We start from the raw sequence: 72,089 nt of genomic DNA, 5'->3' as shown, positions 1-72,089 counted from the left end.
AATCTAGAGATAGCAATAGATAAAGTACAATTAAATTTTCCAATTAATTATTTAGGAGTTCTATTATCCTCAACCATGGTCCGTCCACCAAAAATTCAAATACGAGTAGATCAACTCAAATCACTTAATGACTTTCAAAAGTTATTAGGAGACATAAATTGGATAAGGCCTTATTTAGGTATACCAACAGGAGAGTTGGGACCTTTATTTGATATCCTAAAAGGTCCATCAGATCCAAATTCACCCCGAATGTTAACGCCTGAAGCAAGAAAGGCATTAAAAATCATTGAAACATATATGGAAAATATGCATTTGGATAGAATTGATATAAGTTTGCCTTTATTATTTATTGTACTACCAACAAAAAATATTCCTACAGGAGTATTTTGGCAAGAAGGTCCATTATTATGGATACATTTATCTTATTCTCCTAACACTATTCTTACTAGGTATCCTGAGGCTGTAGGACAATTAATACTCAAAGGAATAAAAGCAGCAAAGGGAGTGTTTGGAATTTCTCCCAATAAAATTATTACTCCATATACTATGAATCAAATTGATGAGTTAGCTAATGAGTTAAATACTTGGGCAATAATCATGTGCAAATCTAATGTTTCATTTGATAACCACTTACCATCTAATCCTTTATTGTCTTTTTGGTCATTGCATCCTGTAATTTTTCCAAAAATGACAAGAAAAACACCTATCATGAATGCTCCAAATATATTCACTGATGGGTCAAATAATGGTACAGCAGCAGTAGTTACCCCTGATCAAACTTTTACATTTTTAGTACCCAAACAATCAGCTCAAAAGGTAGAGCTTAATGCAGTTTTACAAGCTTTTGTGATGTTTAAAGATTCTGTATTTAATTTATTTTCTGATAGTCAGTATGTAGTTAATGCTATAGTATCTCTTGAAGATGCTGGTAGGATTTCCCCTTCTTCTACTGTTTTCTCTTTGCTTTCCACTATACAAAGTCTAATCTGGGACAGAAAAGATCCATTCTTTTTAGGACATATCAGGGCACATACAGGATTGCCTGGAGCCCTTAGTTTGGGCAATGATTTAGCAGATAAAACTACACATGACATACATATTTTCTCTACACTAGAAGAAGCTATAAATTTTCATAAAAAGTTCCATGTCAATGCTAATACTTTACAAAAGCGTTTTAAAATAACTAAGGAACAAGCTAGACAAATAATAAAACAATGTCAAAATTCTGTGACCTTTTTACCACAAGTTAATCTTGGAGTCAATCCTAGAGGATTGATACCTAACCATATTTGGCAGATGGACGTCACACACTTGCCAGAATTTGGAAAATTAAAATATTTGCATGTTACAGTTGATACTTCTTCTGGATTTTTGATGGGCTCCCTTCATGCCGGAGAAAAAACTAAAGATGTTATAGCTCATTGCTTACAAAATTTTGCCACTGTGGGTGTTCCAAAACAGTTAAAAACAGATAATGCCCCTGGTTATACTTCTACCTCTTTTAAACAATTTTGCTCAACATTTGGCATTACTCATATAACAGGAATCCCATACAATCCACAGGGACAAGGCATAGTTGAAAGAGCTCATCAAACTATTAAAATGTACTTATTAAAGCAAAAAGAAGGAATTGGGAAGGGGTATATATTCCCCAAAGATAAACTTAAAATAACCCTTTTTACTCTAAACTTTTTAAATTTGGATTCATCAGGACTTAGTGCTGCGGAAAGGCATATGTGTCCAAAAAATGTACATAAGCCCAAGGTACTTTGGAAGGATATTCTAACAGGACAATGGAAAGGTCCTGACCCAGTAATTGTCTGGAGTCGAGGGTCTGTTTGTGTGTTTCCACAGGGAGAACAGCAGCCGATTTGGATTCCAGAGAGATTAACCAAGGTCCTGACCCAGTGATTGTCTGGAGTCGGGGGTCTGTTTATGTGTTTCCACAGGGAGAACAGCAGCCGATTTGGATTCCAGAAAGATTAACTAAAGCGATTTCTACAGACCAAAAAGAAGATGATTTGGCTCAAATCCATAACAACTGATATCCAAAACTCCAGTTTGGCTATTCTTACATCTGCAACAGAACCAGGATGCTTTTTTCAATATCTATTTTATTATTGCCCTTTGCCATATCATGAAGTTCTATTTTGTTTTTTGAGCTCATACAGACCTAGGTTAATGTTTTGCTGATCAGTTCTATTTTTTGACTATAGAGTTTTTAAACATTGCAATGGAGATTTCACCTGTAAAAAGTTATAAGGCCTTTACTATAATGTTATGTGTTGTATGTATTATATTATGTGTGCACACTTGTGTTTTGTGTTATATGTTTGAATGTACGTATGTCCATATATCATATATGATGAGCGCTCATGATAAAATGGATCCAAATATTTTTTTTTCACGTGATTTATATGGTTTAATTTAAATTGGGTAAACAACTGTTGAGGATTGTTTTAATATGTAAACAAAAAAGAAGGTTAACAGATCTGTTTGTTTACTTTTACCTTTCCTTTTCATTATATTTAATAATTCTCTTAAAGATAATGTAAATTGTTAAGAAAATTGTTTTCTTTTAGTGCCTTCTGTAGTGTTACATAATTTTTTCTTTAGCCATTATTGCCAGAATTCCTATCTTCATCCCAGTGCCGGTGAAGACAATGTAAATTGTTAAGAAAATTGTTTTCTTTTAGTGCCTTCTGGAATGTTACATAATTTTTTCTTTAGCCATTATTGCCAGAATTCCTATCTTCATCCCAGTGCTGGTGAAGTGAAAGATACAACCAATCTACAGCTTCTACAATAGCCATCACTGAACTGCTTGCAGAACTTGCCTGGACACATTGTGAGCTCACCTGTATGCATTGTGAACTATCTGTTGGTACAGCGAATTGTGGTAGTGTTGGGGTATTTTTGCTGATGATGTCACCGGTGGTACAATTTTTCAAAGGAGCCCTCAATTGGCTTAATGTCATGGCATTTTGCATCCTCCTCTACTAGTGATGGTCTAAAATTTGGGGGCCAACAGAGGTGAGGCAAAGAACCTCACCCCCCCACAGGTGCAAAGGCCTATCCACAAGTATGGCTGTATGCTGGACCGGTAGTCAGTGACGGGTATGATCCAATTGCAGTGGTACCAACCTAAGACAGGAGGCTGACGCCTAGAGGTCAGTTCATCCGATGACGGGTAAGGACCATATGTTGAATTGGACTGCCTAACAGGCACGGTCCCTAAGCCACATGCTTGTTGTTTAAACAGAGAGGGGGAGATGTTGAGAGCCACAGCCAAAGGGGCCCCAGCAAACTTCCAGCTGCCAGCAAACTTCCAGCTGCTGGCTGATGATTGGCTCACAGCGGCCCCAGCAACATCTAGCTGATTGGCTCCTCTGCGGTGATGCTCATTGGACTGTTTCCCTGCCCTTTCAGACCACGGAGCTGCTCATTGGGGGACTTTTTTGGCTCCGCCCACGTGACCCAGCCAATCGGCCTCAAGAGCAGGAGGATTGTGGGAGGTGGAGAGAAGCTTGTGTGGGAGAGAGAGGCTTGGGGAAAGCCGGTGGTGGCAGTTGAGGCTCTGAGGGTTTTTCCTGAGAGACTATTTTGTTTTTCGTGTGTGGTTCTAAAAATAAAGTTAGTTTCTTTTGACAAGTGGCTCCTGATTGTGCCCAGTGCAAAGCTTCTGGTTGTTTTTTCACTGTGGAGTCATGGACAACATTACCTGGGAAACATTACTGGGAAAGTGTATCAAGTATTTTCCATAAAATGAGAACATATCCAGGGAGCTCCCCAGTAGCAGGTTGGACAAAATGAGTCTTAGTGGTGGCGGGTTGTGCAGTGAGGTGAGGGCATTTCTTTCTTTAATTTCAGCCTGGAGTGTATTCAAGCTCTTTCCATATTCATTACAAAGGGGAGACTAATGGGCTGCTTACAAATACTGCCTTGCCACCATCCTTCAGGGGACACACATCTCAAGGCATCCTGTCTCGTGCTGGGTGGTCACTTGAGTGAAATAATTTTTATTTGATGGGTCAAAGAGAAAATTAAAGGGCTTTATTTTGAAGTTCTTTCCTTACTGCACAGGGTAAGTACATTTTTTAGATTGTTAGCCTTTTTCTTTCGATTTGCAATTGCAAATACTTTGCTTTTGTGGGAATTTGGCATCTTTATATTCTGCATTCAAAGAAAGAATTGGAAGTTATTTTCGCTAAGATTGCTGCTTGCCATTGAGCTCTCTATATATGTCTTGAAATTTAGAGTGGGAACATTGAGTTTATGAATTTCATGTAGCAAGATCTAAGAGTTGGTCATGTTGCTGACCCACCTGACCACTGCTTTTTATATTTAATCTTCCTCTGCATGATCTATAATAATCAAGTTCCTTTTTTACCATTTTCTTCTATTTTCTTATCTGTTTTTCCTTATTATTCCCTTATTCCTTGGGGTGGTTCTATTTTTATGAGTAGCAACACCCTTTCCCCTCTTGTGGAACATATTCTGTTATATTCAAGTGAAAATCGACTGTGTCTTTCTCAGAAGCCCATGTTTCATACACAGGAGATTCATTACCTCTACAGAGATGGCCTCTCTGCACAGTTGGAATATGCACCTGGCCTCATGGGTTTACAGGTGGGAATAGGTGGGAAGATGCAGGTAGCACTCCTTTCCCACGTGTGTGGTGGGAACTCATGAAGGGAGTGTTGCTGCTGGTCAAACCATGGTGGTAACTCACTTCATCACTACTACTGCTATGTCCAGTGTCCTAAGCACATTTGGATCCACTTATGTTTTTACAGGGTGAAATTAGAAGTTGGAATACCACTTCTTTCACTGCTCCTAAAAAAAAAAAGTATTTTTTTTATTATTTTATTTGCAGGTATTTGTCAATCTTGAACTAGAGACTCATGATGATGGTTATTTTAGTTATTATTTAAATTTATTTATTCTAATTAGTTATACATGACAGCAGAATGCATTTCAATCCATAGTACACATATAGAGCACAATTTTTCATGTCTCTGGATGTACACATTCATGTCTTCATATATGTATTTAGGGTAATGATGTCCATCTTATTCCACCATCTTTCCTACCCTCATGCCCCTCCCTTCCTTACCCTATACTTTTCCCTATCTAGAGTTTCTCCATTCCTCCCATGCTCACTGCCCCATCACTATTATGAGTCAGCATCCACATATCAGATAAAACATTTAGCATTTGGTTTTTTTGGGGATTAGCTAGGTTCGCTTAGCATTATATTCTCCAACTCCATCCATTTACCTGCAAATGCCATGACTTTATTCTCTTTTAATGAAGAGTAATATTCCATTGTGTGTGTATGTATGTATGTATGTGTATATATATCAGAGTTCTTTATTCATTCATCTACTGAGGGGCATCTAGTTTGGCTCCACATTTAGCTATTGTGAATTGTGCTGCTGTAAACATTGATGTGGCTGTGTCCTTGTAGTATGCTGTTATTAAGTCCTTTGGGTATAGACCAAGGAGTGAGACAGCTGGATCAAATGGTGTTTCCATTCAAAGTTTTCCTTATTGGCTGCTCGAATTTGCAGTCCCACCAGCAATGTATGAGTGTGCCTTTTTCCCCCAAATCCTCACCAACACTTATTGTTGTACGTATGATTAATAGCTGCCATTCTGACTGGAGTGAGATGAAATCTTTAAGTAGTTTTGATTTGCATTTCTCTAATTGCTAAAGATATTGAACATTTTTCATATATTTGTATATTTGTTGATTGATTGTATATCATCTTCTGAGAAATGTCGGGTCAGTTCCTTGGCCCATTTATTAATTGGGTTATTTGTTTTTTTGGTGTTAAGATTTTTGAGTTCTTTATATATCCTAGAGATTAGTGCTCTGATATGTGTGTGGTAAAAATTTTCTCCATTCTATAGGCTCTCTATCCACCTTATTGATTGTTTCTTTTGATGAGAAGAACTTTTTAGTTTGAATCCATCCCATTTATTGATTCTTGAATTTAATTCTTGTGCTATTGCAGTCTTATTAAGGAAGTCAGGCCCTAGCCCTAATCCAACATCATGAAGATTTGGACCTACTTTTTCTTCTATTAGGCACAGAGTCTCTGGTTTAATTCCTAGATCCTTGCTCCACTTTGAATTTTGTGCATGGTGAGAGATAGGGCCTTAATTTCATTTTGCTGCATATTGATTTCCAGTTTTCCCAGCACCATTTGTTGAAGAGGCTCTCTTTTCTCCAACATATGTTTTGGTACCTTTGTCTAATATGAGATGACTGTATTTATGTGGGGTTGTCTCTGTGTCCTCTATTCTGTACAAGTCTACAAGTCTATTGGCCAACAAGTTTATTTTGGTGTCAATACCATGCCATTTTTGTTACTATTGCTCTATAGTATAGTTTCAAGTCTGGTATAGTGATGCCACCTGCTTCACTCTTCCTGCTAAGGATTGCTTTAGCTATTCTGGGTCACTTATTTTTCCAAATGAATTTCATGACTGCTTTTTCTGTTTCTATGAGGAATGCCAATGGTATTTTGATTGGAATTGCATGAAATCTGTATAGGGCTTTTGGAAAAATGGTCACTTTGACAATATTATTTCTGCCTAACCAAGAGATAGGTAGATCTTTCCATCTTCTAAGGTCTTCTTTAATTCCTTTCTTTAGCATTATGTAGTTTTTATTGTAGAGGTCTTTCACCTCTTTCATTTAGTTGATTACCAAGTTTTTTTTTTTTTGAGGCTATTGTAAATAGGGTCATTTTTCTCATTTCTCTTTCAGAAAATTTGTCACTGATGTACAGAAATGCCTTTGTTTTGTGGGTGTTGATTTTATATCCTGCTACTTTTTTTAAAGAGTTCATTCCTTAAAAGAAAAAGTCAACAAATAAGTGATCTAACATTACATCTCAAAGTTCTAGAAAAAGAACAAATCAACACCAAAAGCAGTAGAAGACAGGAAATAACTAAAATCAGAGCTGAAATCAATGAAATTGAAACAAAACAAAAAATTGACAAAACAAAAAGTTGTTTCTTTGAAAAAATAAATAAAATTGATAAACCATGATAATGAAGAGAAGGAGAGAGAAAAGTCAAACTACTAACATCCACGATGAAAAAGGAAATATCATGCTTGACACTACAGAAATACAGAAGATAATTAGAAATTATTTTGAAAATTTGTATTCCAATAAAATAGAAAATATTGAAGGCATCAACAAATTTCTAGAGTCATGGGATTTGCCCAAACTCAGTCAGGATGATATACACAAGTTAGACAGATCACTTTTAAGCAATGAACTAGAAGATGCCATGAGAAGCCTACCAACCAAGAAAAGCCCAGGATCAGATGGATACACAACTGAGGTCTACATTAGTTCTTTTGATGGAAGTTTTATTTTAGTTTTGTTTTATTTCAATGTACTTCTTCCTCTCCAACCTGTTCTTTGAGGACATGTGCTTCACTCCACCACCGTCCCAAAGATGCTGGTGAACATCCAGACAAAAAGCAAGGCCATAAGATATGAAGACTGCTTCATACAGATTTACCTTTTTATATTATTGGTAGGGTTGGGCAAATTCCTCCTGGGCATGATGGCCTATGACGGATATGTGGCCATCTGCCACCCTCTGCACTGCATTGTCATCATGAACCACAGGATCTGTGGAGTGCTGGTGCTGGCATGCTGGGTCATAAATGTGCTGAATTCCTTAGTAGAAACTTTAGTGACATTGTGGCTGTCCTTCTGCACAGACCTGGAAATCCCACACTTTGTGAACTGAATCAACTGGTCCTACTTGCCTGCTCTAACACTTTTCTTAATGACACAGTGATGTATTTTGCACCTTTGCTACTGGATGGAGGCCCCCTCATGGTTACCATTACTATTACTCCAGAATAGTGTCTTCCATGAGTGCAATCTTACCAGCGCAGGTAAAATACAAAGTATTCTACACAGGTGCGTCTCACCTCTTCTCACTGCTTACTTTATAGTACCCTCCTGGGGGTGGACTTTAGTTCTGCTGTGACCCAAAATTAATGCTCTACTGCCACAGCCTCGGTGATGTACACAGTGGTCACCCCCATGCTGAACCCCTTCAGCTACAGTCTGAGGAATATAGACATCAAGAAAGCTCCGAAAAAAAAGTTCAAGATAAAACTATAAAAGGGCCCATGTTACTGGGTCTGAAAGATTTTTTTTAGATCACAGAGCTCAAAGCCTCAGGGGAAAATATTACAATTTTTTCATCTGATTTTAGAAGTACAACTTGTTCCTTCTGTTCATTTTCTGGAGTTTCTCTTCCTTTGATCTCAACTTCTCTACAAAAGTTATAAAGCACACCCTGATATGCTTTCTGTTCCCTCTGAGATATGAACAGTGTTCCTCTTAACCACTTGCATACTTCCTCAAACTTATTTTTTTTATTTATTTTTAAGAGAGAGAGAGAGAGAGAGAGAGAGAGAATTTTGTAATATTTATTTTTTAGTTTTCAGCAGACACAGCATCTTTATTTGTATGTGGTGCTGAGGATCGAACCCAGGGCCGCACGAATGCCAGTTGAGTGCACTACCACTTGAGCCACATCCCCAGCCCTTCAAACTTATTTTCAATCCTGGATTAGAGATATTGGAACTTCACTTTCATCTCATGGGATGACATGCATTTCTGAAAACCATTTCCTCTCCCATGATGGATCATATGGAGTAATTTTTCTTTTATTGATACTAAAACACACAGTCGTGCATGGTACTCCTGTGGGGGAAATGCATTTGACAGTTAAGACGGCCTGTGTAATAATCCTATACTGGAGGGAATCCCACAAAATGGCTTTGCCCTTGTGGTTCCCTCATGACTCCGCGTGTCCCCACCTCAGCTTGCTTCCTGATGAGGCAGATTCTAACAGACCAGTGAGCTTCATGGCTGAGCACTGGCTTTTCTTCTCACCATTGGGATTCTTTCTCTTGCCCAGCTTGGTGTCCACAGTCTCTACCATAATCACTGACAAAGTTTATTGTCAAATACTTGTCTCCACTTGAAGTCTAGATGGAAAGAAAAACTTAAAATGAAAGTTTGGTTAATTTGGTCTCAGAAACAGAGAGGACATTAAATATGATGAGACAAACCTCTATATTACACATTGTATTGCTATGTAAAATATGTCATTTCATCTGGCAAATAAAATCACCAAGGTGTGGAAGGTTGGTGTTCGTGTGTCAGAGGTTTGATCGTTGAGGTTGGTCGGTGTTTTCTAGGTTGCACTGTTGAGTCAGTGATGTGTTTCTGCTTGAAAATGTTCAGCGCTCCCTGGAAATATTAATCCTTCCATTGTTTTAAGTGAAATCTTCCTCCCCTTTCTGAATTTTGCAACACCAAGAGAAGGGTAGTAAATGAGCAATACCCATATCCTCCATTATGTGTGTCTTCAGGCTCAGAAAGACTTCAGTCCTCAAGATCAAAGGATGGGCTCACAAGGGAGCTTGATTCCTGCCCTTCATGTGATTTCTGGCCACAGGCTCTCCTATGAACATGAATGTTCTTTTCCTGAGTCAGACTCAGAAAACCCCAATAGGTAGTCCCATTAGGTAATAAAAAAAAACCTTATTAGACTATTTGCATTGAGGACTGCTTTTCCTGCAGCAATAGCTAGGCCTTGCAATAACTAAAGAGAACAGAGCTGAGGGTAATTGTAATAAAGTGCCAGTTTGTTTCTTTGGTATTTGTTCTGATTTTAAAGACAATATTCACAGTTGGATATAAAAGGTGGGTAAAGTAGTCACAGGTTGCAAAGATGAGAGCTTGGATACCTGTGGGGGACGGTCCTTCTGTCCATCACATCCCCCACTTACCCAGCAGCTCTGACCTAGAGAAGCTCATGCCAACACACACACACACGTGCACACACACACACACACACTCACTCACTAACATGGTTCTCACCTTGCCAACTTGCTTGAATGGGGGGCCCAGCAAATTTCTGAGAAGATGCAGATAGTCAATGTCTTCGGCTTCACAGGACACATGGTCTCTCACAGTGACTCAGCTCTTCCATGAGGGTGGCAGTCACCATATATATGAAAGGAAGAGGTGTGGCTGTCTCCCAACAAAACTTTACTTATGGAGACCAAAATTTGAACTTGATGCAAAACCACAGTGAGATGCACTTCACACCCCAGAATGAACATAGAGAGGCAAAGACTGCAGAATACCCTTGAGGTAGGACCCAGAACTGCTGGTGTCTGGGGAGTAGAGAAGAGACTAGTGGTTACCAGGGCTGGACAGGGAAGAGGAAGGGTAGTAGAGATCGTCAACAGGCACAAAGTCACAGTCAGGAGGAATGCGTTCTGGTGTTCTGTTGCATTCTAGAGTCACTAAAGCTAATCAGAATGTAATTTTTTAAAATCTAGAATATTTTGGATAATCTCAGCACAAAGAAATGATATATGTTTAAAGTGATGAATGTGTCAATTACTCTAAAATGATCACTACATATTATTGACAATAGGTGTATTTAAGTAATACAAAAAGTATCATTTTTTAAAAGAAAATAAAAATATTGCTGAGGATAGGAATGGAAAATGGTCCAGCCAGTGTGGAAAACAGTTTAGCAGTTCCTCAGAAAGTTAAACATAGAATTATCATATTACACAGCAACTCCACCCCATCTGTGTGCACCCCAAAGAATAGAAAACTGGGTCTCAAATAGATGCTTGTGCACCAATGTTCATAGCACATATTTAGTGCTGAGTTGCTGAGGCTAGCTTTATACTTGCAATCCTCCTGCCTCAGCCTCCTGAGCCACTGAGACAAAGAGAAATTTATATGTTCTTAACTGAAAAAGAAAAATGAATGACAAATAAATACACCGCAATCAAGGAAACTGGAATTAATTTTTTTAAAAGAGCTAAAATTTCAAGCATTAGTTTAGGAAAAATCTACCAAATTGATTATATTCAACAGTTGTTAGACCAGGGGTGAAATGGATATTCCTATATGGTAGGCACTAGAGTAAACTTACATAGACATTTTATTCAGCAATTTGGTACCAGTTATGAAAATTTAATCTGGATATACCTAAGGCCCAGCAATCACACCTCTTTTATCTATGTCACATTAAACAATCCCATGTTCTCAGAAAGCTATTTATAAGGTTTACTGCAGTATATTTGCAAGAGTGAAAAATTTCACTACATACAAGCAGCCATCAATAAAGAATAGCAAAATGAATAGGATATATTGGTATAAATTTTAAAAACAGGATACACCTGTGCATGATATAGCTCTTATACAGATATTGAAAAGATCTCCATTATTTCCCCCCACCATAGGGCATCAATGCATTCTACTGTCGTGTATAACTAATTAAAACAAATAAAAATTAATTTAAAAACCCTCCAATACACGAAGTTGAATGGGAAAGGCAAGTTGAAATATAATCCATATGGTATTATCAAGTTAATACTTACAGTATAATATTGTATCTTTCTATAAGTGCAAGGTGAAGAGCCTGAGTTTAGGATCAATGATTTTAAACATAACAGCCCCCATTGGTAACATGAGATTTTTTTCAATAGTACATACAATTATTAATATTATTTCATTGTTACAAGAGTTGGCTTAGGGATTATAAGGGAGAAAATACAGATGAGACTTTTGCCTAGAAAACTAAGATTGGCCAGGAAGCAATACAGAATTTGGTGTAACCTGGGGATGGGGACATTCAAACTTTCAGTGTAGGGATTTGTCATTATATTCCCCATGGCATAGTAATACACTTAACAATAAAGACTGCAAAGAATAAGATGTCTACAGGTATTTGAAAGAATAGTTTAATTTTTCAAGGCAATGAACCATTTTTCTTTCAATGTGATTATGCATCATAAATACAGAAAACACAATACTAAAATTTGTAACAAACAATAGTAGTATGGGGACCAGGTGGCTCTGCGAGAACTGCCTTCTCAGACTTTCCAGGTGTGAGTGTTGGGAATGCCAAATCTTGTCTCTGGTTTGGGGACATGGTGTTTTTGGTGGAAAGGAAATAGTAAGACACAAACTTACACAGACTCACCTTCTCCCTGCCCCGGAGGAGAGTCACATGTTGGGCTGTTTGACTTCTCCTGTGCCATCTACTGAAGCCCTGAGTTCTATATTTAATCATGAGCCTTGTTTTCATGTAAGTTATACAAGTAAGTCTAGTGATAGGCAATAAATAGATAAGTCTATTCATTCTAAACCAAGGTCCTAATGGGGCAAAAAGACCAGGAGAATGATCCTTCATGCCTGAGCTTCTAATACACAGTGTCCCACCTTCCTGTCTTGAAAGATGGAAGTCATGTCCAAGGAGATCTTCAGCATGATTATTATCCATACTAAGCAAATATTTGGAAACAAACCTCTGAGTTCTGAGAAATTCACCAGGGAACTGATAGGAAGAAGAAAGCAACCAGACTGTGATTTCTTCTCTGTGGTCAACTTCGTCACGAGTCATATTTAAACAGGAAGCACTCTGAACTCTAACCAGAACCAAACGGCCACCGTCACTAGGCTGGCTGGTCTCAGCACCATGAGGAGCAGATGTCTAAGACTGGTCCACGGTAAGTGGAATCGTGACCATGTGACAGGCAAGAAAGGGAGCTAGGAGCCACCAGCAAGTCCTTTGCTTCATTTTTGACTGGTTTTCTCACTGTCCCTGTAAAGGAGAGCAGGGAGGGTATTTTTAAAAGATATCAGCTCTTTTTTAAAAAATTAAGTTCTCAAAGGAGAAATTTATTCCTAGAAAGTTACTCTTAGGGAAAACTTTGGGACTTAGCAGGGATTTGTCATTATATTCCCCACTTGCAGCAGGATTCTCCAGATGAATAAGACCAATAGGGCACTATACAGAAAGAGGGAAGGATGATTTTTTTAAGGATATGCTCATGCAGTTGTAGAGGCTGAGAAGTGCAGACTATACTGGGTATGTGGCAGGAGGAGACCAGGGAAGAGGTTGAAGAATGGAAACTAGGAAAGAGGCACAGAATCCAGACTAGGAAGAGTTGGCAAAATGGAGACCAAGAAAAGGGGTCGAATGATGGAGACCCAGGGAAGAGGTGGCAAAATGTAAACCCAGAAAAGAGGTGGAAGGATGGAGACCCAAAATGAGATGACAGGATGGACCAGGAAAGAGGTGGCAAGATGGAGACCTAGAAAAGAGGTGGTAGGATGGAGACCAGGGAAGAGGTGGCAGTATACAGACCAGAGAAAAGGTGGCAGGATGGAAAGAAGAAGAGAGATGGCAGGATGAAGATCTAAGGAACAGGGGTCAGGATGGAGACACGGGGAAGAGGTGGCAAATTGGAGACCCAGAGAAGAGGTGGCAGGATGGAGACCAGGGAAGAGGTAGCAAAATAGAGGCCCAGAGAAGAGACAGACATGAGGAAGAGGCAGCAGAATGCAGACCCAGGGCAAATGTGAAAGAATCCAGGGAAGAGGTGGAAGAATGGAGACCCAAGAAAGAGGTGGTAGGATCCAGACCAACGACGAGGTGACAAGATGGAGACAGGGAAGAAGCGGCAGAATGAAGTCCCAGAGAAGAGGAACAGGTGGAAAACAGGGAAGAGGTGTAGGATGGAGAAAGAGACCCAGGGAAGATATGGCAAGATGAAGACTCAAGGAAGAAGCGTCAAGATGGAGACCAGGAAAGAGCTGTTAGACCAGGGAGGAGGTGGCAGGATGGAGACCAGGGAGGAGGTGGCAGGATGGAGACCAGGGAGGAGGTGGCAGGATGGGGACCAGGGAGGAGGTGGCAGGATGGAGACCAGGGAGGAGCTGATGTTCCATCTCAGGTCCAGAAGCAGTCTGGGCCAGAACTCCATCCTCCTCAGGGGGCCAGTCTTGGTCTCTTAGGGCCTCCATGGGTTAGATGAGCCCACACAGGAGAGGGGATCCTGCTTTCCTTGCAGTCTTCACATTCAGTGGTGTCTCCTCTGATGAAGGCCTCACGGCAATGTTTAGAGCCTGACCAGCTGTCCAGGCAGCGCATTAGATAAACTGACCAAGAAGGAACCACCAATACCCCTAGACTTTATTTTAGGGATTGAGAACCAGACTCTCCTTGACTCCTGGCCTGTCTCTCTGTCGAACAGCAACAGGCTCATGTACCTAAGGCCCCATTGATTGAGGAGAGTCCCCAGGATGTGCCCTGGAGGGGGCAGCTGCTCAGAGGCAGGAACAGCAGGAGGAGGCCCCCAGCCTGAGCCCAGCACCTGCCCACAGCACCTTCCTGTTGGGGGGGTAATAGGGCACCACGGGTCCCAGGACAGGCCATGAGGCTGACAGTGGTGGTGGCAGGTGTGGCTCTCAGGTGCTCCAACCACAGCTGCAGGCCAGGAGGCTAGTGTGGTGTGTGTCCCAGGAAGGGGACAGGGCCAGAGCACCTGGACAGGGCCAGGTAGGGGACCTGAGAGAACAGCTGGCCCAGACCCTCCCTTCCTACACCTAAAGGTCAGCGATGGTGGTAAACACCCTGAAACACTGGGGTTTGTTCCCACATGACCCTAGAACGTGGGTGTCATCTTGTACCCACTCCACAGAAAGGGAAACTGAGGCAGGGCAGTGAGACAGTCTGCCTGTGCTCCAGGGTCTGAACCAGGGCCACCAGACTCCAGTCCCCCACCCACAGGCCAGGAGAGCCACGGCTGGAGCCCAGAGCTTGCCAGGCTCAGCCCCCTTCCCATCCCCCATACCCTCCAGGAGGCGCCACCTGGGTCCCTTTGAGGAGTAAACCAGGTCCAAGCCCAGGAGGGTCCACAGCCCCTGCCCTCCAGTGCATCACCTCCAGCCTCCTCTGCCTGCTGGGCCCCATGACCCGCCCTCTCTGTGTCACAGGGCTGCTGTGTGTCCTGCTGAGTCTCTCCAGAGCCGGAGCCTGGGACTTTCAGCGTGAGTGTGGGGGAGCAGCATGTCCACAGCCAGAGCCTGGGAGGGGCCCTGCACCCGCAGCCCAGGGAGGAGAGGCCTGAGCAGGGAGTCTCAGGGCATCTCCCCACCTCCTGGGACCTCCTCTGGGACCACATTGCCCCCTCCCAGACTCTGACCAGTCTGTGCCCACACAGCCTGTAACCCCCGGTGCCCTCTCAACTCAGAATGTGTCAACGCCACTGCCTGTCGCTGCAAGCCGGGGTTTGCCTCTTCATCTACAGAGATCTTCACTGACCCCCTGGAGATCTGTGAAGGTAAAGAGGATGGGGGAGGGGCCGAGCCACATCAGAATTTGCAGGTGCCCAGTGCCAGTGGGGTCATGGGTAATGGTCAAGGGCTGAGCCTTTGACCTCAAGGCCATCATCAAAGACAGAAAAGAGAAAGGAAAGAGTAAGATGGCAGAGAGACCAGGGAATTGCACAGAGAGGACCTGGGCCCCAGGAGTTGGTCTCAGCCTGCCCTTAGGTCTGGGAGGGTGACACTGAGCTTGTAGCCCACACACTACCTTGGCATTGTCCCCTGGAGACAATGTCCAATTGTCCAATTGTCCCCTGGGAGTGTTAGTCAGAGGACTGTGTTGAGCAGATCAGACTGTGTGGACTTCAGCAATGGCTTGGCCCAGCATAGCCTCAGCAGTGCGTCCCAGGATTCTGTGCAAAAGATACTAACTCAACATCAGACCCCAAGCTGGGGGGTCAGGTAGGGGACAGGAGTCTCTTCCCTAAGAGACCACACACCTTTGGGAGGTGACCCTTGGTCCTATTATGTTGCAGACATCAACGAATGTTTGTTGCCCCATAAAGTGTCCTGTGGATATTTTGCTGACTGCCACAATGTGCAGGGGAGCTACTACTGCACGTGCTTCCCAGGATTTGAGCTTCTTTCTGGGGCAAAAACATTCAGTAATGCGAGTGAGAACACATATCAAGGTAAGGCCCACCCTGCCCCATGCAGTTCAGGGCACCTGAGCTGATCTGGGGACAACGCCCAGTTATACTCTCAGCACCTGGACTCTGAGATGGGGCAGCTGTGCGTGCACCTGTCACCAGTGTGAGAGGCGCCGGTGGGTCAGGACACTCTGGGACCAGCTGCTTGGCCCCATTCTGATAGCTCTGCTTGTGATGATGGCCAGGGTGCTTATCAGGAAACCCTGTGGACATGTGAGATGACACAACATCATTGTTGTTTTCTGTTTAAAAAAAAATGGGAGGCACCAGTGGCCTGTGCCTGTGACCTCAGTTAGTTGGGAGGCTGGGGCAGGAGGATCACTAGAGCCCAGGAGTCCAACTCAGCCTGGGAAACAGAGAGACCCCATCCCTAGCAGGGAAAAGTGGGAGAGAGAGAGAGAAAAGAAAAAGAAAACCACAGGAAGGAGCCCCTATCTTGTAAAGCTACAAACAAAGGTAGAGGCTGGGGTGTGCTTGCCTGGCATGAGCAGGGCTCTGGGCTCCCTCCCCAGCACTGCAGAAAAACAAATCCAAAACCAGAGGTAGCTTTGCTCTTGGTTCACTGTGTGACTTCAGTCAAGTCACCTCACCTCTCTGTGCTGCAGTGTGTCCATCTGCAGAAGGGGAGTCCTGGGACTGGGCCGAAGCTCAGTGGTAGAGCACTTGTCTAGCAGGTGTGAGTCCCTGGGTCAGTCCCCAGCACCAGGGGAAGAAAGGGGGAGAGGGGAGAGTCATAAGGAAGGAAATGAGATTCAAAGGCACTGAGCAGGTCCTGGCTCCCAGAAAGTGCTGTTAGCAATGGCTTCTGAGCTGAACAGGGCCTGGGCCCCATGAGTTGTGCTCACCTGCCCTTAGGTCTGGGGTGGAGGGGAGCTTCCAGCCCACGTGCACCTCAGCATTGTTCCCTGGGTCCAGATCCAGGGGTGTCAGCCAGAGAACTGGGACAGAGGTATCCTGTGGCATCCAGGGGCCAAGGCCCTGGTTGACACAGGTGGTGCCCACTCCAGGCCACTGTCCCAGCAGCACAGAGAGGGAGGGTGGTGTGACGGCCAAGGTCAGAGGCAGGGATCAGCTCCCTGGGTCCGAAGCCTGGAATGGCCACCCGTGAGCATCATGAGATCAGCAAAACCACTTCCTCTCTTGGAGCCCTCCTTGCATCTGCCCCTAGGAGCCTGGAGCCCCAGAGATCCCATGAGGTGGTGGCTCTCAGTGGCTCATTACTGGGGAACCCAGGGAGCTGGCGGGGGGAGGCTGAGCCCAGGATGTGGGGAAATGTGGGAGTTGGTGGAAGGTCCCCTGGGGGTGCTGCACCTCATTCCCAACTGTCCCCACAAGACCACACCCCACCTCCTCCCCTCCACCTATGCCACACCTCTGCAGCCATTGCTACCAGCTAGGAACAGGGGAGGGGACTGGGATCGCCCCGTGGGAGCTTGACAAGAGCTCTAAGGGTGCATCAGCCCCTGTCCTGACCCGTCCTGCTGTTGATCCACACAGCCCGGATGAGGGGTCCCAGCAGGGCATCCTCAGGTGCAAAAATGGGTCCAGGAGACCAGAAGCCCTCCCTGCCACATCCTGACCCCAGGAATCCTCTGGGCTCCGGGAATCTTTGGCCCCTTTCTGGGACACCCAGGGCCATCTGCCATGAGCTGTCACTCACTCCTGTCTTGGGTTCTCTGAGGCTGCTGTGTTGGCCATTCACCTCAGGCCTCTGTCCTGTGGGTCCCTGTGGCACTCAAAGGGGACCTGCTTCCTGAGCATGTTCCCCTCACGTTGAGAGACCAGGAGAGATAAGATGCCAGGAAACACCCCCAGGCCTCAGCTGGGAGCTGCTTCCAGAAGCTTCCTCATTTCCTGTCTGTGGCCATCTCTGATAAGGGGGAACCTCCTCCAGGGGTGGTGACAGCAAGGCTCCCCGGAGACAAGCTGGGCACCTTGGAAAGGCTGTCAGTGTCCACCCACAGTTCTGAGTGCCACACTAGGAGCTGGGGGATTCCTGGGGACGATCAAGGGTGCATTTGTGTCACTGTGAGGAAAGGCAGGTGGGACCTGCTGGGGCCTGGGCACCTGGGGCTTTTTGTTTTCTAGTTGTTTGTTTGTTTTGGTCCTGGGGACCTAACCCTGGGGCCTTACCACTAACCACATCCCTGGCCTCCTGAGTCACTGGGATTACAGCATGTGCCACCTCACCTGCTTGAGCACCTCACTTTAGTTCTTCTTGCTGCTGCTCAGTGGCAGGGTTTTAGAAATTTTAATAAAACCTATATACCATAAAACTTATCATTTTAACCACACTCCAGTATACTAGTTCTGTGGCACTGATCCTGTTACACAGGCATCTCAGTCATCCGTCTCCAGGAATATATTCCTGGTTTTTTTTGTATTTATTTAATTGACAAATAAAAATATTGTACATATTGATCAGGTACAGAAGGATGTTTTGAAACATGCATGCCCACTGGGAAGGCTAAAGGGAGCTGATTAACATATGCAATGCCTCAGGTGCTGATTTTTGTGGTAAGAACACTTCAAATCTAATCCCTTAGTGATTTTCAAGAATATAGAACATTGGCCAGACCCAGTGGTGCACACCTGGGATCCAGCAGCTCAGGAGGCTGAGACAGGAGGATCTTAAGTTCAAAGTCAGCCTTGGCACTTAGCAAGCAAGGCCCTTAGCAATTTGGTGAAACCCTGCCTCAAAGTAAAAATTAAGAGGGCTGGGGATGTGGCTCAGTAGTAGAGTGTTCAATCCCTGGTACCAAAAATAAATAAATATGAACAATAGATCTCTTGAACTTAGCTCCTCCTACCTGAAGTTTGTGCCTTGGATGCATATCTCTCCAACCCCCTCCTGTTGCCCAGACCCCTGGGAAACACCATGCTACCCTCTCCTTCCAGGAGTTTGACTGTTCAGGTCCCACGTGGAGGTGACACCGTGTGGTATTTGTCCTTCTGTTCCTGGCTTATTTCACTTAACATATGTCCTCCAGGTTCACCTGTGTTGTTGTGATTGAGAGTTTCCTCCCTTTTTAAGGCTGAAAAGCATCCCCTTGTGGGTGGGTTTTCTGCTTATTCACTCTCCTGTGGATGGATGGACTCCTCGGTTGACTCCAGAGCTTGGCTATTGGGAATAGTGCTGCAACATGAAGCATACTCGTCTCTCTACTGATAGATAGAGGTCAGATCAATATTCTGATCTGGTTTCCTTTGCGTGCAAACCGAGAAGAAGGATTTCTGGATCCCATGCAGTTCTACTTTTAATATCTGAGGACTGTCCCCACTGCCTTCCATCACAGCGGGGCTCACTTAAGTTCCCAGCCATGGTGTGCATATTGTCCTTTGCTCTGACTTCTGGCTACCCGTGTGCACATCCGGCTTCCCCAACAGCTACCCAGCTGGTGTGAGTTGATGTTTCACTACAGTTCATTTCTAGTCCCCTGAGGATTGGCGATGGCACGGGATTTCTCCTGGGCCTCTGGGCCCTTCTCCTGTTGTCCTTTGAGAAGTGTCTGTTCAGGTCATTTGCCCATTTGCGGATGGGGTGAGCGGGTTTCTTACTGTTGAGTTGCTTGATCAAGCTCCTCATGATACTTTGCATATTGACACCTAATAAGATGCGTGGCTTGTGAGTGTGCCTCCCGTTCCCTGAGTTGTCCCTCACTCTGTCCACTGTTTCCTTTGCTTTTCAAAAGCTGTTAGTTGGCTACGATCCCCTTGGTCCGTTTGTATTTTGCTGCCTGTGCCTTGGGTCCCGTCCAAACCATCACTGACAGGCCACCGTCACGCAGCTCTCCCCTGTGCTCTCCGCTAAGCAGCTGGGCAGCTCCAATCTGACCTTCACTATTTAATCTGAGGTGATTTTTATGTGGTGTGAGGGGAGGGTCTGATGTCCTCCTGGTTGGCATGTCCAGGGTCCCAGACCTTTTACTTAAGGGTCCTTCCCATTGTGGGCTCTTGGCACCTTTATCAACAATCAGCTGGAAATACGTAGGTTTTTCTGGGCTGTCTGTTCTGCTCTGTGGCTGTGTGTGTCTGTCCCCATACAGAACCACACTGTGTTGTCACTACAGCTTTCCAGTAGATTCTGAAGTCAAGTCATGGGATGTGCCCAGTTTTGCTCTGTTTCTGAGCACCTGGCTTTATCCTCAGGTGTTAATGATGAGTGTCACTCTGGGAAGCCCTTGGCCATGATCTCCTACCCCTCACTGCTTAGGCATAAAGAGTGGCCATCACTGCCACCTTCTCCCTGAGCGTAGACCACCTGTAGGACCCCAGTGGTGCAAAGATTCCCACAGGGGAGGGTCCAGGGAATGGCTGGGCCTCCCTCTGCCACTCCAGGATGGAGACGAGATGTAGATCCCTTGCCAGGCCCCACCGTGGCACAGAATCTGAACCCACATGTCCTTGGGCTCTGCTCCAGAGAGCAGAGTGGTCCTGGGACTTCCAGAGCAGCCCGGCCTCAGGAGGTCCACCTGGGGTCTTAGGTCTGTGTGTGTCTCACAGCAGGGTCAGGCTGAGAACCAGGGTCTCTTCCCTGAGAGAAAGCACAACTTTGGGAGGTGAGCCTTTGACCCGTTATGTTGCAGACATCACCAAATGAGGGCCATGAGAGTGCCCTGTGGAAAATCTGCAGTCGGCCAGATCATACAGGGCATAATTGCTGCATGCACAGCCCAGGCTGTGTGCTCATTTCTGGAGCCAAGAATCCTTTATTAATAAGAGGAGAACAGCTGCAAGGTAGGTCCTTCCCCCACCTCCCCATCATCAGGGTTGAGGTTGCCAGACCCTTTCCTGTGACATCTAGATGGCAGAACCCTGGTTACAGGAGTGTTGCCCTGGTGTGAGGCAGATGTGCATGTTCCTATTGCCCAGCACAGTAGCAGGGTAGCATGCATGCCAGGGACCAGCTCTGCATCTGGCTGCCTGGGTCTAAAAACTGCCTGTGCCACCTGTTAGCTGCATGTTATTAGTCAAATCACTACCTCTCTTTGAACTTGGTCTACCCATCTGTATCATGAAGGTGATCATTACAGTGCCTACCTCCTGTGTCTTCCAGGAGGATTATGAAAATTACAAGTGCCTGTAAGAGAGCCTGGAACATGGTGGGTGCTGGACTCTTCTTATGTGTTTAAAAGATGAGCACATCTGCACCCATTTAAGGAGTTGCCCAGAGGGTTTGGGTCTTCCTGGAGGCCATGTCCCTGCCACTCAGAAGAAAGCTAGTTCCACACAACTTGCTCTGGTCCTTGCCATGGTCTGGCCTGACAACGTGATTCCCAGGAGGAGTAACTTCCACGCATGAGCAGGATTCGCCTCCTTCCAGGGCAAGGTGGTTAGGCAAAGAAATCTGCTTCCAGCATCCATGGGGCCAGGTGGAATCCAGCAGTGGGTGGGCAGGAGCCAGGACCCATCCATGGAGAAGATGGTAGTGCCAGGTACACAGAGGGAAAAGGGAAGGTGCATGAATGTAAGAGGTACACAGGGCTAAACTGGGGATCAAGGGGATTATGAGGACACATGGTCCCTATGGGTGCACACTGTGCCATGTGTACATACCTTGGCCAAAGTATCCAGGGGGCTGTATGGAAAGACCAGGGTCCTGGGAAAGGAACAGGGGTTCTGAAGAGGCTGTGGAGGGACCTGGGAAGCAGCAAAAACTAACTGGGGTGACATGTTTCTGCAGCCTCACAACCTGCATCAGTACAGAGAAGGCATGGGGTGCATCAGGCCTCACACACTCCTCATCACACATGCAAGTGTGTAGGTCGCTAGGTGGCAGCACCACAGCCCAGGCAGGGCACTAATGGGGGAAAAGGGGGTGGAGCTCGGATGGTGGAGAACACTGGTCCTGGCTTCAGCGGGAACCTACCCCTCGGTCTATGTCCCCAGATGTGGACGAGTGCAGCTCCGGAGAGCATAAGTGCCACCACTCCACCACCTGCACCAATACCTGTGGGTGGTACTGGTGCTACTGCCTCCCAGGCTGGGAGCCGATTCCTGGGAGCATCAATGGCATGTACAACAACATCTGCAAAGGTACCCAGCCTGCCCTGACCCCAGAACCTCCTCCACCCCACACACACCAGCGCATGCACACACATGCCCACACACATGCTCCTCCTAATGAATCACTGTCCTGTCCCTGCAGTCAAGCCCTTCTTCACTTGGCCTCTGCCTCCTGGAGTCCACAGCCAGGTGAGCCACCCCAACCAGGACACGGAGATGGGAATCCCTGGTACAGCACCCTGTCCACCAAATGAGGGCCATGAGAGAAAGGAGCTGCCTATTCCACTATTTGGCCCTGAGAATCCCACCCACCTGTGACCCACTCATCTCACCTCCCAGAGTCTCTCCTGCTTCATTGACAAAGTCAACAATCTGCAAAAGCATTTAAAGTCAGCCATGGCCAAGGACACCATCCAGGTAAGGGCAGGATCCAGGGGAAGCTGGTGGAGACCTCCCATAGAGGAAGGGGGGCAGATTTGTTCTGGGTGGGGGGAAATAGGCCCAAGCACAGTGGGGTCCTGCTCTGAGCTGGCCAGTCTCTCAGGGCAGGTGGAAGAGGACACTGGGAGCCACAAAAACTGTTGGACGCCCAGGTGCACTGTCTATACTCTTGCTCTCATCCTGGTCTTTGGGTTTTGTCATCCTTGATGGTCACGAACCAGGGCTGACCTCTGAGGAGCAAGGACCACCCAGGGAGTCCCAAACCATGCTCTCTCTATCCCCAACTGGACAATGTCTGGGTCTGTTCTCTCGGCTGAGTGGTCAAGCTTTTCGTGTGGTCCTTCTGGCCCAAGTCCAACTGCTCTGTGCCCTTATCACTCCAGGGGATCATGCAGGAGGTGGATGAGCTGCTGGAGACCCCTGGGGACCTGGAGACCCTGCCCTCCTCACAGAAGCACTGTGTGGCCACTCACCTGCTGGCAGACCTGGCAAGTGCCCTGAGACACCTGAGCAGGGGTCTGCCTGAGGGGACAGCAACCTTCAATTATTCTGCAGGCACACGTAAGTCCCTGGGTCTGCGCCAGCCCCTGTTCCTTGCCTCATCCTCTTCTGATCCCACTAGAGCTGAGTGGCCACACTGTACCTCAGCATGACTCACATAAATAAACACAACAGTGAAAAAGGCAGAAAACCACAAATCGTACACATTTAAGTAGCAAAATAGAAACAGATTCAAAAAACTAATGTGGAAGAATACAAATGAATCTTTTTTTAAGTATGCTATGTTTAATTGTGGTAAAATTAACATCACATAAAATTCACTATTTAATACCAACACTTATCATTCACCAAAAAATAAATATGTGAATAAAATCCACCAGTTCTACATTTCAGTGGAATCAAGAACCTTCACAAACTGATGAAGCCATTACCATCATTTCTAAGACATTTTTCTCTAAAATTAAACACAGTGCCTCCTCAGCTTTCATTCCTCATTCCTCCCCTCCCCCAAACCTGGCATCCACTCACCTGCTTGCTGTCTTAAAGGAGCTGCCTATTCTACAACTTGGTGTAAAGCAAAGTGTGACCTGTCCCTCTAGCCTCTTTCACCTAGAATAATGCAGTTGAGCATGGCATAGCATCACTCCATCCCTCTTCACAGTTGAGTATTATTCCATCCTATAGGTGTTGAGTTGACCCACTCAGCCACTGATGAACATTTGGGTTGGTGCTACGTTTTGGCTGTTGTAAATAGTGCTGCAAAGATACTGTTATATAAGTGTTGTTTGAATAACTATTTGCAGTTCTTGGAGTACCTACCAAGAACTTGCTAGGTACCATGGTAATTCTGGGTTCAATTTTGGGGGGAACCACGAGACTGTTTGCAAAGTTGCTATATTACTGTATTTTACACCAGAGGGTGCAAAACCATGGAAAAAAGTGTTATTTCTGATTAATTTGGTTTTATCACAGCCATTCTAGTGAATGTGAGGAGATGTCTCATAGCCGGTTTGAGTTGCATCTCCCTGATGACTGGTGATGGTTAGCATCTTTTCATGTGCCTCTGGCCATTTGTGTATTTTTTTGGAGAAATGAATGTTCAGTTCCTTTGTGCATTTGTGATTGGGTTGGTCCTTTGAGTTGTATGAGCTTTTCATCTACTTTGACAGGAGACCATTATGATATATGCAACTTGGAAATGGTTTCTCCATCCTATGGATTATATTTTCATCTCTGTGATAATCGTTTCACTTTAAAGTCAGATGTTTTGAATTGTGAGGACATCTACTTTATCTACTTTCTCCTTCATTGCTGTACATTCAGTGTCATATATAAAAATCCATTGCCAAATCCAATGTCCTCTTATGGGCTTCAGTTCTTAGATTGAGGCCTTTGTTCTATTTTGAGTTAATCTGTGTGTGTGTGTGAGGTAGGGTCCCTCTTCCTTCTTTTTTCTTGGATATCCAGTAATCCCTCATCAATCATTGAAGAGACTGTTCTTATGCCCATTCAATAGTCTTGGTCCCCAGGCTGAAAAACCAATTGACTTCAGAGGTGTAGGTTTATTTCTGGGCTCACCTTTCCCTCTGTCTTCATGCCAGTACCACTCTGTTTTGAGCTCCTCTCATTGGCCTTCAGTTCTGAAATCAGGAAGTGTGAGTCCTCCCCCTTTGTTGCTCTTTTCAGCCACACTTTAACTACTTGGATCTCTTGCAATTCCGTGTTAGTTTTCAAGTGAGTTTTACATTTAAGCAAATTATAATGTTAATGGGCTGTTGGGACATTGATAGGATGACATTGACCCTGTAGATCTCTTTGGAGAATGTCTCCATCATACCAATATAATGTTTCCCAATCCATGAACATGAGGTGTTCATGTTAGGGTCTCCTTTCAAAACCCTCTCCAGTTCTCTAAGGGCAAGTCCTGAGTTTCTTAGTTAAATTGATTCATAATATTTTGTTACAGATTGTGTTCATAAGCAATAAAGTCTCTTATTTTCTTTTCTTGTGATGTATTTATCTGGTTTGGGCATCAGAGTAATATTGGCCTCCAGGAATTACCAGGTGGTGTCCCTCTTCTGTTATTTGAAAGAGTTTAAAAAGTTGTCATTCTTCCCTATATTGTTGGTGAATTTCACAATCAAAACCATTTGATTTCAGATGTTCATTTAGGAGGTTTTTCATTATTGCTTCAATCCCTTTACCCATGATAGGTCTCTTCAGATTTTCTACTTCTTCTAGAGTCACTTTTAATAGTTTCTGCATCCCTAAGAATTTGTCCATTTCATCTACGTTTTCTAATTTATTGGTGCAAAATTGCTCCTACTGTTACAATTCTTCATAACTTCATATTTCATATACAAATGTGTATGCACTCATGTACACACACAATATATATATATATACATATATATGAAATCTGAGGTTACAAAATATTATATACATATATATGTGTCTTTATATACACTTGAATATATGTGTGATTATAGTAAAGGAGAAGTTCAACAAATACATGTATATCATGAGACGTACATATACATATACAATATTCACATATACACATATATATTCCTAACATAATTCTTCTTATTCCTACACCTCATAGAACTGTCTGTAAAAGTGCAGAATCGAGGAGATGGCAATGTCACCTTGAGTCTGAATCAGGCAAAGATGCAGCTGAACTGGAATCTGGCACAGAAATCTGCTCACAGAGGTAACATCTGAGATGGGAAAAGGTGGGATGTCCATCTTTACACAAGTACCATACTGTTTGGAAGAGGCCGCAGGGTGGGAAAGATGCCCAAGGATGTGAAAAAATACAGAATTAAACACTAAAGGGTGATGTGGATGGGAAAAGGTCACTAGAAGAGCGTCCAAAGGGGCGGTTCTGGGGAGTGATGAGGCCACATTCTGTTGAGTGCACGTGTGAATGTGGAGCAGCAAGTCCCACTATTATGTATCATTATAATACAACAATTCAAAAGGAGGAGGGGCCATCTAAGGAGGAGGCCCTGGAGGAGACCCTGAGACTCACCCATGGCCTCGTCCTGCAGGCCCTTCTGTGGTGGGTTTGGTCTCCACCCCAGGGATGGACAAGCTACTGGCTGAGGCTCCCCTGGTCCTGGAGCCTGAGAAGCAGGTGGCTCCGCATTGGACATATGAGGACTTGCTGCCGAGAGTCTCACCTGTCCTGCTCTCAGATGTCATCTCAGTCTCTTTGAGCAACAAGGACACCCAGAACCTCAACTGGCCAGTTACGTTCACCTTCTCCCATCCTGTGAGTGTGCAGGTGTGGGGGGGACCATGGTGTGGGAAGAGCCCCAGATCCAGGCACACTCTTGTTGTCTGTCTTAAAATTGAGGTTCGGTGGGACTCCCTACAGGTGCCCCCCATCCAGGAAATTCAGCCCTTCCCAAGCCAGCCCTAAGGGGTCAGTATCTCCAGGCACAAAAAGACCAGCTCACACCTCTGTTCTGTTCCTACAGCTGGTGACCTCTGAGCCAAAGCAGGAATCTCTCTGTGTCCTTTGGGACCATGGCCAGAATGGATGTGGTCATTGGGCCACTGCAGGCTGCAAGACATTGGGCACCAGAGATGGCAGCACCACCTGCCGCTGTACCCACCTCAGCAGCCATGCAATCCTTAGGGCCAGCTACAACGTGCAGGTGAGAGGCTGCCTTCATCATTGACTGCTGCAAAACAGATTTATTCAAATGTCGCTGTTCAAATAAAACAAATTTGTTATCTCACAATTCTGTGGATCAGCAACCCAGCACACAGGGGATAGGTTCCTTGCACATGATCTCTCAAGGCTGAAATGATCACATTGGTCAGGACTGCAGTCTTACCTGGGACTCACGGCCCTTCTCCCATCTCCCTGGTTGCAGGAAGAATACAGTTCCCTTCCCTTAGCAGCTTTCAGCAGGGGACCACACTCCCTTTCTACGAGTCACCCACATTTCTTCTCATATGACCTCTTGTAGGCCTTCTTCACCAAGCCTCTGCCCCCTGAAGTCAACAGCAAGGTGAGCCACCCCAGCCAGGACAGGGAGGTGGGAATCATGGCATGGCCCAGCATCCACCCCTTGGCCCTGAGTTTCCCATCCACCCATGACCCCTCATGTCACCTCCCCAGAGTCTCTCCCACTTCTTTGACAAAGTCAACAATCTGCACAGAGATTTCAAGCCAGCTGTGGCCAAGGACATCATCCAGGTAAGGGCAGGATCCAGGGGAAACAGGGGGAGACCTCCCATAGAGGGAGGTGGGGAAGCTTTGGTCTTGGGGGAAGGGAGACAGGCCCCAGCACAGTGGGGTCCAACTCTGAGCTGGCCACCCTCCCAGGGCAATTAGAAGAGGACACAGGTAGCCACACACACTGTTGGACTCCCCCATGCACTATCTGTACTCTTGCTCTCATTCTGGTCTTTGGGTTTTGTCATCCTTGACAGTCACGAACCAGGGCTGACCTCTGATGAGCAAGGGCCACCCAAGGAGTCCCAAACCATGCTCTCTCTATCCCCAACTGGACAGTGTCTGGGTCTGCTCTCTAGGGCTGAGTGGTCAAGCTTTTCGTGTGGTCCTTCTGGCCCAAGTCCACCTGCTCTGTGCCCCCATCCCTCCAGGGGATCATGCAGGAGATGGACAAGCTGCTGGAGACCCCTGGGGACCTGGAGACCCTGCCCCCCTCACAGAAGCACTGTGTGGCCACTTACCTACTGACAGGCCTGGGGAGTGCCCTGAGAAACCTGAGCAGGGGTCTGCCTGAGGGGACATCAACCTTCAATTATTCTGCAGGCACACGTAAGTCCCTGGGTCTGCGCCAGCCCCTGTTCCTAGCCTCATCCTCTTCTGATCCCACTAGAGCTGAGTGGCCACACTGTACCTCAGCATGACTCCCATAAATAATCACAACAGTGCAAAAGGCAGAAAACCACAAATAGCTCACATTTAGGTAGCAAATAAAAACAGATTCAAAAAACTAATGTGGAAGAATACAAATGAATCTTTTTTAAGTATGCTTTGTTTCATTGTGGTAAAATTCACATAACATAAAATTCACCATTTAAGTTCATCACTTATCATTCACCAAAAAATAAAATACGTAAATAAAATTTACTTGTTCTACATTTCAGTGGAATCAAGGACATTCACAAATTGATGCAGCCATCACCTCCATTTCTAAGACATTTTTCTCCAATATTAAATATAGTGCGTCCTCAGCTTTCATCCCTAATTCCTCCCCTCCCCCAAACCTGGCATCCACTCACCTGCTTGCTGTCTTAAAGTAGCTGCCTATTCTACAACTTAGTGTAAAGCAAAGTGTGACCTGTTCCTCTAGCTTCTTTCACCTAGAATAATGCAGTTGAGCATGGCATAGCATCACTCCATCCCTCTTCACAATTGAGTATTATTCCATCCTATAGGTGTTGAGTTGACCCACTCAGCCACTGATGAACATTTGGGTTGGTTCCACCTTTTGGCTGTTGTAAATACTGCTGCAAAGATATTGATGTATAAGTGTTTGTTTGAATAATTATTTGCAGTTCTTGGAGTATCTACCAAAGAGTAGACTTGCTAGGTACCATGGTAATTCTGGGTTCAATTTTGGGGGGAACCACGAGACTGTTTGCAAAGTGGCTGTATTACTGTATATTATACCAGAGGGGTGCAAAGCCTTGGAAAAGAGTGTTACTTCTGATTAATTTGTTTTTATCACGTCTGTTCTAGTGCATGTGAGGCGATGTCTCATTGCCAGTCTGAGTTGCATCTCCCTGTTGACTGGTGATGGTTAGCATCTTTTCATGTGCCTCTGGCCATTTGTGTATCTTTTTGGAGAAATGTCTGTTCAGATCCTTTGTGCATTTGTGATTGGGTTGGTCCTTTGGTTCTTGAGTCATAAGAACTTTTCATCTATTTTGACAGTAGACCATTATAAGACGTGCAACTTGGAAATGCTTTCTCCATCCTATAGATTATATTTACACATCTGTGATAATCTTTTCACTTTAATGTCATATGTTTTCAATTTTGAGGAAGTCTACTTTATATACTTTCTCCTCCTTCATTGTTGTACAGTCAGTGTCATATCTAACAATCCATTGCCAAATCCAAGGTCCTCTTATGGGCTTCAGTACTTAGATTGAGGCCTTTCTTCTATTTTGAGTCAATCTGTGTGTGTGGTGTGAGGTAGGGGTCCCTATTCCTTCTTTTTCCTTGGATATCCAGTAATCCCTCATCAATCATTGAAGAGACTGTTCTTATGCCCATTCAATAGTCTTGGTCCCCTGGCTAAAAACCAATTGACTTCAGAGGTGTTGGTTTATGTCTGGGCTCACCTTTCCCTCTGTGTTCATGCCAGTACCACTCTGCTTTGGGCTCCTCTCATTGGCCATCAGTTCTGAAATCAGGAGTGTGAGTCCTCCCCCTTTGTTGCTCTTTTCAACCACACTTTAACTACTTGGAACTCTTACAATTCCGTGTTAGTTTTCAAGTGAGTTTTCCATTTAAGCAAATTATAATAATGGACTGTTGGGACATTGATAGGATGACATTGACCATGTAGATCTCTTTGGAGAATGTCTCAATCTTACCAATATAATGTTTCCCAATCCATGAACATGAGGTGTTCATGTTAGGGTCTCCTTTCAAAACCCTCTCCAGTTCTCTAAGGACAAGTCCTGAGTTTCTTAGTTAAATTGATTCCTAATATTTTGTTATAGATTGTGTTCATAAGCAATAAAGTCTCTTATTTTCTTTTCTTGTGATGTATTTATCTGGTTTGGGCATCAGAGTAATATTGGCCTCCAGGAATTACCAGGTGGTGTCCTCTCTTCTGTTATTTGAAAGAGTTTAAAAAGTTGTCATTCTTCCCTATATTGTTGGTTAATATCACAATCAAAACCATTTGATTTCAGATGTTCATTTAGGAGGTTTTTCATTATTGCTTCAATCCCTTTACCCGTGATAGTTCTCTTCAGATTTTCTACTTCTTCTTGAGTCAGTTTTAGTAGTTTCTGCATCCCTAAGAATTTGTCCATTTCATCTAAGTTTTCTAATTTGTTGGTGCAAAATTGCTCCTACTGTTATAATTCTTCATAACTTCATATTTCATATACATGTGTGTATGTACTTACATGTATACACAACACATATATATATATGAAATCTGAGGTTACAAAATATTATATACATATATATGTGTCTTTATATACACTTGAATATATGTGTGATTATAGTACATGGGAAGTTAAACAAATACGTGTATATCATGTGACATATGTGTACATATATTATATTCACTTACACATATATATTCCTAACATAACTCTTCTTATTCCTATAACTCATAGAACTGTCCGTAAAAGTGCAGGAGCAAGGAGATGGTAATGTCACCTTGAGTCTGAATCAGGCAAAGATGCAGCTGAACTGGAATCTGGCACAGGAATCTGGTCACAGAGGTAATATCTGGGATAGGGAGAAGGTGGATGTCCACCTTACACCAGTACCATACTGTTTGGAAGAGGCATCAGGGTGGGAAAAGATACCCAAAGATGTGAAAAAATACAGAATTAAAGACTAAAGGGTAATGTGGGTGGGAAGAGGTCACTAGAAGAGTGTCCAAAGGGGAGGTTCTGGGGAGTGATGAGGCCACATTCTGTTGTGTGCACGTGTGAATGTGGAGCAGCAAGTCCCACTATTATGTATCATTATAATACAACAATTCAAAAGGAGGAGAGGCCATCTAAGGAGGAGGCCCTGGCGGAGACCCTGAGACTCACCCATGGCCTTGTCCTGCAGGCCCTTCTGTGGTGGGCTTGGTCTCCACCCCAGGGATGGACAAGCTACTGGCTGAGGCTCCCCTGGTCCTGGAGCCTGAGAAGCAGGTGGCTCCCCATGGGACATATGAGGACTTGCTGCCGAGAGTCTCACCTGTCCTGCTCTCAGATGTCATCTCAGTCTTTTTGAGCAGCAACAACACCCAGAACCTCAGCTCGCCAGTTACCTTCACCTTCTCCCATGCTGTGAGTGTGGGGTGGGGGGGACCATGGTGTGGGAAGGTCCCCAGGCCCAGGCACATCCTTGTTGTCTGTCTTAAACTTGAGGTTCAGAGGGACTCCCCCAGGTGCCCCCCATCCAGGAAATTCAGCCCTTCCAAAGCAGCACTAAGGGGTCAGTATCTCCAAGTACAAAAAGACCAGCTCACATCTCTGTTCTGTTCCTATAGCTGGTGACCTCTGAGCCAAAGCGTGAAGTTCTCTGTGTCTTTTGGGACCATGGCCAGAATGGATGTGGTCATTGGGCCACTGCAGGCTGCAAAACATTGGGCACCAGAGATGGCAGTACCACCTGCCATTGTACCCACCTCAGCAGCCATGCAATCCTCATGGCCAGCTATGATGTGCAGGTGAGAGGCTGCCTTCTGCATGGATTGCTACAAAACAGATTTATGCAAATGTCACTGCTCAAGTAAAACAAATTTGTTATCTCACATTTCTGTGGGTCAGCATCCCAGTGCAGGGGGGGGATAGGTTCCTTGCACATGATCTCTCAAGGCTGAAATGATCGCATTGACCAGGGCTGCAGATTCACCTGGGACTCATGGCCCTCCTCCCAGCTCCCTGGTTGCAGGAAGAATACAGTTCCCTTCCCTTAGCAGCTTTCAGCAGGGGACCACACTCCCTTCCTAAAAGCCACCCACATTTCTTCTCATATGACCTCTTGTAGGCCTTCTTCACCAGGCCTCTGCCCCCTGAAGTCAAAAGCAAGGTGAGCACCCCAGCCAGGACAAGGAGGTGGGAATCCCTGGGGCAGCACCCTGTCAACCCCTTTACATTGAGCTTCCCACCCACCCATGACCTCTCCCCTTCTCACCTCCCCAGAGTCTCTCCCATTTCTTTGACAAAGTTAACAATCTGCACAGGGATTTCAAGCCAGTTGTGGCCAACGACACCATCCAGGTAAGGGCAGGATGCAGGGAAGCAGGTGGAAACCTCCCACAGAAGGAGGGGGGCATCGTTGGTCTGGGAGAAGGGGAACAGGCCCAAGCACAGTGAAATCCTGTTCTGAGCTGGCCACTCTCCCAGGGCAGGTGGAAAAGGACACTGGGATCCACACACACTGTTGGATGCCCATGGGCACTGTCAGTCCTCTTGCTCTCATCCTGGTCTTTGTCATTCTTGACAGTCACGAACCAGGGCTGACCTCTGATGAGTAAGGTCCACCTAGGGAGTCTCAAACCATGCTCACTATCCCCAACTGGACAGTATCTGGTCTGCTCTCTGGAGCTGAGTTGTCAAGCTCTTTGTGTGGTGCTTCTGGTCCTTGTCCACCTGCTCTGTGCCCTTATCCCTCCAGGGGATCATGCAGGAGGTGGATGAGCTGCTGGAGACCCCTGGGGACCTGGAGACCCTGCCTCCCTCACAGAAGCACAATGTGGCCACTCACCTGCTGACAGGTCTGGAGAGTACCCTGACTCACCTGAGCAGGGGTCTGCCTGAGGGGACATCAACCTTCAATTATTCTGCAGGCACACGTAAGTCCCTGGGTCTGCGCCAGCCCCTGTTCCTTGCCTCATCCTCTTCTGATCCCACTAGAGCTGAGTGGCCACACTGTACCTCAACGTAACTCACATAAATAATCACAACAGTGAAAAAGACAGAAAACCAAAAATAGTACACATGTAGGTAGCAAAATAGAAATAGATTCAGAAAACTAATGTGGAAGAATACAAATGAATCTTTTTTAAGTATGCTTTGTTTCATTGTGGTAAAATTCACATAACATAAAATTCACCATTTAAGTTCACCATTTATCATTCACCAAAAAATAAAATATATAAATAAAATCCACCAGTTCGACATTTCAAGAACATTCACACCTGCCGTTGGAATCAAGAACATTCACAAACTGATGCAGCCATCACCTTCATTTCTAAGACATTTTTCTCCAAAATCAAACACAGTGCCTCCTCGGCTTTCATCCCTCATTCCTCCCCCCCACCCCAACCCTGGCATCCACTCACCTGCTTGCTGTCTTAATGGAGCTGCCTATTCCACCATTTAGTAAAAAGCAATCATACAAAGTGTGACCTGTCCCTCTAGCTTCTTTCACCTAGAATAATGCTTTTGTAATCAGAGTTTAGAAAGAATTCATGTTCATTCTTCCCTATATGGTTAGTGAAATTCAGCCATATGAATTTGGTGAAAATCTGATCTCTCATGTTCATGTAGGAGGTTTTTCACTATTGATTCAATCTCTTTACCCATTATAGGTCTCTTCAAGTTTTCCACTTCTTCTTGAGTCAGTTTTGATAGTTTCTGTGACCCTCAGAATGTGTCCATTTCATCTCAGTTATCTAATATGTTGGTGCACAATTGCTCCTATGGTTAAAATTCTTCACAACTTCAGATTTCATACAATGTATGTATACACACATATGTATATACAACACACACATATATATACACATATATATTTAAAATCTGAAATTACAAAGGATTATATACATATATGTATGTGTACACTTATGTATCTATATATACACATACATATACATGTGTGTGGTTATAGTGAATTGGAAGTTACACATAGGTCCTTGATATATGTGATATACACATGTAGATATTCAATATCCACTATACACATATATATTCCTAACATAACTCTTCTTCTTCCCATGACTCATAGAACTGTCCCTAGAGGTACAGAAACACGGAGTTTGCAATGTCACCTTGAGTCTGAATCAGGCAAAGATGCAGCTGAACTGGAATCTGGCACAGGAATCTTATTACACAGGTAACATCTGAGATGGGGAGAAGGTGGATGTCCACCTTACACCAGTACCATACTGTTTGGAAGAGGTTTCAGGGTGGGAAAAGATACCCAAGGATGTGAAAAAATACAGAATTAAAGACTAAAGGGTGATGTGGGTGGGAAGAGGTCACTAGAAGAGCGTCCAAAGGGGAGGTTTTGGGGAGTGATGAGGCCACATTCTGTTGAGTGCACGTGTGAATGTGGAGCAGCAAGTCCCACTATTATGTATCATTATAATACAACAATTCAAAAGGAGCAGAGGCCATCTAAGGAGGAGGCCCTGGCGGAGACCCTGAGACTCACCCATGGCCTCGTCCTGCAGGCCCTTCTGTGGTGGGCTTGGTCTCCACCCCAGGGATGGCCAAGCTGCTGGACGAGGCTCCCCTGGTCCTGGAGCCTGAGAAGCAGGTGGCTCCCCAAGGGACACACAAGGACTTGCTGCCAACAGTCTCGTCTGTCCTGCTCTCAGATGTGATCTCAGCCTTTTTGAGCAGCAACAACACCCAGAACCTCAGCTCATCAGTTACCTTCACCTTCTCCCATCCTGTGAGTGGGGGGTGGGGAGACCATGGTGTGGGAAGAGCCCCAGGCCCAGGCACACCCTCGTTGTCCTCTTAACCTTGAGGTTCAGGGGGACTCCCCACAGGTGCACCCCACACAGGAAAGCCAACCCTTCCTGGGTCAGCATCTCTGAGCGCAGGAAGACCAGCTCACACCCCTGTCCTGTTACTACAGCCAGTGACCCTTGCACCAAGGCACAAGGTGCTCTGTGTCTTCTGGGACCACAGCCAGAATGGGAGTCACTGGACCACTGCAGGCTGCAGGACAGTGAGCACCGGAGGTGGCAGCACCACCTGCCACTGTACCCACCTCAGCAGCTTTGCAGTCCTCATGGTCCACTACCATGTGCAGGTGAGAGGCTGCCTTCAGCATTGATTGCTGCAAAACACACTTATGCAAATGTCGCTGCTGAAGTAAAACAAATTTGTTCCCTTGCGGTTTCTGTGGGTCAGCAACCCAGCACAGGGGGATGAGTTCCTTGTACAGGTTCTAAAAGACTGACAAGATCATATCATTCAGGGCCGCAGTCTCTTCTGTGTCTTGCAGCCCTCCTCCAGCTCCCTGGTTGCAGGCAGAGTTCAGTTCCCTTCTCTTAGCAGCTGTCAGGGGGGACCACACTCAGTTCCTAAGAGCCACCCACATTTCCTCTCCTATGACCCCTGGTTGGCCTTCTCACAAAATGCTCCTATCTGAAAACCAGCATGAAAATGTCCCTTATATAGAATCCCTCTCAAGTTTTGAATCTGTTTTCCCAGGAAGAACCAGATATTTAAAGCAATTGCTTGATTACACCAGATCAGGAGAATAAACTCCCTAATCTAAAAGTCAACAGATCGAGTCCTAAATTCCACCTGCAAAATCCCTCTACAGCAACACCTAGTCTATCAGAGAATTTAATAATTAGGAGAAGGTTTGTGTAACAGCAGGGGTGGACATATGAAGACCAAGTTAGAATTCTACTTACCACCAGGGTCTGTAAGTCAACCATGGTCGGGTTCCAGGTTTACAAAAAAGGAAGGTCTGGTGAAGGTGGAGGTCAGAGGGGGTCAGGGGAGTCAGAGAGGATGGCTGGACTGGGGGCTGTTTACCTCCTCCTCCTATATCCAAATGAGTGGACACTTCTGCTTCCCCAGATTCAGACTCTTAGGTGAGCTCACATTATGGGTATTTACTGTGAACACCCTGTGACTATGAGCATGACAAAGGTCTCAGCCAAGAGCTTTTTATATATTATAGAAATTAGATTTTATCTTTACATCAGATGATCTCAAAATTCAGCACATGTTAATATCACTTGGAGGACCGTTTATTTTTAAGTGCTTTCTTAGGAAACAATTTCAATTTTTTGATACATTTCAAGAACAAAAAATAGAAGAAATAGATCAGATACTTGGTTAAAGGAAGAAAAATTAATGATGATAGTAACTTAAAATTTACACTTTCCCACCTATTTCTCCAAGTCCTCTTAAAACCATGAGGAAATGAAAAGAGAACACACCACACCATTACTCTTTACCCAGAGGCATCATTTTGAAAGTTTTGCCTCTGTTTCATTTATCAGGTGTCATTCTTTCCCTCTGGTCCTCCCCTGTCCTGCCTCCTAATTTCCCAATTTTGTATTTACATCAGGGTCTTAAATGTAGCATGCACAAATGTCACCTGCAGGGTTTGTACTTTGTTTTCAAACATTTTCTTGGGAAACCATTTCAAATTTACAGATATGTTGCAAAAACAAAATCCCACAAACAACACCTGTGTGCACGTGATTCAGATGCGCCTGCTTTGAAATTTTACCATTGAACATTTCCATTTGAACATTTCCCCTCCCTCTTTCCTCTTCTCTCCTCTTCCCCTCAATTACACTGAAATAGATGGTGGGCTTTTAAATATCCTCATGGCTTTAAGATGACTTTCAGAAAGAAATGGGGGAAAGGTGAACTTTAAGCTACTGTTATCATTAATTTTATTTTTAACCAAGTATCTAATTCTAACTACACAGGGATTTGTGGTCAGTAAGGAACAGGCAGAGCTGGATTGAGGCCAGTGATGTCTGGGATGGGAGGTTAATGCCTGGACACTGAGGTGCAGGTTCTGCCCTGTGGCCTTGTGGGACAGGGACAGAGGGACACTCAGCAAGGGATTCACACACACTTACATAACAACATGCCGCCTTACTGTGCCCCAAAGTCAGGAATCCCAGTCTCCTCCTTGACTAAGGACTCTACACATCTGGGTTCTTCTAGCCACTTACCTGCTCCATTCAGAAAACCTAACAGTCCAACCTTCTGAACCTGGAGCCCCATCAGCTTCACACCTGGACCCAGTCCCTCCATTCCTGAATCTGCTGCACCAAATAACAGATAGCGGAGGGGTTCCTACCCCAGAGAAGGGCACGTGGCTGTGAAGGCTCCTCCCTCTGCCCCAGGACAAGGACCCTGTGCTGGACTTCATCACCTGCGTGGGGCTGGGCGTGTCGCTGCTGTGCCTGGTCCTGGCGGCCCTCACCTTCCTCCTGTGCAGAGCCATCCAGAACACCAGCACCTCCCTGCACCTGCAGCTCTCGCTCTGCCTCCTGCTGGCCCACCTGCTCTTCCTCACGGCCATCGACAGAACCCAGCACAAGGTACCCAGGTGTCCCTGCCCCACCCGCCCAGGGGTGCTGAACTCAGGAGCCAGGCTGCCCCGGCTCCTAATCAAACAGCCTGGGCCCCAGGGAAGTCCAGAGGTGGTCAAATGCCCATTTCACGTTGACGGATTCAACGAGAAAACGAATCCTCTTTACAACTCCATCACCTACATCTCTTGTTGCTTAGCAACAGGGCTTGCATCCTGGGGAAGTTCCTTCATTAGGGGACCCTTAGGATGAACTGACGCAAACTCTAGATGGCATCCGTCAATCACTGGACGTGGCCTCCTGATTCACTCAGGAGACACGAAGGAGGCGACGGGGCTGGCGTCACGCGGCACCCCGTTTCACAGCAGACATTTTTTACCAGGAGAAAAAAGAGGTTCTACTGAATTTTTAATTTGGTTAATCAAGTCCTTCGTTTTCAGAATTTCTATTTGGTTCATTTTTAGAATCTGTCTTTAGTGAAATTTTCTTCCACTTCCTGTATCTTCTCCAAATTCATTCCTTACATATTCTTTAAGCTCTTTCAACATTTTAACTAGGGGCTTTCTAAATTCTTCTCCAACATTTCCTCTGCTGTCGTGCCTACAGAGTTGGTTGTTGCAGTGCTGTGGGCTGTGTGGTTTGCTCCCTTGCTCTTTCCTGCTGCTTGTAGGTCTGCCCACCTTCTGGGTTGATTATCTTCTCTGCTTTGATGCACTCTTCTGTCTCTTAAGAGCCTGGGGATGGGTGAATATCCAGCTACTGACACTGTCATTCAATGTGTATCCTCAGCTGTTCCCAGGATCAACACAATTTCTAGAAGATACTAAACCCTGTGAACTACAGTCATTTCTAAAATAATGTTAAAATCATAGTGCAGTAAATGCATAAGACGTCACATGACCATTGGTTGCCATTTGTAAGTATTAGGTCCTGTGGGTCATTGTGTGGCCCTGCTGTTCTGTAACCAGCAGCACAGTGGGTTTGTCTACAAGATCATCAGGGATGGAATGCCACAGGGCAGCCCTGGGAGGTTGTGATGTCACCACTACTGCATGAGGAACTCTGCAGGGCAGCACTGGGACGCTGTGACGTCACTGGGCAGCAGGCCCTTTCCAGCTCTGCTGTGATCTATGGGAGCACACACGCAGCCCATGGCTGAAGCAACACAGTGCAGCGCCTGGTGCACAGCAGATTCCCCCGCCACAGGGCGCAGGGGGCATCCAGGGCCACACCCAGACCCTGACTGTGCCCTGGGGTCTCTCTCCTCCCCAGGTGCTGTGCGCAGTCATTGCAGGCGCCCTGCACTACCTCTACCTGGCCTCCTTCACCTGGATGCTGCTGGAGGGGCTGTTCCTCTTCCTCACAGCGCGGAACCTGACCGTACTCAGTTACTCCAGCAGAAACAGGCTCATGAGGAGGCTCATGTTCCCTGTGGGCTACGGGGTCCCGGCCACCATCGTGGCCATGTCTGCAGCAGCCAGACCTCACCTGTATGGCACCCCTGCTCGGTAAATGCGGACCCCACTTGTCCTTCTCCTCTTGAGCATGTCCACGGCCATCACTTGAACCAAAGTAGCATTTTGAGTATTTCAGAGCTTAAACAGAGAGTGTACTATAACATATCACACATACAGGGAGTCTGACTTCCCGTCCTTGTGGTTGGGCATGTGTGGAGTGACACTGGTCATGGAGTCCTACATGAACACAGCAAAGTGATGTTGTTCTCTCTCTTGCTCAGCTGCTGGCTCAACCCCAAAAACGGGTTTGTGTGGGGCTTCCTTGGACCTGCCTGTGCCATCTCTTGTGTGAGTGATGTCATCAGAGTTCCTTGCTGTCCACATGAGGGTAGCTAGAAGAGCAGGATATTAAGGATGGTGATAGAACAGGATTATCCCTGTATTGTTATGGGTTGTGTTGGGTTTTCCAAGACTTCTACATCTACAAATTCTAACCCTACTGTCAAATACTAAAAGCCACTCAGGTGTAGAATAGATGCTGCAAGGGCTAGAATGGAGAGATAACAGATTTAAATTTTTATTCAATAAAAATTTGCCATGGGGTATGGGGGTGTAGCTCAAGGGCAGAGAGCTTGCCTGGTATGCACTAGGGTCTGGGTTCCCTCCCCAGAACTGCAAAAGAGAAAATAAAATATTAATAAACATTCTGCAGTTTCTTTTTTTTTTGGGGGGGGCGGTTCTTTTAGTTATACGTGATGGTAGAATCCATCTGATATAATTACACAAGCATGGAATATACCTTATCTAGTTAGGAGCCCATTCTCGTGAATGTACATGATGGTTGGATTCACGGTGATATTGTCATATATGTACACAGGAAAATTATGTCAGATTCATGCTGCTGTCTTTCTATTGCTTCTGTGGTTTCTTGAAGGTCAATATGGTTTTCTTCCTGATGACCCTCTGTATTGTGAAGAGCAAGCTGTCCTCCATCAACAGAGATGTGTCCACCCTCCAGAACACGAGGTGAGATGGACCAGGGGACATAGATGCCAATGATGCCCAAGAGTAGAGCCATGTGCCTCCTCTGGGGCTTCTGAGTGGCCCACAATTAACAAATGTGGCTGTGCTTCCATGGCTGCCGTCTCAGACTCAGGGCTCTGCTGCTTACTCCAGTTCAATCCTCCAGGGGGCGGGATTATTCCTTCACTCAGCATCTTGTATAAAATTCACGCTCTTTCTTCTGGGTTCCTCTGATTAACCTTTCAACTTTTTGCATATCATCATTTAGTTGTATTAGACACTTGAACAGAGCATACAATTAATGAAAACAGGAATTTTGCCCTGTGTTTGTTTTCTGAGATACAGTCTCACTATGTTTCCCAGGCTGGCCTCCAATTCCTGGGCTCAACCAATCCTCTTGCCTCAGCCTCCTGAGTAGCTGGGGCAACAGGTGTGCACCCCTGCCCCCAGCTTCTCTTTGTAATTTTTTATGTCCAAGCCCTAGCACGGGGCATCCTCAGTAATGCTGGATTAATGAAATTAGGGATCTTCATGGAACATCATAAAACTCTTTGAAGTAAGCTTATGAATTATCACTGTCCTGGGTCCAAGTCAAAAAGCTATCCTGGACCCAAAATGGCATTTCTATTGTGGGGTATCATTGAGAGTAAACATCAGAGTTCAGTCCAAGAAATTGCTTACAGGGGAGAGTAGGTGCATCCATGGGTGGAGAGGGGAATAGCCTGATTTTGTTGTGGGTGCATTATAAGCCTCCATTCTCCCCCAACCTAGGGTGCTGACATTTAAAGCAATGGCTCATCTCTTCATCTTGGGCTGCACATGGTGTCTGGGTGTCCTGCAGGTGGGCTCCCTGGCCCCCGTCATGGCCTACCTCTTCACCATTGTCAACAGCCTGCAGGGTGTATTCATCTTCCTAGTGTACTGCCTCCTCAGCCAACAGGTACCCCTGCCCAGCTCCCACCCATGCCTCCCCACCCGCACCACTCTCTGTGAGCTGACCCAGAGCGTAAATTGCCTCTGCAGGTCCAGGAGCAGTACAGGAAATGGTTCAAGAGGATCTGGAAATGGACAACTGAATCTGAGTCCTACACTCTGTCTAGCAAGGCTGTGTCCGACACCTCCAGACCCAGTACGGTAGGGTCACTCCCTGATCCCAGAGCTCATGTTCCTGGTATTGGCAGGATTTCTCTCCTCCTGTCCACAGACCATGCTTCCCCTGTCTCCTGGACTCCACCATCATGCCTGCCTGTGTGCTGACCTTACATTATTCTCTCTCCCTCCCACCCACCCTTATCTGAATCTCCTAAAGACCCTGGTGTTGACCTTAACCTCACCTGGACAATCCAGGACAATTTTCTCATCTCAAGATGCTTAATATGCATGATCCCAGTGATATGTGAAATGCAAACATTGATCTCATAGAAAAAAAGAGTAGAACAGTGGTTCCCAGAGGCTGGGGAGGAGGGGGTGGGAAAAGCTTGATCAGCAGGTACTAAGTTACAGTCAGGAGAAAGAAGCTCTGTGGTAGGTCGCTCAGGAGGGTCACTAGAACACAAAGTGTGCTGTGCCTTTCCAACAGCTCTAAGGGGCTGGGGGCTGCTCAGTGGGAGGGCCCTTGCCTGGCATGTGCAAGGCCCCAGGTTCCATCCCAACACCACATCTTCTTAAAAGCCAGAAGAAAAGATTTTGAGATTTTACCACAAATAACGAATGCATGTTGGAGGAGATAGTTACGTTTAACCTGATGTAAACACTCACACTGTAGACAGGCAGGAAAACATCCCATTATACCATTAATATGTGCCATCTAAATAGATTTAATGTAAAATTAGATTTTTTAATCTTTAACATACTCCTTCTTGAGAAGTTCCTTTTCCAGACATGGTAACACTCACAGGCTATGGGATTAGGGTGTGGACATCTTTGGGGTCATTATTTTGTCTACCCCATCAATTACAATAGGTTCGGTTTCTCTTTCATGGAGCCGTCAAAATCTGCCTCATGTTGTAGATAATTGAATGGATTCACCACCCCCTCCCTCCACCACAGCCCTAGGAATGACATACACATTGAGGAAAAGAAACATCAACTTTTTGTCTAGAAAATAGGAAGCCATCAGATGGGGAAATTCAGGTGTTTCTACCATCTTGGGCACTGGACCGCTGTGTTAGTTCCCTGATGACATTTTATCTTCCAGTGTCTCCTTAAACTGGGCATCTCCAGGGTTTGAGTTGTTGGAGTATCTTCCTCTCATTTTGGAATCCCTTCATTGGCTCATTTTAAAAAAACAAAACATTTGTCTTGTAATCAGTTCTGAATAATTTTCTGAAGCACAGCATTCATAAGGCTCGAGTGAGGTTGCCCATCTAAATCAGTAGAAGTGTGCTGAGCTTCCACAGATGCAGGAATAAATAACTCCCTGGGGACGGGGAAGATATGGAAAGAGAGAATTCAACACTCCTTCCTTTAATAGTAGGTGATGGGCAATAGATAACAATGGCAGCCTTTCCTTAATGTTCTTCCTGCTCTCAGACAGAAGCCAACACACACCCTGAAGTGGGGAGATCAGATCCATCTTTTTTTTTGGCAGAGAGGTACCAGGGATTGAACTCAGGGGCACTCAACCACTGACCCACATCCCACCCCTACACTGTATTTTATTTAGAGACAGGGTCTCACTGAGTTGCTTAGTGCCTCACTGTTGCTGAGAATGACTTTGAGCTCATGATCCTCCTGCATCAGCCTCTCCAGCTCCTGGGATTACAGGCATGGACCACCATACCTGGTTCAGATCCATCTTTTGAAAGATACATTTTTGTGTGTGTTTTTGCAGCACATTTACCTGCTTTTATCTTCTGTAACTTAAGGGTTATGAAATGTAGGAAGATGAGACTTCTGAGAAAAACCAAAATCAACAAAATTAAATCCAATGTAGCCTGTTGGTCAAGTCCTAAGAAATCCATCAGGCAAAACAACTTTGTGATTGAAATATTCCTTTGAAATGTGTGTGTGTGTGTGAGACAGAGAGAGAGAGAGAGAGAGAGAATAAACCCCATAAACATATATGATTATTATTTGCTGACTAAACATTTCAAAAACTAGGGAGCAGGATGGTGGCTAAGATCTGCCAGTGGTCATACCCCAGGCACAACAGGTTTAACAGATGTAATTTTAAAATTCCCTGTGTATATTTGAGGTGTGCCACATGAATATAGGATATATACAGAAAATAAAATGGTTACTGTAATAAGGCAAATTAACTTACCCATCATCTCATATTCCTTTTTTTTAAACCAAGCAACTAAAATCTATTTATATAACAAATTCTTCTTTCCTTTTTTAAACAGAACTTGTAAGTTACTTTTCTACAAACTTATATGTCATTTTCAAATAATTACCATTCCAGACTGATTAGAAAGACCATCTGAGCTACAGCCTCCTTCCCCATGGACAATCTGAACCTCCACTGGGTCACTTTTTAGCCATTAGGACAGGACAAAGACTCTGTGCTGTGTGTTTCAAGAAATCCATCATGTTGGCCATGTGAAGGTATTCTTGGAGGACATGATCGACATTGAACTCCCACAGAACCTGAAATGTGTCCATGCCCAACATGTTGCTGAGCAAACTCAACATCCAGATGCCATCTGCCACCCAATTCCTCAGTTTCTCTGTTAAAAGTTCTTCTACTGCCCCCCTTCCTATGAGGCCTCTTCCATGCAAAAATTACAGAAGCAAGAAAACCAGCCTCCCAGGATGCTCACATCAACAACATTTAAAAGGATTTGAATGTGCTTTAAACTTTTTAACAAAAAAAAGAAGAAGAAGAAGAAGAAAACATAAAAGTTTTGTATGGAAATATTGTGGTGTCTGCAAGGAAAATGTCATGCCCTATGAGGGATTTGGACTTTTCAGGATGTGGAAGGCTCCCAAGAATGCCATATCCCACTTAAATCTTTCATAGTGGTGAAGTCATGGCCAAATTGCCAAGAAAATAGTTCCCCAGATAATGTCATGACAGATGTGTTAGTGAAATCAGGAGGAGGAGATAAGACTGAGCTGACAGGGAGATGGGCCTGGGTCACTTCCTGGGCAGTGAGTACAAATAGCACCTGCAGATATTTGCTAAGAAACTTACAAAAAGACTAATTTTAAGTCAGGACCCTATGTGACCCTGGTCCTTGCTTCTCCAAAGAAGAAAAAATGCCTGATGGACATTTTGACTAGACTGAAGGCTGCATGGACACTGCGTGCCATGCCCAGGAGTGGGCAGGGGGTTGACTTCCTTAAACCTCTATATCTATATAAACCCCTAGACAATTGCCACACTTCAGTGTCCCTCTCTGGGACCCCACCCCCTTTGGGAGTTCTGCTTTCTATTACTCTAATAAATCCTGTTACTTTGCTCTCACTCTTGTGTCCATAGAAGTTTATTCTTTAAATTTATGAGAGAAAGAACCCAACCCCATGCTCTGTGCTACATTAGTAATAATCTTGTTTTCATTCCAAAAGTAATTTAAATCAGAATTTTTGCCTTAAATAAAAGCCATTAAATATTTTCGTACTCCCAAATTTCTAAATAAAATGTAGATACATATTTTTCCATATATGGAATGTTTATCTCTGGGTCATGAGTTTTAGAAAGAAGTTCTCCTTTTGACATTTTTTAAGCCTTTAGGCAATGGGATAGATCACTTTTGCAATAGGAAATAACTAAAGTGTCTCAAGGAACATCATGCCTCTGTTCACAACAACATCACTAAGCAGTGGGTAAGAAAGAGGTTAGGATTTACACAGGCAGGTTAGGCATAAATACAATGATAGAGTTGTTTCTTTGGAACTCTAATTATACTGCTACAAAATCAGTGAAAAGGACATAAAACATGGAAATATTACATCTCCCACCAAACCCAAGTCTGTTTACTCCCCTGCTGGAAAAGGGCCCAGTGAATCAAGGGCAGTGTGGGGGGTGAGGAAAAATCATTTATTTGCTAACAAAACTGAGCTGATGGTGGGCTAGCAGCCTGAAAGACTGCCTTAACTCAGCAGATGCTTGAGCTCCTTTCAATCTTCAGGCAAGGGGGAAAGAAGGGGAGTTAGGATAGGAAATGACAGGTGACCAGACTTCTAGACATCTCTCCAATGGCCCCACGCTGGCCACCTGTTGATCATGGAGCTCCTGTAAATCCTGAAAATGTCTTAGTTATGCTTATCTTGGTATCATCAGCCTTGAAGGGGGAAGAGAGAGATTAGGGAGGTTTCAGATAAATCAGATTTGTGCTGCTAGTTTGGGGGAAACATTCCTCAAAAGATGGACTCACCTACATGCAGAGTGGAGCAGAAAAAGTCTCATCAGTGGTCGGGGCAGCAAAGGGGGTGGATACGATATGGAGGCAGAGACGCTGAGGCAGTTCACAGCTGCACAGGCCCAGGAGAAGCGCTGTTGACAGAAGAGCTCAAGCCCCTAAAAGGCAGCACCAGCCACTGTTACCACGCAACATGGATCACCCTCACTGACATGGTATTGAGGGGTGCCACGTGAATATGGGATACATACAGTGGAAAAAACAACTGAAGAGGGCTCTGTATGCTTCAATTTCCATGAACAGGAAGTGAAAACTTATGGTGGTTGAAGTCAGAGCAGTGGTGACCTCTGGGGACAGGGCTTACAGACTGGGGTGGTGTCCAAGGGAAATTTCTGCAGTGATGAAGTATTTACTTTTTGATGGGGTAGTAGCCAGTGTAGACACACACAAAAGTCATCAAGGTTCACACTAAGACTTATGAACTTTGGTGTAAATCATCCCTCAAATAACAGTATTATAAAACATAAAAGAACACAGTGAGAAGACACACAAATGGACACCATGCTGAGTCAGAGCACCATGAGAAAGTCACTCCCTGTCCCTTAACCAGTGGCCTCGAGTACTCCCCTCAACTTGCTGAGCCCCAGCTTCCACGTTTGATGGGGGTGAACACAGGACCCACCTCAAGGCATCACTGAGGAGACCAAGAGCTGCAGCCCTCCGGCAGAGGCTGCAGTCTATTAACAGGAAGCTCTAAGGGAGAGTGGCTATCGCAGGGTGTAGGGCTAAATGGCCACCCTTAGGGTAAAATGACCAGTTTATAAAAGTAATGTTTCACTGGAAATGCACAAAATGTGAAAATTTTTCTTTAATTCCATTGCTTCAAAATATACACATGCACTTAAAAACTGATGGAATTATTCAGTTCTACATCACCATCCATGGGGAGTATACCATACCTCTCTCAGGAAATGACTAATCAGAATCAATATTTATAAGTGTGTGTTTACACAAATAATATGCTTGATCCAGTGGGCTAATGTAGAACTTAATACATGGATTTCAACCACCATAAAGTGTTTATATAAACGGACATGATGAATACATCAGTTAGGGATTTGTGGTAAAATAAACAAACACACACCCATTCTCTCCTATTCTTTCCTCAAAAACAATGTGTTATGTTAGTAATAAATGCATTCTTTTCATGTAACAAGAAATAAACAGGCCAGGGCTGGTTCCACCTGCTGGATGTGAAAACATGAGACACATGCTAACAAGTATTCTGAGAACAACCCAACTGTCTACACTTCCACAAACCCACAGCTAACAGACGAGGGGCCACTGTAGCAATGAGACGCTGACAAAGGCAAGCCACCTTACTGATGTTCTCTCTGCCACTGTGGGTCCTTTTGTGCACGGCAAGTGAGAAGTTGTGCCTGAAGGATTTCTCACACTGATTTCATTGATAGGGTCTCCCTGAGGTGTGGGTTCTCACATGCACAATGAGGTGTGAAGACTGGCCGAAGGCTCACCCACACTCCTGGCACACATAGGGCTTCTTGCCGCTATGAGTCCTTGCATGTTTCCTGAGGGATGAGGGCTCACTAAAGGCTCGTCCACACTCCTGGCACACATAGGGCTTCTTGCCACTGTGAGTCCTCACGTATTTTCTGAGAGACGAGGGATGACCAAATGCTCATCCACACTCCTGGCACTGGCAGGGCTTCTCTTCAGTGTAAGTCCTCATGTGACTCTTGAGGGTGGACGGATGACTCTAGACCTGACCGCAGGTCGCACACTCATACAGCGACTCCCCCATGTGGATCCTCTTGTGCACATTCAGGTGTGTGCTGGTCCAAAAGGGCTTCCCACACTGAGTGCACTCGTAGGGTTTCTCTCTGGTGTGAGTCCGCAGGTGCGTCTTCAATAACGAATGTTCCCTGAAGGCTTTCCCACACTGGCTGCACGTGAAGGGCTTCTCTCCAGTGTGACTTATTATGTGGCTCCGGAGAGATGAGGGCTGGTTTAAGGCTTTCCCACAGTCCTTGCATGCATAGGGCTTCTCTCCTGTGTGGTTTCTCTGGTAGAATCAGGTTGAAGTTCCTGGTGAAGGTTTTCCTACACTGACTGCATTCAAAGGGCTTCTCTCCAGTGTGAGTTCTCAGGTGTCTCCTCAGATTCGAGGAATACTTGAAGGCCTGTCCACATTCTTGGCACTGGAAGAATTTCTCTGCGGTATGAGTCTTCTCATGCCTGAGAAGGCCAGAGCTGTAGTGGAAGGACTTTTCATACTGGTCACATGCATATGTCTTATCCATGCTGCGGATTTTTTCAGGTGTGATTAGGTGAGTGTTCTGAAAGAAGGACTTCCTGCTCTCTGGACATTCATGGGGGTCCTCTCCAGCAGAAATTGCCTGTAATATTGTTTCAATAGTACTAAAGAGTTTCCCTGGCTCATTATATTCATAGAGATCTTCTCCAGGCTGTGGTTGCTCCTGTCGGTTAAGGAAAATCTGAAGACAAAGCTTTATCTCACTCAGAGATTGTGTTCCCCATGGAAGATGAATTCAGCAGAAAGTCAGTCCTACATCTACTCAGAATTCCCTTGAGAGACACAGGGTGGACACTCTCCACCAGAGCTCTTTTCATTACTTTCCGGGGGCTTCTTAGATCAGACGTTTTCTGAATTGTTTAAGCAAAATTCAGTTTTGAACACCTAATACCTGCATGCAATCTGTGAAAATGATTACTGAAGGACACTCTGTGAAGATACAAGTGTTTCTTTCCAGTTCTGGGGATGGAACCCAGGGTCTCTCCACTGCTAAGTCCATGTGCTATCATTTTCACCCTGGCATCAAGACACAAGTCTTAATCTACATTTAAAGTTTTCTCCAACTTATGACATTCACTGACTTAAAAATAAAACTGTTTCCTCCTGGGAAAGCACCCTTTGCCACCAATCTCTCTCTCAGCTCTTAGGCAGCTTTTCTACCCTATGACAACCATAGACTTGTCCTACTATAGAGATCCAAGAGTAACCCCTTGTGAATCTTATCTGTTTTGTGTCAATGGAAAAATCCCCACAGAAATATCTTGGCTAGGAATTGATTCTTGGGGTTGAAGTGGAGGTTCTGAAATGAGTTAGGGAGTAAAAGAATTAAAGGCACAGAGAAAGAAACTCTGGGATCAAGATGACCAAAAATAACAAGGCTAGTGTGGATTTTTTCAATACTTATCCCAAACATAGGAAGACTGTTGAAAAGAGGAATAATGTATCAGAGAGCCAAGCAAAATTACTGACGGGCTTTCACTATGTGCAGAATTATGTAATCACAGAACAAGGGATAAGAATCATAGACAATTTGCTGAGAAAAGATTCCATGAAGACTGGGACTGACACTAAAGGGAAATATTAGCAAGAATGTACAGTGGGGAGGTACGGATAAAATACCTGCATAAAAATAGTAAATATGAAGAGAAGGAGGGACAAATATTTCTGTCAAATCAGAGGAAAATATTAAAGATAAAAAGGAAAGGTTGATTTTCTAAAGGAGCTCAACCTAACATCCCTCTCATTCAAGGCACTGAGAATGTCCCCTGTTGACAATTTCCAACTCTCATGACCCTTTTGCCTCCCAGAGCTAATGCTCACCAGTTCTGCTTGAACTCACCTAAACAGGTCTCTGGGAAGACGCCTCTCTCAGGGCTCCACAGCTCCACTCTTTACTTACAGTGGGACAACGTACTGGGTTTGCCTAGTTCATTTCCTGCTTGTGGGAAATAAGATGCCCAGTGAGGGAAGACCATGCCCTACCATGACCCAGATGTAAAATGACATCCCAAACATCATTGACGTTCTAGAAATTCATGCCTGAATCCTGAGGGACACAGCTAAGGTCTTTCACTAATGAACAGAATCCTAGCCTCTTCACTGGGATATAAAGGAAAGGGGGATCCCTGGTCCCAAAACCAGGGCCGGGCTCAGAGACATACTTGAGAATCCTGGAAGCTTTTAATCATGGAGAGACAAAGCAGAGGACAAATATTCACCTCCATGGGGTGGCCACAGTAGCATCATGAGGACATCCTGGCTGGTCTGTCTGCCTCTGGATCTCCCAGACCTCTGTTCAATTTGTTGAACCCAGTTGCTTGGAAGAAATTCTATGGACCATGGTTACATTCTCCTTGCATTATTTGAATTTCCTAACTTACTACTTTCTTATATTTTTCTCTAGTAATTGCAGATACACTTCTTTACCTTTGGGAAAATACAAAGGTGAACACAGCAGATGAAATCTCTGCTCACCTGTATCTGGTTTTATCAGGTCATAGACTGACAACAGAGAGATAAATGTGTTATAACACAATTCCCCAGCAATGGGAAGGAACAAAAGGACAGGACTGTCATGATATGTGCATGGGATTGTGGAGAACAGCTGGGGAGACCTCTGCTGGTTGGCTGAAGGCCAGAACCAGGGCCAGAGTGCACCTGTGGGCTTTGTTAAAAAAAATAACATCCAAACCTGAAGAATAACAAAGAAAAGATGCCACATAAGAGAAGTGAGGAAGAGGACTCCTCAACCACCAGGTCAAAATCAACTGGTCAAGGAGACCTGGAAGAGGCACAGGAAAACCAAGAGGTCCTGTATCATATAAAACCACGACAAGATTCTATTGTACTTTAATGGAACAATTTCTGAATTGTTAATTTATTCTCCTTTATCCTTTTATCTTTGTATCATTTCTATATCACTTTGAAACCATGAAAACATCTCTATTTTTCACTTTGGATGTGTTTATTTCTGCTCCTTTCTTATTTTGCTGGACGCCCAGGAGACAGACTGGGCTGGAATGCTGCTGGAACCAAGGGAGCGGTTTCCTCCTGTTGGTCTCTCAGGGACCCTGAGCTGATTACCTCACCCCTCCCACCCCGTGTCCATTTCATCCCACTACTTTCCTATATATTGACATCTTTCTCCATATGTGTGTTTCTTTAAATGCAGGGTGTAATCTAGCAAAATGTAACAGTATTTGCCCTGTGTTTATTTGTCCAGGGGAGGCTTACAAAATAAACATTCTGGCTGCCATTTCTACATTAGGAGAAAGATAACTTGATCTGGCCAGCTTGCATTGTGTACACTAGGAGTCTAACAGTGTGGTGTGAAGGTCAGAGGCCACAGGGGTGACAGTGTGATGTGTGTGCATGTGTGCCAACCTCAAGGCAGGGCACTGGGACTCAGATAGGCCAGGGTGATGGTCATAGAACATAGATCAACTCAACACTGGCTGAGAAGCACTTGTTTGAACTCAACAATAGCAACATATTCTTGCAACATTGATATAATAGTGATTTAATGAGAATAAATATGGAAGGCCTAGAAAGTATGAGTAGCACAATACCATTATGAAATATTGTGCATCCTTTGAAGTACTTCAACTGCATGGAGTTTGTTGACTGCAGGAAGTCCACAGGAATTATGGAGTGAGTAGGTAAGCGGGGATAAACTAGAAAAGAATACTGCGCCACTGCAGAGAGCATTTATGATGTGCATAGGATTGTACTCATGTGTTTGCATAAAAGTGTGTGTATGCATAATATAGAAAGAAAAGTTTTAAAATAGCCTGAGATTTTATAGAACAGAGAATGGCAGCATAGATTGAATTAGTACAAGTATAGTGCTTTTTTTTTTAAGGCATGAGATTATGGGTTTTATTTCTATCTTAAAAGTTTATTTAATACCCAGACATGAATTTATTCATTATATTTTGGTTGTTTTCTTTGGCAGGGCTGGGTCTCAAGCCCAAGGCCTTGTGTATGCTAGGCAAGCTCTCTACCATTGAACTACAACTTTAGCCCGAATTGATACACAATACCTGGACATGTTAACAGGGTGCAGTGTGAGAAATCAGTATACATATACAAAATGAAATGTTCAAATCAGAATAATCAGCATTTCCTTCTCCTTCAATATTTATCAATTTGCAGTGTTGGGAAACTTCTAATTTCTCTCTTCTAATTCTTCATAAGAATATATAATTAAAAGATGGTCTACTGTTTTGAAGTAATTTTATGTTTTGCACATAAATATAAAATTATGGCTATAAAAATACAGAATAAGATGAGCTGCAGTCATTATCCTGTGAACATCAGGATTTATGGCTCTTATATAAGTGTGTGTTGGTGTCCATCAACAACCTCCTCCTGACTCTCCTCCACACTTCCTCCGCTCCACTGAGCACACATTCTATTTTTCACTATTTAATTTGTTGATTTTATCATTTTTATTTGTATATATTCATTGTGCATATTAATGGGATTCATGTCATTTTCCAATACAAGCAAAAAGCTCACACTGATTGAAACAAAATTGAATGAAAATCTAAAAGAAAAGTTATGAAATATTAATGATTTAATAATATCCACCCGGGTTCCTAACTCAGGAATAAATTGCCAAAAACTCATAAATATTAAAATATGAACAAAATCCTCTACAATGCACAGTGGTAACAATGTTGAAAGTCTGAATTGGTTTTATACACACAATATAGATAGGACAAGCTTTCATCAAATGGGAAGGAAGCTGGAATGCCTTCCCAGGGAGGGCTGAAGCCAACGCCTCTCTGAGAAATGTACCTAATCACAAAAAGCTAAGGGTCACAATAAGCAACAACAGACATTTGAAAACAAGTTGGAAATACACATAAAACACGATCCACCAGCACCAGAGATGCACAAGAACTGTGAAGCAAGAACTCACAAGTAAAGAATACCAATCGCTGGGCTCTTTCAGAAATAAAGTGGGAACATAATCCAATTGACAGATTGGACTACACAAAGTTCATAAATTTTCACACATTTCCCACAAATATCTCTATACACACCTGAAACAAATAAACTAAAAGGCAAACAGGGAGTTTGGGGTGGGGACAGAGATAACTGGCTACCAACACACACAAATGTGCAGCCTCACAGATATTGCAAAGTAAGGCTCCTAGGCATATCTGTATTCAGGTGTGACATAATGCTTTTCCATGTGAATATCAAAGGGAGAGACAATACTATCAGAAGTGTGTCCATGAACTTCTGTTGCAAGATAATACTTGCAAGATCCTTAATATGGATCCTTGCCAACAATACACAAACATAATCAAATATTTATCATTGGAAGCAAACACATTTTTTAAAAATCCCTAATCTAACTTATTTACCCTCCACTGTTGGAGCCTATTCCTTTACCCCCTTCATTGCAAAGATTATTGGGTCTCTGTTCTTTCTCTGGAAGCTCTGGACACCTCCCTCCCATCTTCTCTTCAGCCTCTATTAGCACTACTTATTGGTCACCAAAGAACCCTGTGTTAGTGCAACATTCAGTTCTCTGGAAGTGTTATGAATCAATGCAGCCTGTGAATAAATCATCCATCAGGACAGCAAGCAGCCACAGCAGCCCTGCTCTGGGCTAGCTCAGCCTGGCTCTCCCCTGACCTCAGCTAAAGAGTCTTGGGTTTGGTTCTCTCTACTGCTCTCCTGCAGTGTCCACTGAGCTCTCAGACTCACCTGGAGACCAGCTCTGGGAGGAAGGTCTCCCTGTGGAAGTGCAAGGTCCTGCCTGGGTGGTCTTGATGGTGACTGAAGCTCTGTCCCCAGAAAACACACCAGGAAGGAGTCAAGTGCTGGGCTCCTAGGCATACTAAAGACCTCAAAGACACCTCCACATCCTGTCCAGCACAGGGTTGTGCACTGAGGGACCACATCAGAGCAGAGAGCCACAGTTCCCTATATCTGCTCATTAGCTCATTTCTCTCTTATTCCCCCAAGGGACACTGGCCTTGAAAGACAGGATATTCTTCCTGCTGATTCTCTGTTCCCAGGAGACCCATTTATAACCCATGAAACCTAGTGTTTATTGCTCCTTCATGGAACCACCTGCCTTCCAGAGGTCCTGCCTCCTGGCACTTCATTACTGCTTTGCTGGAAAATGTTTTCAGAGTCTCACGCTGATGAGCCCACACACACACACTCGCACACACACACACACACAATAGCCCAACGTGTTCATATCATGCTCTTCTCACCCCAGCCACACTATCCAACAGGAATGGATACAAGGCAAGTTGTCAAATTCAGTTTCACAATCCCCCAAAGAATGAAGCAATGGTGCTCAGAAACTCCAGGTTCGCGGTCTCCCATCACAGGTAACCTTGGAGATCCATTTTCGTATGGTCATTATTTGCTCTGCATTTAAAGAAACAAGAAATATGTTCCATAAAGTGAAGGGGATGCAAAAGGGACCTGAGAGAGGAACCGTCTAAGGAGGCAGGGGTCCCTAGGATGCTGCAAGGAAGGAGAAGCTGCCTTGATTCTGGTGGCATTTCCCCTCCCATCTTTCCCTCGTTGGCCAGCAAAACTATAAGGGATCAAAATAAAGAAAGGGCATCTTTTCAGCGTCCAGAAACATACACATTCAAATAGACAAACTGAATGTTGCAAGCCAACAACCCACGAAAAGAAGTTTACCAAGAACAACAAATGCTCTCCACACTGTCCCCGGAACAGCAAGGGAATGGCCTCCCTGAGGCTGCTGCTCTCTGGCCATGAGAGGAAGAGAACAGCCACGTCCTGTCAGTCCAAGGTGGCGCATTCTGAGGAATGGCAGCAGAGGAGAGATACACAGCTCCTCAGACTGCTCATAAGGCGTGTTCCTCATTATGGCAACACTGGGCACACAACCAATTCCCCTGCTGGACACTGTTCTGTACACAAGAATGTTTCTTTTTCAAGCAGATTCTCTATTCCCAAGAGACAGAATTAAAGTCAGCAGAATTCATCCTATTACTTCATCTCACGCCCTCTTCTTCCTTCCAGAGATATAACCTCATGACACCCCAAGCTGAAGTTCTCTTCCGAGTCTGACAGGAAGAACATATCTTATCCATGAGGCTTGGAATGGTTAAGTGATGTGTCCACTTGGGCCCATTGGGAGTCAGGTCCTCAACACATGAATTTTGGAAGAGGCAGAAATATTAATTCAATAACAGAATAGAATTGCCCCAGACCAGGAACTACCTGTCTTGAAGAGGTGCTCAATAGGCATTTGGGAGGGAAAAACATGGTGGTGGGAAGGGAGTGAGCCGCCAGGGCCCTGTGCTGCCAGACCTGCAGATCTCACCTAGTCAGAATACTGCATCTCTGAGGTGTAGGAGCACCCCTATCCAGCTGCTCTCCGCAGAAATCACCAGCGCTGTGACCCCATGCAGGGCTCCCAGCCTCAGGGTTCCAGGAGGTCATCCAGCATTGGAGCAGGACCTAAGCCTGGGGGAGGGCTTTAGCAGAATCACCTATGAACACAATCAGAGATGACCAAGATGTCACTCGGCTCCCACACAGGTCACTCAGCTGCTAACTACCTACAGCCCAACGCCATCACCCAGCTCTCCCCACCTCACCAGGCTCCCTCCACCTCACCAGACACCCAGGTGCTGAAAGCAGGCCACCACCATCTTGGCTCAACATTCTCACCATATTATCTGGGGGCAGTTCCCAGATAGGATCTCTAGTGGCCAGGTACCAGATTTCCAACCTTCCCCTCTCCCCAACTTAGGGAACCCAACACAGTAGTTACCCAAACAGGTGTGCAGTGAGACCAGGGAGCTGCCCACAGCTCAATTGAGAGTTTCCTCAATTGGGAACTGCTAATGGAGAGGGAGAGACCAGTAACCGGGAAATCTCCAGACAAGAGAGGGAGATACTACAGGGCACTCAAGTCATACGAGCAGTCCCAAAAGGAGACCCGTGAGGTGCAGTCTTTCTGCAGTGACTGGTGGTGCCACTCCTCGCATCCAGGAGCCCTGATCTAAGACCTGTCTTCCCACCCTGGTTACCTCCACCATCCAGAGGTCAGAGGCACCAGCTTACAACAGAGGACGACACCTACTGGATGAGAAGACAATCAGGACAGATGCAGATCTCTAAAACTAGACACAGGCTTATTCCTTTGAGGTTTTGGTTGGTTGGTTGGTTGGTTGGTTGATTTTTTTTCTCTTCTACCCCTCCATCCTCCGGCCCTCACATCCCCAATATATGTGAAACCAAGAACTTTGCATGAAATAAGACTTTGAGGACTGAGTCATCTGAATAATATAATATAGAGGTGTTGTATATGCCCCTTTTTTCTCTTCCTTTTTATTCTTTCATTTTTCTTTCCCCCCTCCAATTTTTACTGTGTTAACATATGTATTTTTCTAAATACCTGTGTGTGTTTGTTTTATGTACTCTACTGTCATTCCATGTACTTACCTACTCCTCTTGCTACTAACCCTCTTCACTAGATTTCTCCTGCACACTTCCTAAGATATATTAACTCTATATCCTCACATCCTACCTCCTCAGCACATCGTCCTAATCCACACCCCCAGTTTATTGTCCACTGTCAGAAACTGTAAACCTTTTTAAAAACTACCCATTATATTTTAGATAATAATTGAATCCAACATTTCTCTACATTGAGACTAAACTGTAAACATTTTAATAACAAGAAATTGTTCATAGGTGGTATATTGTTGATATTGGGATCTGTTAACATTGTCCTTCCCCACAAAGGAGAGGTCTTGGAGCCCGACAGGAGCCCTACAAACCTATAGGGTAAAAACAATAACAATCTAGACCCACAGAGCTGGAAAGGAAGACATGAGCAACAAGAAAAGACAAGGGAAGAAAGTGCCACAAACAAATCAACACACCACATCATTAGAATCATTGGCAGCCATAGAAGAAGAAATGACAGAGAAGGAGTTTGGGATGTACATGGTTACAGTGTTCTTTGAACTCAAGGAAGATATAAGAAAGAAATTCCAGGAAGTGAAAGGTCACTTCGACCAGGAGCTACATAAACAAATACTGGAAGCAAAAGATCATCTCAACAGGGAGATAGAGGTGCTAAAAAAACAAACAGAAATCCTTAAAATGAGAGAAACAATAAACCAAATTAAAAACTCAAATGAAAGCACCAACAACAGAGTAGACCACTTAGAAGATAGGTCATCAGACAATGAAGACAAAATATATAATCTTGAAAAGAATATAGAGCACACAGTGATAATGGTAAGAAACCATGAGCACAATATTCAAGAATTATGGGTTAGCATAAAAAGACCAAATTTAACAGTTATTGAGACAGAGGAATGCATAGAGGTCCAAACCAAAGGAATGAACAATCTATTCAATGAAACAATACCAGAAAATTTTCCAAACATGAAGAATGAATTGGAAATCCAAATTCAAGAAGCCTACAGGACGCCAAATGTACAAAATCCCAACAGATCCACACCAAGGCACATTATAATGAAAATGCTCAACATACAGAATCATTAGAGGATTTTAAAACCCACAAGAGAAAGGAATAAAATTACATATAGTGGAAAAACAATTAGGGTAATGGCAGATTTTTCAACACAGACACCAAAAGCTAGAAGATCCTGGAACAATATATATCAAGCTCTGAAAGAAAATGGGTGACAACGAACAATCTTGTATCCAGCAAAATTAAGCTTTAGATTTGAAGATGAAATAAAAACATTCTGTGATAAACAAAGGTTAAAAGAATTTATAACTAGAAAACCGACACTATAAAACATCATTGGAAAAATATTCCATGAAGGTGAAACAAAAAACAAAGAAAATCAGCAGAGGGAGGTAGTACTCTAAAGGAAAAAACTAATCAAAGAAGAAAATCAAGTCAAGTTAAATAACAAAAATAAATAAATATGCTTGGAATTACAAACAATGTCTCAATAGTAGTGATGAATGTTAATGGCTTAAACTCACCAATCAAAAGACATAGACTAACAGATTGGATTTTAAAAAAGACCCAAAAATATGCTGCCACCAGGAGACTCATCTGATAGGAAAAGACATCCACAGACAGATGGTGAACGGTTGGGACAAATCATACCACTCACATGGACTGCAGAAGCAAGCAGGGGTTTCCATCCACATACCAAATAAAGTACACTTCAAGCCAAGGTTAATCAAAAAGGAGAAAGATGGACATTACATACTGCTCAAGGGAACCATACACCAACAATACATAACAATCATAAATATATATGCCCCAAACAATGGTGCAGCTATGTTCATCAAACAAATTCTTCTCAAGTTCAAGAGTCAAATTGATCACAACACAATAATTTTGGGTGACTTTAACACACCTCTCTCAACATCAGATATATATTTGAAAGAAAAGTTGAATAAAGAAACTCTAGGACTCAATAATACAATCAATAACTTAGACTTAACTGACAAATATAGAATATTTCAACCTGCATCGAGTGAAAACACTTAATTCTCAGCAGCACATGGATCCTTCTCTAAAATAGACCATATGCTATGCCACAAAGCAACTCTTAGCAAATACAAAAGAGTAGAAATACTACTATGTATTTTATCAGATCATAATGGAATGAAATTGGAAATCAATGACAAAATAAAAATTACTCCAACACCTGGAGACTAAACAATATGCTACTGAATGAACAATGGGTTGCAGAAGACATCAAAGAAGTGATTAAAAATTTCTTAGAGGTAAATGAGAACATAGACACAACATATCAAAATCTATGAAAGTAAATCTAAGAGGAAAGTTCATTGTATAGAGTTTATTCCTTGAAAGAAGAAAAAGTCAACAAATAAATGACCTCACTTTACATCTCAAAGCCCTAGAAAAAGAAAAACAAGTCAGCATCAAAAGCAGAAGAAGGCAAGAAATAATTGAAATTAGGGCTGATATCAATGAAATCAAAACAAAAGAAACAATTGAAAAAATTGACAAAACAAAGTTGGTTCTTTGAAAAAATAAATAAAATTGACAGACCCTTAGCTATGCTAATGAAGAGAAGGAGAGAGAGAACTCAAATTACCAGCATATATGATGAAAAAGGTAATATCACAACAGACACTATAGAAATATAGAAGATAATTAGAAATTATTTTGAAAACTTATACTCCAATAAAATAGAAGCTAGTGAAGGCATTGATGAATTTCTTAAGTCATATGACTTGCCCAGACTGAATCAGGATGAAATAGAAGACGCCATCAGAAGCCTACCAATCAAGAAAAGCCCAGGACCAGACGTTACATAGCCGAGTTCTACAAAACCTTTAAAGAAGAACTAATACCAATAGTCTCCAATTTATTTCAGCACAAAGAAAAAAAGCAGCACTTCCAAACTCACTCTATGAGGCCAATATCATCCTTATTCAAAAACCAGGCAAAGACACACCAAAGAAAGAAAACTTTAAATAAACCAATATCCTAATGAACGTAGATGCAAAAATTCTCAATAAAATTCTGGCAAATCGAATACAAAAACATATCAAAAAGATCATGCACCATGATCACGTGGGATTCATCCCAGGGATGCAAGGTTGCTTCAACATAAGGAAATCAATAAATGTATTTCATCACATCAATAGACTCAAATATAACAATCATATGTTCATCTTCATAGACACGAAAAGCATTAGACAAAATATGGCATCCCTTCATGTTCAAAATACCAGAAAAACTAGGGATAACAGGAATATATCTCAACATTGTAAAGGCTATCTATACTAAGCCCCAGGCCAACATCATTCTAAATGGAGAAAATTGAAGTCATTCCCTCTAAAAACTGGAGCATGACAGGGGTGCCCTCTTTCACCATTTCTATTTAACATAGTCCTTGAAACACTGGCCAGAGCAATTAGACGAAAGAAATTAAAGGGATATATATACTAAAAATGAACTTAAATTAGCACTATTTGGTGACACTGGGCAGGTCATTTCTTTTGAGCTTTATCCTGTGGCTTAGTTTACACAGATCCTCCACGAAGAAGGGAGAATCTACCCCATTTATACATAATGTGCCAAGGTCTGTAAGTTTGATATCCTGTCATGAGGAAACATTCAAGAGGCAAATGTCAAATTGTGTAGGCAGAAACTGAGGTACGAAGTCTCACATCTGACCACCTAAAATCAGAACTGAGTTGGTGGAGGCCTTCATGGTGGAGAAGGCTTTGGAATGCCTACACTTTACTCTAACTCTGTACCACAGCCTCAGTGCTAAATATGGAACCACCATGTGACCCACAATCCCACCACTGCTGTTTGTTAGTCAGCCTTGTCATTGTTGTGAGGAAAAGGCCCAACAAGAGCAACACAGAGTGGGGAAAGTTGATTTAGGGCTCATGGTTTCAGAAGTCTCAGTACATAGATGGCTGACTCCATTGCTCTGAATCTGAGATGAGGCAAAACATTATCACAGAAGGGTTTGGAGATGGAAAATAATAAGGAATAAGAGAGAGCTCTACTCACCATGGACAAAATATAAACCCCAAAGCTGTAACCTCACTGACCTAATGTTCCAACTACATCCTACCTGCCTACAGTTACCACCCAGTAATTTTCTGTAAGTGGATGAGTACACTGATTAGGTTATTTCACCTCTGAACTTTCTTGTACTGTTTAACACATGAGCTTTTGGGAAACACTTCATATCTAAACCATAACAGTCAGTATTCTCTTCAAACGAATGAAATATCTCAAATATCTCCACTTCTACGTTTGGTACAACATTATTCAAAATAGCCAAGACCTAAGTACCCATCAACAGATGAATGGATAAAGAAAATGCAGCACATATACACATTGGAACATCCATAAAAATAGATGGAAGTCCTGTCCTAACAAAATGGATGGAACTAAAGGTCATAATGTTAAGAGAAATTAGCAGACACAGAAAGACAAGTGCCACATGACCTCACTCCTGTGTGAAATATAAAAAATTTAATTTCATCAAACTGAAGATTCAAATATGAGGGATGAGTTGGTTTGGGGGAGAGAAAGGTGGGAAAATGTTGGCAAAAAATACATATATCCATCAGATAACGAAAAATAAGTTCATGAGCTCTACTGTACAACATGGTCAATACAGTTAATAATATATTGAATCTTCAAAAGTACCAAGAGTAGATAATAAGAGTAGATATTAAGCTAATTAAGTAGATATTAAGACTGTCATTCTACACCACAAATGATAAATCCATAATATATGTGATGATGAGCTATATTTAGTCATTCATATGTACTTATATATGATATGCACATAGGAATGTGCGCATATAGACACATATATTTGAAATGTACATATACACTCAGAACATTATGTTTTATGCTATGCAACTTTACCTGTCAATTTAAAAGGTAGTCCACCAATCAAGTGTGGGAGCCTCAAGATCCCTGGGCATTAGTTTCAAATACACAATCTCTGGGCCACCCTGACTTCCCTGATCATAATCTACATTCAAAGAAATCCCCAAGTGATTCATATTTGCATTGACTTTGGAAAACTTCTGGTATAGAAAGGATGTTTCTTAATTCCCCATGTTGACCTCTATGCAAGGGAACCCTGTGGTGTGGCCTCCTGTGCACTGAGGAATGATGAATTACATCCCTGGCTTCAGTCCACAGTCAAGACCCAAAGTAGTGGGTAGGGTTGGACAGTCCTTCTGCAGAAAATGTGGAAGTGATGACTAACTGTAAAATATAAACAAGGTCTCCATGGGGCAGAATCAGAGAAGAAAACAGTTTATTTTTCCAGTGACACCAAAAAGTTTATGAATTATATTCTATGAATTTGCACTAGGAAGGTGAGAAGCAAAGGAATTTGATGCACCAAGAAATATCAGTTTTATAGATTTTCCCAAGAGTGGAACATAGTAAAACAACTGAAAAGAATCTGAAAATCCTTACTGTGCCTTGTTGGAGCCATCTTGAGTGGGTCAGTGATGGTGTCCGTGAGTCCAGCACAGCACAGGCAGGTGGACTCAGGCTCTGAGCTGCCTGCCTGGGTCCTGGGAGGACGTCCCCTCCACCACCACCATCACTGTCACCTAGGAGCCATTCAATGCTGGACTCACTTCCTGTGCCAGAAAACCTTTGTGATGTCACAGTGACCTGAGCCAAGGAGGAGCATGGTAATGGTCACAATGGCAGCTATTTGTGGAGCACCTGCTCTGGGCAGGTCATTTCCTGTGAGCTTTAACCTTAGTTCACACAGAAACTAAAGAAGGGGGAATCTACCAAGTATGTCTATAAGGAGCCTAGGTTTGTAGGTTTGATTTCCTGTCACAAGGGAAGCCTTCAAGAGGCTAGTGTCAACTTACTTAGACAGAAGCCAAGCTAGAGAGTCCAGCCCCTGACCACCTAAAATCAGAACTGAGGTAATGGAGGCCTTCATTGTGGAGAAGGCCTTGGAATGCCTGCACTTGACTCTAACACTGGTCCACAGCCTCAGTGCTAATTAATGGAACAACCATGTGACCCTGCAGTCCCACCACTGGAAATGGTCATCCAAAAAAATGAAGGTGGTATCTCAGAGACTTCTGCACTTCCTTATCACTTCAGCATTTACCAGAGTAAGCAGATATTGAATCCATTTAGGTGTCTGTCCATGGATGGATAAAGAAAACACCTTATGTATACTCAGGGGATATGGTTCAACCATAAAAATTTAAGAAATCCTGTCAATTGTGACAACACAGATGGAGATGGAATCCCTAAATAAGTGAAATTAGGGAGACAGAAAGAAAAATGCCACATATGGAACCTCACATGTGGAATCTAAAAACACTGATTTTATGGAAATAAAAAGAGTGAAATGGTGGTCTCCACAGACTGATATGGTTTGTGTGGTTGTGAGGAGAGATGTTGGTCAAAGGATCTGAGGTTCAGCTAGACAGGAGGAAGAGTTCAGAGTTCTACAACTGGTGACTCTAGTTAGCTACAGAATCTTTAACAATACTGAGTGGATATTGAGTGTCTCACCACAAAATATAGCAATTATGTGAAGTGATGCACCTGAAAATTATCTGGATTCAGCCACTGTACAATGCATGTGTTCTTGAAAATGTTCTGCCATAGGCCATAAACACAATTTTCCTGTGTGTTTAAGAAGAGTTATCCACCACCACTGGCAGCCTCAATGCCAACTGGGAGCTCTTAGACAAACACAATCTCCCCACACTAATTGTGCCAAATCACAACCTGCATTTCAACCAGATCCCCAAGTGATTCATATTCACACAGAAGTTGGAAAGATTCTGGTCAGAAAAGTGTTCTCAAACTCCCCACCATTGACATTTGTGCTAAACAACACCTTGGTGTGAGGGGTCCTGTGTTTGCTGGCCACTGAGGAGCATCCTTGGCCTCAACCTGCTAGGCACAGTAAAAATCCCAAGTTGTAACAACACCAAAGTTCCTCAACCACCCGTCTCCATCATCATGCCTGGTGAAAGACCAGTGCCCTGGAGCAAAAGAACTGGAACACCAGGAGGAAAGCTCCTTCTTACTCAGTTCATAATTAGAGGCTGATCTCTTAGTCTCTGGGCCTCATTTATACAGATGTAAAAAAAATTAATCCTCGTAACATCTGTAAAAATGAAATGAAGCAATCCTTGTAAGATTTTAACTTCAGTCCATGCTGCACACACTCAAGAATATTGAATCAAATGCATGAAAGATGATATGTCATGAGCTTTGTAATGTTTTGAACAACCAATAAAAAAATAAAAAATAAAAAAAGAATATCTATAAATATATCTCTAATAATTACCTAATATTTTATAAATGAAGGCATAAATGATCATTTTTAACTTGATATCCAAGCATGAAACTCAAAAGTGTCTTGTAAAAAACATCATGAATACAAGGGTTTTGGCAAATTCCCATGACTTTAACAAATGAAAACAGTTCTCTTTCTTGATGAAGAGGAAATAACAATTTCCTAAAGATAATGGGAAATGTGCCCCTCTACAAGACTGTGCTTGGGAGATCCACATAATCTAGCAAAGCCAAGTAGCACAGACGTTTTGAGGGTTGGGCACAAATGCTAAGAAGTTTGGACTTCTGGAACATGGAGGATTTTGTGGACAAAGAAAAGCAAAGCCTCTTGCGAACATAGAAGGAGCAGGAACATTTTCCTTGCTGCTCACAACAATGTCCCCCAGGGAAATCAAGTGCTCAGGGGAAGGAGTTAGGAGAGGACTGAACCTAATGAGCAGAGACAGGGAGCTACGTGTAGATGCCCTGATGTTGTCCCTCAGAGCAGGCAATCGCAGGCTGAGCAGGACATGGTGGCTTGTTCTGGAGTCCTAATTCTGGCTCAGGGGCCAGGGCTTCTTTCTCCTGCTGTCTTGTCAGGGGACAAAGCTTCAGTCTCCACCATCAACTTGGCAGACTCCAGACTTCCACAGGAAGATCTTCTCAGAGACCCAATCCATGTGAGTCTGAGACCTGGTAGGTCCTGCAGGAAATGTTCAGCAAGAACAGAAGCTAACAACATCCACCCAGCCAGCCCAGAACTGAGAGAGCTGAGTGCTGACTCACTCATCTGCCACTGGTTAACATGTTAAAAAAAGAAGTGACTCTCAGATCTGCAATGATTAGATCATTGCTGACAACATATAATGGTAACAGAGTCCAGTTGGACAAGACTGGGAAAGTGTATCAAGTATTTTTCATAAAATGAGAACATATCCACAGAACTCACCAGTAGCAGGTTGGGCAAAATAAGTCTCAGGGGTGGCAGATTGTGCAGTGAGGTGAGAGCATTTCTTTATTTAATTTCAACCTGGAGTGTATTCAAGCCACTTCTATTTCATTACAAAGGGGAGACTAATGGGCTCCTCCGACCCTCCTTCAGGGGTCACACATCTCACAGCATCCTCTCTCGTGCTGGGAGGTCACTTGAGTGAAATAGTTTTTAATTGATGGGTCAAAAGAGAAAATTAAAGGGCTTTATTTTGAAGTTCTTTCCTTACTGCCCGGGGTAAGTACGTTTTTTAGCTTGATAGCTGTTGAGAGCCACAGCCGAAGGGGCTCCAGCAAAAACTTCCAGCTGCCAGCACTAACTTCCAGCTGCCAGCAAAAACTACCAGCTGCCAGCTGATGATTGGCTCACAGGGGCCCCAGCAAACTTCTAGCTGTCAACTGATTGGCTCCTCTGCGGTGATGTTCATTGGGCTGTTTCCCCGTCCTTTCAGACCAGGGAGCTGCTCATTGGGGGACTTTTTTCGGCTCTGCCCACATGACCCAGCCAATCAGCCTCAAGAGCAGGAGGAGTGTGGGAGGCTGAGAGGCTTGTGGGAAGCCGGTGGTGGCAGTTGGGCTCTGAAGGTTTTTCCTGAGGAGCTGGGTGATTAGGTGTGTGTGTTCTAAAAATAAAGTTCGTTTCTTTTGACAAGTGGCTCCTGAATTGTGCCCAGCCAGACTGGGGCAGTTAGCCTTTTTCTTTCGATTTGCAATTGCAAATACTTTGCTTTTGTGTGAACTGGGCATCTTTATATTCTGCGTCCAAAGAAAGAATTGGAAGTTATTTTCACTAAGATTGCTGCTTGCCGTTGAGCTCTTTATATATGTCTTGAAATTTAGAAAGGGAAAATGTGAGTTTATGAATTTCATGTAGCCAAATCTAAGAGTTGGTCACGTTGCTGATTCACCCCACCACTGCTTTTTATATTTAATCTTCCTCTGCACGATCTGTAACAATCAGGTTCCTTTTTTAACATTTTCTTCTATTTTCTTATCTGTTTTTCCTTATTATTCCCATTTTCCTTGGGGTGGTTCTATTTTTATGAGTAGCAACACCCTTTCCCCTTTTGTGGAACATATTCTGTTATATTCAAGTGAAAATCGACTGTGTCTTTCTCAGAAGCCCAAGTTTCAAACACAGGAGTTTCCTTATGTCTACAGAGATGGCCTCTCTGCATAGTTGAAATAGGCACCTGGCTTCACAGGTTTACTGCTGGGGATAGGTGGGAAGATGCAGGTAGACTCCTGGCCCACGTGTGTGGTGGGAACTCATGAAGGGAGCATTGGTGATGCTCAAACCATGGTGGTAACTCACTCCATCACTCCTACTGCTATGTCCAGTGTCCTAAGCACATTTGGATCCACTTATGTTTTTACAGGGTGAAAACATTATAAGTTGGAATAACACTTCTTTCACTGCTCCTAAAAAAAACTTTTTTTATTATTTTATTTACAGATATTCGTCAATCTTGAACTTAGAGACTCATGATGATGGTTATTTTAGTTATTTTTAAAATTTATTTATTCTAATTAGTTATACATGACAGCAGAATGCATTTCAATCCATAGTACACATATAGAGCACAATTTTTCATATCTCTGGTTGTACACATTCATGTCTTCATACAGTACTTAGGGCAATGATGTCCATCTCATTCCACCATCTATCCTACCTCATCCCCCCTCCCTTCCTTTCACTCCTATTTGCCGTATCTAGGGTTTCTCCATTCCTCCCATACACACTGCCCCATCACTATTATGAGTTAGCATCCACATATCAGAGAAAACATTTAACATTTGGTTTTGGGGGATTAGCTAGCTTCACTAAGCATTATATTCTCCAACTCCATCCATTTACCTGCAAATGCCATGATTTTATCCTTTTTTAATAAAGAGTAATATTCCATTGTGTATATATACCACAGTTTCTTTATTCATTCATCTACTGAAGGGCATCTAGGTTGGCTCTACAGTTTAGCTATTGTGAATTTTGCTGCTGTAAACATTGATGTGGCTGTGTCCCTGTAGTATGCTGTTTATAAGTCCTTTGGGTATAGACCAAGGAGTGAGATAGCTGGATCAAATTGTGGTCCCATTCCAAGTTTTCCATATTGGCTGCACAAATTTGCAGTCCACCAACAATGTATGAGTGTGCCTTTTTCCCCACATCCTCACCAACACTTATTCTTGTATGTATTCTTAATAGCTGCCATTCTGACTGGAGTGAGATGAAATCTTTGAGTAGTTTCGATTTGCATTTTTCTAATTTCCAAAGATGTTGACCATTTTTCATATATTTGTATATTTGTTGATTGATTGTATATCATCTTCTGAGAAGTGTTGGTTCAGTTCCTTGGCCCATTTATTGATTGGGTTATTCTTTTTTTTGGTGTTAAGATTTTTGAGTTCTTTATATATCCTAGAGATTAGTTCTCTGATTGTGGTAAAAATTTTCTCCATTCAGTAGGCTCTCTATCCACCTTCTTGATTATTTCTTTTGATGAGAAGAACTTTTTAGTTTGAATCCATCCCATTTATTGATTTTTGAATTTAATTCTTGTGCTATTGGAGTCTTATTAAGGAAGTCAGGCCCTAGCCCTAATCCAACATCATGAAGATTTGGACCTACTTTTTCTTCTATTAGGCACTGAGTCTCTGGTTTAATTCCTAGGTCCTTGCTCCACTTTGAATTTTGTGCATGGTGAGAGATAGGGCCTTAATTTCATTTTGCTGCATATTGATTTCCAGTTTTCCCAGCACCATTTGTTGAAGAGGCTGTCTTTTCTCCAACATATGTTTTGGCACCTTTGTCTAATATGAGATGACTGTATTTATGTGGGGTTGTCTCTGTGTCCTCTATTCTGTACAAGTCTACAAGTCTATTGGCCTACAAGTTTATTTTTGTGTCAATACCATGCCATTTTTGTTACTATTGCTCTATAATATAGTTTCAAGTCTGGTATAGTGATGCCACCTGCTTCACTCGTCCTGCTAAGGATGGCTTCAGCTATTCTGAGTCGCTTATTTTTCCAAATGAATTTCATGACTGCTTTTTCTGTTTCTATGAGGAATGCCAATGGTATTTTGATTGGAATTGCATGAAATCTGTTTAGGGCTTTTGGAAAAATGTTCATTTGACAATATCATTTCTGCCTAACCAAGAGATAGGTAGATCTTTACAACTTCTAAGGTCTTCTTTAATTCCTTTCTGTAGCATTTTGTAGTTTTAATTGTAGAGGTCTTTCGCCTCTTTCATTAAGTTGATTCCCAAGTTTTGTTTTTTGGAGGCTATTGTAAATGGGGTCATTTTTCTCATATCTCTTTCAGAAAATTTGTCACTGATGTACAGAAATGCCTTTGTTCATGGGTGTTGATTTTATATCCTGCTACTTTTTTAAGGAGTTCATTCCTTAAAAGAAAAAAAGTCAACAAATAAGTGGTCTAACATTACATCTCAAAGGTCTAGAAAAAGAACAAATCAACACCAAAAGCAGTAGAAGACAGGAAATAACTAAAATCAGAGCTGAAATCAATGAAATTGAAACAAAAGAAAAAATTGAAAAAATTGACAAAACAAAAAGTTGGTTCTTTGAAAAAATAAATAAAATTGATAAACCATGCTAATGAAGAGAAGGAGAGAGAAAAGTCAAACTACTAACATCCACGATGAGAAAGGAAATATCATGATGGACACTACAGAAATACATAAGATAATTAGAAATTATTTTGAAAATTTGTATTCCAATAAAAAAGCAAATATTGAAGGCATCGATAAATTTCTAGAGTCATAGGATTTGCCCAAACTCAATCAGGATGATATACACAAGTTAGATGGATCACTTTTAAGCAATGAACAAGAAGACTCCATGAGAAGCCTACCAACCAAGAAAAGCCCAGGATCAGATGGATACACAGCTGAGGTCTACATTAGTTCTTTTGATGGAAGTTTTATTTTAGTTTTGTTTTATTTCAATATACCTCTTCCTCTCCAACCTGTTCTTTGTGGACATGTGCTTCACCTCCACCACCATCCCCAAGATGCTGGTGAACATCCAGACACAGAGCAAGGCCATAACACATGAAGACTGCTTCATACAGATTTACCTTTTTATATTATTTGTAGGGTTGGACAACTTCCTCCTGGGCGTGATGGCCTATGACGGATATGTGGCCATCTGCCGCCCTCTGCACTGCATTGTCATCATGAACCACAGGGTCTGTGAAGTGCTAGTGCTGGCATGCTGGGTCATAAATGTCCTGATTTCCTTACTAGAAACTTTAATGGCATTGTGGCTGTTCTTCTGCACAGACCTGGAAATCCCACACTTTGTGAACTGAATCAACTGGTCCTGCTTGCCTGCTCTGACACTTTTCTTAATGACAAAGTGATGTATTTTGCACCTTTGCTACTGGATGGAGGCCCCCTTGCTGGTATCCGTTACTACTACTCCAGAATAGTGTCTTCCATGAGTGCAATCTTATCAGCTGAGGCAAAATACAAAGCATTCTCCACATGTGTGCCTCACCTCTTCGTGGTCTCCTTATTTTATAGCACCTTCCTGGGGGTGGACTTTAGTTCTGCTGTGACCCAAAACTCATGCCCTACTGCCACAGCCTCGGTGATGTACACAGTGGTCACCCCCATGCTGAACCCCTTCATCTACAGTCTGAGGAATATAGACATCAAGAGAGCTCTGGAAAAAAAAGGCCAAGATAAAACTATAAAAGGGCCCATGTTGCTGGGTCTGAAAGATTTTTTTAGATCAAAGAGCTCAAAGCTTCAGGGCAAAAAATTACAATATTTTCATCTGATTTTAGAAGTATGACTTGTTCCTTCTGTTCATTTTCTGGAGTTTCTCTTCCTTTGATTTCAACTTCTCTACAAAAGTTATAAAGCACACCCTGATAAGCTTTCTGTTTCCTCTGAGATAAGAACAGTGTTCCTCTTAACCACTTGCATACTTCCTCAAACTTATTTTCTTTTCTTTATTTTTAAGAGAGAGAGAGGGAGAGAATTTTTTAATATTTATTTTTTTCGTTTTTGGCAGACACAACATCTTTATTTGTATGTGGTGCTGAGGATCGAACCCAGGGCCGCACGAATGCCAGTTGAGTGCGCTACCACTTGAGCCACATCCCCAGCCCTTCAAACTTATTTTCAATCCTGGATTAGAGATATTAAAACTTCACTTTCATCTCATGGGATGACATGCATTTCTGAAAACCATTTCTTCTCCCATGATGGATCATATGGAGTAAATTTTCTTTTATTGATACTAAAACACACAGTCATGCATTGTACTCCTGTGGGGGAAATGCATTTGACAGTTAAGATGGCCTGTGTAATAATCCTATACTGGAGGGAATCCCACAAAATGGCTTTGCCCTTGTGGTTCCCTCATGCCTCTGCGTGTCCCCACCTCAGCTTGCTTCCTGATGAGGCAGATTCTAACAGACCAGTGAGCTTCATGGCTGAGCACTGGCTTTTCTTCTCACCATTGGGATTCTTTCTCTTGCCCAGCTTGGTGTCCACAGTCTCTACCATAATCACTGACAAAGTTTATTGTCAAATACTTGTCTCCACTTGAAGTCTAGAAGGAAAGAAAAACTTAAAATGAAAGTTTGGTTAATTTGGTCTCAGAAACAGAGAGGACATTAAATATGATGAGACAAACCTCTACATTACACATTGTATTGCTATGTAAAATATGTCATTTCATCTGGCAAATACAATCACCAAGGTGTGGAAGGTTGGTGTTCCTGTGTCAGAGGTTTGATCATTGAGGTTGGTCGGTGTTTTCTACGTTGCACTGTTGAGTCAGTGATGTGTTTCTGCTTGAAAATGTTCAACGCTCCCTGGAAATATTAATCCTTCCATTGTTCTAAGTGAAATCTTCCTCCCCTTTCTGAATTTTCCACAGCAAGAGAAGGGTAGTAAATGAGCAATACCCGTATCCTCCATTATGTGTGTCCTTCAGGCTCAGAATGACATCAGTCCTCAAGATCAAAGGATGGCTCACAAGGGAGCTTGATTCCTGCCCTACATGTGATTTCTGGCCACAGGCTCTCCTATGAAGATGAATGTTCTTTTCCTGAGTCAGACTCAGAAAACCCCAATAGGTAGTCCCATTGGGTAACAAAAAACCTTATTACACCATTTGCATTGAGGACTGCTTGTTCTACAGCAATAGCTAGGCCTTGCAATAACTAAAGAGAACAGAGCTGAGGGTAATTGTAATAAAGTGCCAGTTTGTTTCTTTGGTATTTGTTCTGATTTTAAAGACAATATTCACAGTTGGATATAAAAGGTGGGGTAAAGTAGTCACAGGTTGCAAAGATGAGAGCTTGGATACCTGTGGGGGACTGTCCTTCTGTCCATCACATCCCCCATTTACCCAGCAGCTCTGAGCTAGAGAAGCTCATACAAACACACACACACACACACACACACACACATGCACACACACACACACATAGACACACTCACTCACTAACATGGTTTTCACCTTGCCAACTTGCTTGAATGGGGGCCCCAGCAAATTCCTGAGAAGATGCAGATAGTCAATCTCTTGGGCTTCACAGGACACATGGTCTCTCCCAGTGGCTCAGCTCTTCCATGAGGGTGGCAGTCACCATATATACGAAAGGAGCGAGTGTGGCTGTCTCCCAACAAAACTTTACTTATGGAGACCAAAATGTGAACTTGATGCAAAACCACAATGAGATGCACTTCACACCCCAGAATGAACATAGAGAGGCAAAGACTGCAGAATACCCTTGAGGTGGAACCCAGATCTGCTGGTGTCTGGGGAGTAGAGAGGAGACTAATGGTTATCAGGGCTGGACAGGGAAGAGGAAGGGTAGTAGAGGTCTTCAACAGGCACAAAGTCACAGTCAGGAGGAATGCGTTCTGGTGTTCTGTTGCATTCTAGAGTCACTAAAGCTAATCAGAATGTAATTTTTTTAAAATCTAGAATATTTTGGATAATCTCAGCACAAGAAATGATATATGTTTAAGGTGATGCATGTGTCAATTACCCTAAAATGATCATTACACATTATTGACAATAGGTGTCAATAAGTAATATAAAAAGTATCATTTTTTAAAAGAAAATAAAAATATTGGTGAGGATGGGAATGGAAAATGGTCAAGCCAGTGTGGAAAACAGTTTGTCAGTTCCTCAGAAAGCTAAACATAGAATTGTCACATCACACAGCAACTCCACCCCATCTGTGTGCACCCCAAAGAATAGAAAACTGGGTCTCAAATAGATGCTTGTACACCAATGTTCATAGCACATATTTAGTGCTGAGTTGCTGAGGCTGGCTTTATACTTGCAATCCTCCTGCCTCAGCCTCCTGAGCCACTTGGACAAAGACAAATTTATATGTTCTTAACTGAAAAAGAAAAATGAAAGGCAAATAAATACACAGCAATCAAGGAAACTGAAATTAATTTTGTTTTAAAGAGCTAAAATTTCAAGCCTTAGTTTAGGAAAAATCTACCAAATTGTTTATATTCAACAGTTGTTAGACCAGGAGTGAAATGGATATTCCTATATGGTAGGTACTAGAGTAAACTTACATAGACATTTTATTCTGCAATTTGGTACCAGTTATGAAAATTTAATCTGGATATACCTAAGGCCCAGCAATCACACCTCTTTTAATCTATGTCACATTAAACAATCCCATGTTCACAGAAAGCTATTTATAAGATTTACTGCAGTATATTTGCAAGAGTGAAAAATTTCACTACATACAAGCAACCATCAATAAAGAATAGCAAAATGAATAGGGTATATAGTTATAAACTTTAAAAACAGGATACACCTGTGCATGATATAGCTCTTATACAGATATTGAAAAGATCTCCACTATTGCCCCCCTACTATAGGGCATAAATGCATTCTACTGTCATGTATAACTAATAAAACAAATAAAAAATTAATTTAAAAAACCTCTAATGCACGAAGTTCAATGGGAAAGGCAAGTTGAAATATAATCCATATGGTATTATCAAGTTAATACTTACAGTATAATATTGTATCTTTTTATAAGTGCAAGGTGAAGAGCCTGAGTTTAGGAGCAATGATTTTAAACATAACAACACCCATTAGTAAGATTAGATTTTTTTCAATAGTATATATATAATTATTAATATTATTTCATTGTTACAAGAGTTGGCTTAGGGCTTATAAGGGAGAACATACATCATATTCATAATAGATGAGACTTCTGCCTAGCAAACTCAAATTGGGCCAGGAAGCAATACAGAATTTGGTGTAACCTGGGGATGGGGACATTCAAACTTACAGCGTATGGATTTGTCATTATATTCCCCACGGCACACTTGTAACTTAACAATAAGACTGCAAAGAATAAGATGTCTACAGGTATTTGAAAGAATAGTTTAATTTTTTCACAGCAATTACCCATTTTTCTTTCAATGTGATTATGCATCATAAATGCAGAAAACACAATACTGAAATTTGTAACAAACAATAGTAGTATGGGGACCAGGTGGCTCTGCAGGACCTGCCTTCTCAGACTTTCCAGGTGTGAGTGTTGGGAATGCCAAGTCTTGTCTCTGGTTGGGGACATGGTGCTTTTGGTGGAAAGGAAACAGTAAGACACAAACTTACACAGATGCACCTTGTCCCTGCCCCAGAGGAGAGTCACGTGTTGGTCTGTTTGACTTCTCCTGTCCCATCTACTGAAGCCCTGAGTTTTTATTTAATCATGAGCCTTGTTTTCATGTAAGTTACACAAGTAAGTCTAGGAATAGGTAATAAATAGATAAGTCTATTCATTCTAAACCAAGGTCCTTATGGGGC

At 43.4% G+C, this 72,089-nt stretch overlaps 1 protein-coding gene and 2 pseudogenes across 1 annotated transcript; 2 read left to right on the top strand and 1 right to left on the bottom strand.

Annotated features, from left to right (window-relative positions):
• The first annotated feature begins 14,839 nt into the window (after positions 1–14,839).
• Positions 14,840–42,998, top strand: LOC124087678 (adhesion G protein-coupled receptor E2-like). The gene is made up of 17 exons (XM_058576589.1): positions 14,840–14,918; positions 15,092–15,211; positions 15,731–15,886; positions 21,794–21,940; positions 22,053–22,099; positions 26,988–27,065; positions 27,476–27,653; positions 30,203–30,310; positions 30,651–30,880; positions 31,093–31,257; positions 36,652–36,849; positions 38,113–38,348; positions 38,579–38,645; positions 39,232–39,323; positions 40,092–40,260; positions 40,344–40,454; positions 42,810–42,998. Exons 1-17 carry the CDS (start codon positions 14,840–14,842, stop codon positions 42,996–42,998), a joined length of 2,370 nt encoding a protein of 789 aa, XP_058432572.1.
• A 2,932-nt stretch (positions 42,999–45,930) lies between these two features.
• On the bottom strand, positions 45,931–53,334 carry LOC124087677 (zinc finger protein 333-like; annotated as a pseudogene).
• A 13,893-nt stretch (positions 53,335–67,227) lies between these two features.
• On the top strand, positions 67,228–68,078 carry LOC124087676 (olfactory receptor 1571-like; annotated as a pseudogene).
• Positions 68,079–72,089: the final 4,011 nt, after the last annotated feature.

This window comes from Marmota monax, unplaced genomic scaffold (assembly GCF_021218885.2).
Source record: "Marmota monax isolate L192 unplaced genomic scaffold, Marmota_monax_Labrador192_F-V1.1 WCK01_AAM20220418_F8-fsc00021, whole genome shotgun sequence".
Lineage (NCBI taxonomy): Eukaryota > Metazoa > Chordata > Mammalia > Rodentia > Sciuridae > Marmota > Marmota monax.
The sequence above is the reverse complement of the archived record's forward strand: the minus strand, read 5'-3'. Positions and strand labels throughout refer to the sequence as shown.

What these genes read in the sequence shown, in the direction of transcription:
- LOC124087678 (XM_058576589.1), top strand. Translation starts at nt 14,840, where the DNA reads ATGACCCGCCCTCTCTGTGTCACAGGGCTGCTGTGTGTCCTGCTGAGT. An exon ending in CAATTATTCTGCAGGCACAC is followed by an intron (nt 27,654 to 30,202) that starts GTAAGTCCCTGG and finishes TATAACTCATAG; the next exon opens with AACTGTCCGTAAAAGTGCAG. An exon ending in CTGTATGGCACCCCTGCTCG is followed by an intron (nt 38,349 to 38,578) that starts GTAAATGCGGAC and finishes TCTCTTGCTCAG; the next exon opens with CTGCTGGCTCAACCCCAAAA.